At 42.1% G+C, this 57,216-nt stretch overlaps 1 protein-coding gene across 1 annotated transcript; it reads right to left on the bottom strand.

Moving 5' to 3' along the window:
- Positions 1-17,112: 17,112 nt before the first annotated feature.
- On the bottom strand, positions 17,113-55,034 carry Slamf1 (signaling lymphocytic activation molecule family member 1). The gene is made up of 7 exons (XM_005339361.4): positions 54,847-55,034; positions 46,484-46,822; positions 43,916-44,203; positions 33,208-33,306; positions 28,754-28,827; positions 20,470-20,550; positions 17,113-18,771 (listed from the first exon to the last, which is right to left on the bottom strand). Exons 1-7 carry the CDS (start codon positions 54,920-54,922, stop codon positions 18,721-18,723), a joined length of 1,008 nt encoding a protein of 335 aa, XP_005339418.2. The 5' UTR covers positions 54,923-55,034; the 3' UTR covers positions 17,113-18,720.
- Between the last annotated feature and the right edge of the window lie 2,182 nt (positions 55,035-57,216).

Raw genomic sequence — 57,216 nt, 5'->3', positions numbered from 1 at the left:
AAAGTGTGATAAGTGTTGCGCTTGGGAGAACTACAGGGAGCTGTGAGAGCAGGAACATCTAACTCAGGCTAGGGCGATTTGGAGAAGGCTTTCTGAAGGAGCTGACAACCAAAGTGAGACAGACTTGTGAATAAGATGGCATTATTAGACAAGAGAACGTAGAGGGAAGAGGAAGAATGTCTTGATACAGGATAGCAGTTTAATAAATGGTGTCAATTGATATTATATAATCATAGTTATGTAAATAAAATAGAATTATATATACATCATAACCTTAGTGTAGTATTATGTTCATATAATTGTTCTTTAGTATATCAAAGATGCACAATTTTATTAGTATATAATTAACTTATAAAATATATATTAGAATATTATCTAGTGCTATGTACAATTATTAATATGTAATTAACTTATGAAATATACATTAGAATATTATATAGTGATATGTAAAACAGCTGCATATAATTATGTTATATATATTATAATTATAAAATACTATGATTATGATCATACCTTCTTAGTGACATAACATAAGTATTTAATAAAGTTTAAACTTGAAATGGATTTTTAGACTATCTCATCTGTTTTGCAGATGGGAAAATTAAGGCTCCAAGGAAAGGAAGTAATTTTTCTCAAGGTCAATAAACTAATGCATTGGGATAAAAACCAGCAAATGTTATATGGTAAAGACTGAAATTCATGGGGAGGAGAGACAGAAGGTACAGAGAGACATGCTTCAGTGCATAGCAAAGTGGGGCTAGGGTGAGAGATTGTAAAGTGATAAAAATCTCCTTACAATATGTGACAATCACAGAACTTTGTGCACCCAACCCCATCCTATTAACATTCATAAAGCAGAAATTTGAAAAACAGGTAGAATTTGTCAAAATGGTCATGTTTATTTTATTCCCAAGTCACATGGCCACATATCTTTGTCTTGATAATGATGTAGGAGGATAATAAAATCCTTTAGATCCATGGGAAGAAGAAGAAAATATGGAAAAAAAGAAAAATCATACTTTTCTTGGTATGCAAAAAACCCTTGAAGGTTTAAGCTTCAGAGAGAAACGAACCCTTTGTAGATGAGCAGAGCCAAGTGTTCTCCCAAACTTGGGGCAAGATACCGGGCTGGTATCCAGACCAATAAGAGAGTCCATTGTTCTAAAAGACCTTGCAAGAGAAGAATAAATTAGATGAAGCTTAGATGACAGATGCTCTGGCGAGGCAGATTGGAATCTGAAAGGTTCCTCAATTTCCAACAATTCTTTGTCCCCAAATCCCTATCCCACTCCAGAATTTTGCTGAGAAAGTGGCACCAAGAAGGGATTGGGAAGCAGAGACAAACTGTATAGTAGCACATATTTCATAATAATTGGATTATAAGATTTTAGTTCAAATGTAAGTAAAAAAAAATAGTAAAACTGAAACCCAACTCCTTCCTGTTTCATATATCGGTACAAGATTTAAAAGTCAGTGAAGGAATTTAGGAAGGTAGGCCAACAGCAGATCTAACTCAATTTAACTCTGAGGGGAATATTAATGACCAGCTTCTCACTCGAACTGTCACACAGAGGACAGGACTTACATTACCAGGGAAATAAAGCAAAGCAAAGTAAACAAAACAAGACAAAAACATTCAATTTGAATATATACTATTTCTTTCATTCCCAATTATTGGAACATAACAAAACTTGTAAGAATGATGAAAAAGAAAGAAAATATGATTCATAACCAGGAGAAAACAATCCAACTCACCCCCACCTTTATTTTTAAATTTTGAGACAGGGTCTAGCTAAGTTGCTCAGTTTGACCTCAAACTTGCTACCCTCCTGCCTCAGTCTCCCAAGCATCTGGGGTTACAGGTGCATACTACCATGCCCAGCTATAAATTTATTTTTAGAAAATGCAAACTTATATATAGGAACAGAGAGCAAGTCAGCAGTTCCCTGGCGGGAGGGGGGACAGGGCAAGTGGCTGAGATCACAAAGGGCACAAGAAAACTTTTGACTGTGATGAATATGCTCATTATTTTTATTATGGTGATTGTTTTTTGATATATATAAATGCAAAAAAAAATACATATTTAAGGCAAAAGCTTTCTCCTATGCCTGTTCCCTTAGACAGAGAGCAAACTGTAGTACCTGAAACTCCATTTACACTATGTTGTTCACTTTTTCTTGTAAGCATGCAGATTTGACTGGATAACCCCAGATGTCATACTCCCAATATGAAGGTAAGATCTAAAATTATAAAAGAGAAAATATTTGCAAAGTATTCCTTAGATACAATACTCAAATCACAATTCATAAAAGAACAAATTGTAATTTTTTTTAAATTAAAAAATGGCAGTGCTGTGATTTGAACTAAAAAAAAATTATCTCAAAATATAATTTAGAAAGGAATTGGAGTTGTAGGTCGATTTCTGGGACTATGTTAAACACTTCCACATGAGAAACTGTTGGAGGAATTCGATTTGATTAGCCTGGAAAAGAGGAAACCTGGTGAGGGGGTGGGGATTAAGGCAGGGGGACCAGTGTGATTACCACGGTCAGGTTTTGGAAATGTGGGAATTTGGAGTCCAGGTGTCTCCATAAGGCAGAACAAGCATCATGGAAGTTGCATCAGGAAAGCAGGGTTCAGTTTCACATGACAGTTTCCACCCCCATAATCTCAGTCACCTCACAATGGACAGGAGAATTCAAGCCAAGACTGGATGGTCTCAGATATGGGTTTTCTGACCAGAATTCCTCATTCTGAGCTTGGATCCTGAATGCCCCAAAATAAAAGTTAGAAAATTCTGTTTCCTTATGAAATCATCCTAGGTACCCTATGGGTAGGGCCATGAGTTTAGAGGCTGTTTATCTGATAGATGGTGTTTTTCTAGCTGTCTCTAAAACACCATTAGCAGCAGCCTGTGGGTAATCTAACATGATAAATATCAGGGCGGGAGGGGGGAAATTCTGCAACAATTTTGATCTTCTCAGCATGCAAGCTGAACTGAAGGCACTAATTGCTTTTTATATCAACACGTGGAAATCTATTTTGGGGTCATAAAAATAACTTGCGTTTTTAACTGTTGATAAGAGCATGAAATGCCGGTTAAAGACTCACTAGCAATTCTCTCCAGTTACTTGGAGAAAACCGTGGAAAGCAAGCTCCCAGTATGTGCACACTTGAGCACATGCACACACGCACACAATCCCTAGTTGCTCAAAATCAATTTTTAGCACCTCATCTTCCACCATGCGACCAGTGCATTGGTTTCATTAAAGAGGTTCTTGGCATAAAAGTTAGCTAGTGAGATCAAAATAAACACACAGACTCAGTTACCTTTTTCTATGACCAGGTCCGAGACGGCTCTCCCTCTGGCTCACACCTCGAACTACCCGGTAAGGCAGCAGGGATGACTCAGGGCTGGCAGGAGAGAGAGAGAGGGAGCATGCCAGGGAGTGGCCTTTTATTGGGGAACAAGAAATTCAGGGGAGAATTCCATCCAGTGAAGGTTGAGGGAGGCAATACTCCAAGGTCAGGGTCAGTGATTGGCCTCAGGGTCAGTGTTCAGGCACACCCCCACACGGACAGGCTCTCACACTAGAAGAGGGTCGGGAAAGCTCCGACACAGTTTAGCCAGAGCGCCTCACACCTAAACCGGGACTCGCCCAATCACGTGTGAGAATGGCTCCCCACACTCATCCATTGAGAAAGTTTCAGATTTTTAAAAACACTCATTTTCTCCCTCCTATCTCCTCCCTCCTCCTCTTTTTGAGTTCTGTGTTTTGAAAAACATGTTTTGAAGAGAAGAAAGGAGAATTAATAAGATCAACATTAAAAGAACACATTCTTAAAAATTCCAGTGACCTAGTATTAGAGACAGATATAGGTGAAAAACTAGTGAAATTGTGTGACTATGTACAAGGAATAATTATTCTATTTACGTTACTATTTAAGCTCACAGACAAGACAAGAAGGAATAATATGAGAATTAAGCAGAATAAAGAAGAGGAAAGCAAAGGTACAGAACGGTGGCTCTGAGTGAAAAGTCAACCTCCCTTTGTCCTTTGTCCTTTCCCTCCATCCTGCATCACCAATTCCTGCCTTGTTGTTGGATAGCAACACAAATACACAGCTATGCTTTATAATCTAACTCACAGAATATTGTCTCCTGACCTTACGCCCTCCACTCTGCATTATCTCATCTTCTTTGCTCTCGTTAAAAAGAACCCTAGAACTGGAGATGTTGCTCGGTGGTACTGCACGTCCCTAGCATGTGTGAGGCTCTGGGTTCCATCCACAGCACTACCAAAAAAAGAAAAAAACAGACAAAATTGAAAAATGAATATATTATCAAGCCCTCACTTTATACTCTTACTCCAGTTCTTTCCAGGACAGCTCCTGAGTCCATGAAGACTCTTTTGAGTTCATCAGCCATGGCCGCATTGGAACTCCACTGGCCAAGTCTCTGTTCTCCTCTTTTTTAGAGTAAACACATAGTTTATTGTGCCTACCAGGAGATCTTTGAGGTTAAAAAGGGCATTAAACGAATGGAACGACTTAATATTTTAAAATATCAATCTGTTGTAAAAATTTGATTTTTAAATCATAATTATAAGCCGGTAAAATAGTTTTATTAAGACTTTTTAAGGGCTGGGGATGTGGCTCAAGTGGTATCGAGCTTGCCTAACATGCGTGAGACACTGGGTTCGATTCTCAGCACCACATAAAAATAAAATAAAGATATTGTGTCCACCTAAAACTAAAAAATAAATATTTTTTTTTTAAAAAAAGACTTTTTTACAAGATTTTTTTCTAAAAATAAACATCTTTTATTGAGGTAAAATAAAATTTTACCTATTACTCCTTAAGCATTATTTTAGGATATAAATATATTAGTATATTTAGATAATTGGCCAACTCAACATCTAAAATAGCAGAATAATCATTTCTGGTACACAGTCACAGAGTTTTTACCAGTTTTTAAGTTGTAGTTATCCCCAATACTAGGTCACTGGAATTTTTCTCTAAATCTCACGCAGGCGACGGAATTGGGGTCCCTCTTTGTGGAGTGGGCTGGCTGTGGAGCAAAAGCTAATAAAGAGAAAATGGCAAAAAACCCACAGTCCACGGGAAGTAGGTTTGAAAAGTGGGGGTGAGGCAGCTCTTCCATCTTAGCGATGGAGATCCCACACTGGAAAGAGAGAGCAATGGAGCCTACACTTGCTTTATTTATATGGGGGACCATCAAAGGTTTTCCATGGAATGTTCTTTGCCAAATAAGGTAGGAGTTGGGCCGAACAATTCCCAACCGGTTACACCCAACTCCGTAGCCACCTACGAGAGACTTGTGTCACTATCAGGGTGAAGACAAGACCTCATGCCTTGGGGGTGTGATACGCCCAGGAAAGCCGGGATAGTTCCCAGAACCTAAGTCCTCATGGCTCGGTACCAAGTAAAGACCCCTCAAGTAGCTCATGGGTGGCTTCCCACAGCTAAAGAAAAGATATTTTTTCTAAGCTTCATCTTATTATTTTAAGTTAATTCTTTGTAAATTGTCTGTAAGCTTCTTTGAATTTGCATTTTATGGTATTTAACATTGTTGATATCTTTAAATGACTCTCCTCTACAGACTTAATATTTTTAATTGCCATACTAATCTCTCAGTGCTGAGGTACCACTAAGCTCAGGGAAAATTCTGCTACATGGAAGATGCTCTGTGTCTTACTTCAGATTTCCCTGGAGGTGTTCTGTTAGAGCAAAATTCCATCAGCTGAGTGGATGGTGAACGACAAATACTTATCTCATGATTCCAGAGGCCAGGAAGTCCAAGGTCAAGTTCCTGGTAGATTCAGGGCCAGTCAGTGAGGACCAACTTCATGAGAGGTCTCTTCTCGCTGCATCTGTATATTGGGAAGAGAAAAGCCAGCTCTCCAAGATCTCTTTGGTAAGGGCACAAATCCCAACCATGAGGGCTCTTCCCTCAAGATTCAGCCATCTGCCTAAGGTCCTACCCCCTAATATGGTCATTTTGAGGATTAGGAATTCAACCTATGGAACTGGGGAGAGCACACCCTTCAGACCATGGCATTCTGAGTTCTAAATATTCCTATAAAACCATGTAAGCATTTTTAAAAATATGTAAATCTTTAGCCCCAATATTTCAGCTTTTATATATCCTTTCTAAATGTCTTTCTTATGTAAATATTTTCACGACATAACATTTCTCAAATGTCATGTCAAATTATCATTCTTTTGGTTATTTTTGTCAAACTTAAATGCCACAAAATTGCAAGTCTTCTTCATTTGTATTGAATTCTGGTATAGAACAAAAATATATTCAATGAAATATAAGAATTTGATTTGGGGGTTCTTTGCATAAGTCAAACTTTCGCAAAGCAGAGGCTTTTGCTTCAAGAGAAATGTTAGCAGTTTCAGGCAAGTTGATCAATGGTCCTGCTACAACAAATTTTTAAAAAGCCAGTTAAATTACAGCAGAATAATTTTAATTTTTTTAAAAAAATAAATGACAGTGGAATGTATTACAATTCTTATTACACATATACAACGCAATTTTTCATATTTCTGGTTGTATATAAAGTACGTTGACACCAATTTGTGACAATTATTTTTTAGAGCCATGAAAGAGCTGTGGAAACAAGGGGACAGGATGATCTGAAATTCCAGAGAGGCTGGGTATGGTGGTGCACTCATGCCTACAATCCCAACTAATTGGGAGGCTCAGGCGGAGGATCACAAGTTTGAGGCCAGCCTCAGTAACTTATTGAGACCCCATTAGTGGTAGAGTACCCCTTGGTTCAATTCCCAGTACTGAAAAAAAGTTTTTTTTTTTTTTTTTTTTCAGAGAAGCAGAACATTTTTGAGGTGAGCTGACAATCACCACTTTTTTCCCTTTGTTGAGGGGTGGGAAGGAGGAGGTTGGCTGATTCCAGACTCAAATTGAATATCAAGCTTTGTTCAGGCAGGGAAGGGAAGGATAAGAAAGATCTTTTTTTTTTTTTGACTGTGCAAGACTAGAGAGAACATCAAAAGCCTGAAGTGGTCTTGAACACAAACTGATTTTCTCCAAAGGATATTTGCTAGGGTCTAGGAGTGCATGTTTGACAAGGGCACCTTTAAAACTGGGGAAACTAAAGAAGCACAATCATTGTCCTGAATAACTCCGTATGTCCTACCTATTCTCTTTAAGTTGTTTTCTTTCCCTTCCCAGCTTCATCTTGTGCTAGGAGCGGAAACTGACCCCTTAGCCACCCAAGCCCTGCACCAGCAGGACTCAGAACCAGGCTTCTAACAAGCACATGCCTGCCTCTTGGTAGGACATCAATCTGGCCAAAATTGCTATGGGAACGTGTGTCCCTCGGATCCCTGTTTTGTTCTTCCTCTGTGTGATCCTAAAGCCATCATCAGTACAGGGAAGATGACTTTCTGGACTGAATCTTCTGGCATGGAAGGGCAGAAGTGAGATGGTCCTGGGTATTGTGAGCATACTGGGGGGGGGGGGCTTTCCCTGGGGCTTCTGCTTCACTGAGGAGGGACCAGGCTGTTCCTTGAATAAAGGAAAGAGCCGGCTTTTTCTAGATCCTTTGGGTTGGACCAGGATCTACTATTTCCCACTGGTCATGAACGGGGTATTTTTTCCAAGGAACTTTTTCATTATGAAAGATATAGATCAGTAATCATTTAGTTTGTTCTGGGAGACATCTTGGCTCCAACATTCTGGCTTTTATGGTGCACCTGGTCCGGTGGTTGTCCTGGTCCTTGCAGTAAGATTGTCGAAAAACATGGGTGGGAAGGAAGAAGGGGAAAATGGATGCCAAAGTTAAGTAATGACAGGCCTGTGATGGCCCCTAACTGTCTCCATACTAAAGATAAATTCCTTTCTTGCTTCATTATTATTTCTCTGGGTTAACTGGACTCTGAAGGCAGCAGGTGACCACACCTGATACCCTCAGAGTCAGGCTTCTGACCCAGGACTCTGGCTACGCAAGTCGGGCAAAGGAGCAAGACTGACATAAACCGTCAAAAGACAAAATTGTAACAGATTTAGTCTAAAGGCCTTAATCGGCTTTATCTATTATGCTAAATTCCAACAACACTTCACTTCATTCCACAAAATAGACTAAGTGTTCCAAAGAGCTGAGCAGAAGAGTTTACAGAGAAGGGGTGCAGAAATCAGGAACAACAACATCAAAGAGCAGATTGAGCTTTTGCTTTGATTTCAAAATTACTTTCCTTATAAGGCAGGGTCATGGAGACCACAGAAAGATAAATGTACAAGTAAATAAATATGCAGGCAATGAACTGAAAGGCACACATTAGATAAACACAAAATGTTCAACCTCTCTAGCAATTAGAGAAATGCAAATCAAAACTACTCTAAGATTTCATCTCACTCCAGTCAGAATGGCAATCATCAAGAAAACAAGCAACAGTAAGTGTTAGTGAGAATGTGGGTAAAAAGTCACACTAGCACATTGCTGGTGGGACTGCAAATTGGTGCAACCACTCTGGAAAGCAGTATGGAGATTCCTCAGAAAACTTGAAATGGAACCACCATTTGATCCAGTTATCCCACTCCTCTGTCTCTTCCCAAAGGACTTAAAATCAGCATACATCAGTGACACAGCCACATCAATGTTTATAGCAGCTCAATTCACAATAGCTAAACTATGGAACCAACCTAGATGCCCTTAAACAGATGAATGGATAAAGAAAATGTGATACACACACACACACACACACACACACACACACAATGGAATATTACTCAGCCTTAAAGAAGAATGAAATTATGTCATTTGCAGGTAAGTGGATGGAGTTAGAGAATATCATGCTAAGCAAAATAAGCCAATCAAAAGTTCGAGGCTAGCCTCAGCAATTTAGCAAGGTCTTAAGAAATTTAGTGAGCACCTGTCTCAAAATAAAAAAAAGAAAAAGAGCTGGGGGTATAGCTCAGTGGTAAAGCACCCCTGGCAATACCCAATTTTTTTTTTTTAATTGTCAGGTGGAAGAGGAATTAGATTATTTGGAAAGAGTAACTAGGGGGAAAGTAGACAGGTTTTAGGAAGAAGTGTTTAATGTATGAACAACTCTCCTGGAACAATGGAACATGGGGTATTTTTAAATTCAATTTTATTTATTTTTTTGCTGTGAGAGAGAGTTCAGGGGGGTGTGGAGGATGCTCGGCCAGGGGATTTGAAAAGGCGAAGTGGTTTTATTATCATGCAAAGGTGCAGGCTTCTCACTGCAAGATGGAAGCCAGTTGGTGGAAAGGCAAGGTGGTTGTAGAGAAAAAACTTTATTAGATGATCTAATTGATCAGAAAATGGCTATTGTCCTCAAGCCTTAGCTAACAATGGTAAGGAGGAGAGAGCTTATATAGAAAAGAAAATTTATATTTGGTCATAGACAGGTGGGTGCCAAAGCAATCCTTAATTCTGCAGGGGTTCATTTCTTTGGCCGATTGTCTGATGTTATCTGAAGGAGCCCAGATGTTCTGGGTTCTGTAAATCGAAAGAAAAATTACTACTTAGGAAGGGTATTTTTGTTCCTTTTTCCTGGAATATCTGACTCTAGCTGTTGATCTCTTCATCATTTTGGTGCTGGGACTTCTCTCTAGAATTTAGAATGCTGGGCCAAGAGGATGAAAACAAGAAGCTAATTTGCAAAGGACAAGTTAACCCATCAGGCAGCTTTGGGCAGTAAATGATGCCTCCTCTACTCCTTCAGAGTTTGGAATCAGTTTTGAGGTATTAGAAGGAAAAAGTTTAACTCTAGTTGGGCGTGGTGGCTCAGTGGCTGGGGAGGCTGAGGCAGGAGGATTGCAGCTTCAAAGCCAGCCTCAGAGACTCAGCAAGACCCTGTCTCCAAATAAAAAATAAAAAGGGTGGGGATGTGACGCAGTGGTTAAATGCCCCTGGGTTAAGTCCCCAGGACCAACAAAACAAAACCACCACCACCACAAAACCCCAAATCTGTTGGGCAAATGTGATTGAATATGTGCACCTTACACACTTGGACCTGCTCCTTGGTCTTCCCAAGCTCACAAAATGGTTCACACCCTCCTCCTCCTCCCCAAGGTGGAGTGAGAGGTGGGGTGGGGAGAGGACATACAGGCCACTTTCACACTAACAGGATGTCAACAGGAGTCACGGGTTAGAGTATGCAGAGCTCTAAAATTCCTCCTGTCTGTTTATGTGTTCGGGCTCTATCTCTTAAAATATAATCTCAGTTTTCGCTTACCACTGTTCTCCATCTCCCCTTTGTGGGCTGAGGGAGTGATGGGGATGGAACCCAGACTGAGCACTTTACCACTGATCTGCAACCCCAGCCCGCCCTTCCTTCCTCCCTCCCTCCCTCCCTCCTTCCCTCCCTCCCGGCTTTCTTTCTTTCTTTTAAAAAGATTTCTTTCTATTTTTTTTAAATTTTAAGACAGAGTCTTGCTAAATTACCGAATCTGGCCTTGAACTTGCGACCCTCTTGCCTCAGCTTCCTGAGTCACTGGGATTGCAGGCGTGCACCTCGGCACCCAGCTTGGAACCAATGTTTTTTAAATGTTTGAAGAATTTTAACATCGAGGAAGCATTCGATTCTATTTTATGCAGCTCCAAATCGAAACCAGCGCAGGTGAGAGGTTGTGATGTGTACATTTTGGGGTTTGTATCCACGGCTCCTGGCTCGTTCCTCCCGTTGCCTTGGTATTTCCTAAGGGACAAGAATAATGTGGGGGTGATTAAAGTCCTCAAATGCAAGCCCCAGAAAGCAATGACTCTTTCTCTCTCTCTGACCTTATCCTGCTCTTCTTTACCCTGCTCATTTTTCTTCCAAAGGCAGCCCAGAGAAACTGAAAATATTCTCTAATCTTCCTCTACCTTGAAGCTGTTGGCCATAAACTGTCTGACTCGTCTTGTCTGGTAGTGGGTCATAGGACTTCCATTTCAGAAGCGTCCTGCCCTATGCCAGGAGGAGGGGATACTGTACAGACGGACCAAGAAGAACCTGGACAGGTCCTGCTGGGATGCCCCACGCAGTCTACCAGGCGTAGATGCTACTCCTTGTGTCCAATCACATTTCAACATGGTTGTTCATGCTTCAGGTATGCACACTCAGTAAGGTCCCCATAAAAACCTCAAAGGTCAGGATTTGGAGAGCTTCCAGATAGCTGAACATGTGACAGTTCCTGGAGAGTAGTGCATGGAAGTTCCACACCCCCCCCCTCCATACCTCCACCTATGCATTGCTTCCTTTGTTTCCTTCACGATACCATTATTATTATTTTGCAGTACTGTGGATTGGATCCAGGGTATTCTACCATTGAGCTACCTTCCCAGTCTTTTTCCACCACATCATTCCCAGTTATTTTTATTTTTTAATTTTAAGATGGGATCTTGCTAAATCAACCAGGCTGGCCTTGAAATTACGTTCCTCCAGCCTCAGCCTCTTAAGTCGCAGGCTTATGCCGCCCTGACTGGTATAGGAAATTCTTTATAATAAACTGATAAATGAGTTTTCTTGGGTGAGCTGCTCAGGCAAATTAAGTGAACCCAAAAGAAGGGGTTGTGGGAATTATGGTTGATAACCAGCTGGTCATAAGCCCAGGTAAAACAACCCAAGGCTTTTGGTTGGCATCTACATGGAGCATGGGGACAGGGTGCTGATCCCTCAGTCTGTGGATCTCCAGGTAGACAGTGTAACAGCTGGATTGAATTCGAAATACCTAGCTGACCTGGCATGGTGTCATCCCCGATGCTCCGGAGGCTGAGGCAGTATTGCAAGTTCAAGGCCAGCCTCAGCAACTTAGTGAGGCCCTAAGTGATTTTGTGAGACCGGTCTCAAATTAAAAAAAGCTGGGGATATAGATCAGTGGAAGAGCACCCCTGGGTTCAATTCCTAGTACAAAAAAAATTGTGACAGTGGATCATAAATTGTTCAGGCTGGTCTCAAACTTGCAAATCCTCCCGCCTCAGCCTCCTGAGTCACTGGAATTAGAAGACTGTGCCACCAGGCTTGGCATCAAGTGACTGTCTTGTCCTCCTTGTAATCTCTTGTCTTCTGTGACACTAGGAGATCTTATTTGCATCCTTGGCAGAGTTTTGAATTCTTCTGCCTTTTAAATGTGGGTGTTACATTATCAATGGCTTTTTTCAATCCTTCCTAGTCTCAACTTCCAAGTATGGCTACCATAGGTAAGGATCATATCTTGGTTCTGTTATATTTATTTATTTTTTGTTCTGAAACACAATGTCTCATCTTTTGCGGCTTCATGGAAAATTTTGACTTCATTTCCATTGTCACTTCAAACTTTTTTACCTAAAATAAGCTTACCCACCTTATTTCCAAGGCTGAGTCGCACACACCTCCTACATGCTTACCGAAGACCCTTCACTTCCTCTATCATTAGGGTGATTACACATCCTAGCCATTGTTCCAGTGTAATTATTGTCATTTCTGTGTGTGTGGTACTGGGGATTGAACCCAGAGGTGCCTTACTGCTGAGCTATAGTTCCAGCCCCTTTTAAAAAATTTTGGGACAGGCTCTCACTAAGTTGCTGAGGCTGGCCTCAAACTTTCAATCCTCCCATTCAGCCTCCAGAGTTGCTGTGATTACAGGTGCCTGGAGCAGTGTAATTAATAATAGCATCTCCTTTTATTTTCCAATGAGTCCCAGGAGATCACATAGTGATAAACTTATAGTACAGTTGTGCGTTACATCAGGAAGTTTCAGTCAACAATGGACAACACACATGACTGTGGTCCTTTGGGATTCTAATGGAGCTGAAGAATCCTCATCACCTGTTGAGACTGTAGTAGTTCAGCACATTATTCACGTGTTTGTGGAGATGCTGCTACAAACTTGCCATGCCACCACTCACGTGAAAGTACAGCACATACAATTATGTGCTGTACATTATACTTGTATATGTGTGTGGTACCGAGATTGAATCCAGGGGTGATTTACCCCTAAGCTGCATCCTCACCCCTTTTTATTTTAATTTTGAGACAGGATCTGAATTACCCAGGCTGACTGTGATCCCTCTGCTTCAGCTTCCTGAGTAGGTGAGATCACAGGTTGTACCACCAGTGCCAAGCTTTAACTTTTTATTTATTTATGTATACATATATGTTTATCATCATTATTTTGATATTGGGGACGTAACTCAAGCCTGCTTTGTCACTGATCTACATCCTCAAGCCTTTTTATCTTTTTGTTTTGAGACAGGGTCTCACTGAGTTGCTGAGGCTAGCCTCTAACATGTGATCCAGCTGCCTCAGCCTCTTGAGTGGCTGGGCCTACAGACATGTACCAGGTTCAGCACATAATACTCAATGATGATAATGAACAACTATGTTGCTGGCCTGTGTATTTACTACACTATGCATTTTATTATTGTTTTAGAGTGTACACCTTCTGCTTATTGAAAAAAAAGTTGAGCATAAAGCAGTATGCACGTTACACCAGCCGCAGCCTCATGCATCTCATGTTTACTACAGCTCTTGTGCTTGATTTAGTCTGTTTTTTCTGTTTGTCATGAGCCTAGGAGGAATAACCTATATATGTTTTAATCATAGATATATGACATTTGCATATATTCATAACATATATCATATATATAGCCTCGACATGTAGTAAACTACACCATCTAGGTTTGCGCAAGTCCATTCTCTGATGATTGCACAATAATGAAATTGCTTAATTGCAATTAATTTCTTGGAAAGCGTCCTCACTCTTAAGTGACATATGGGTTTGTTTTAATTGTGTATGTTCTTAGCTCCCACTGGGTGTCAAACTCTGATGCTTAGTAGGAACTTAATTATTTTTGAAATATTGCAGTTGACTGTGGTAAAAAACCTGTCATCAATTCATGTTGGGCCACCTTATCTCTGAAGACAGGGGACCACTCTCTCTCCAGCCTGTGAGTGTCAGAACTATTGAGCATCTAGTCACAGTTTCAGCCAGTTGGATGCAAAGGAGGAGCTGGTGGGGACTCTGGGTAGGGCGGAGTGTATTGCCACACTACCCCCTTGTGGCTGTTGGGTGGAACTGGTCTTGGGCATTGAGATGACAGATTGATTTCATAGTAGGAGTATGTTTTTTTAAATTGGTGCATTGTAATTATGCACAATGGTATGATTCGTGATGCCACATTGATACCTGCACACAACATAATTTGATCAATCGCATTTCCCAGAAACTTCCTTCCTCCTCAGCCCTGATCCTTGATTCACTTTCTCTACTGATCTCCCTTCTACACTGTAATTATTATTATTTTCATTAATGCATTATAATTACCTATATATTCCCATACACACATGGGATTCATTGTGGTATATTCCTACATGGACATTGCATCATTTGGTAGATATCTTTCTCTAGTACTTCCTCATGCCCACCCCTCCTCCCTCCTTCTTGGTCCCCTTCCTCTACCTACTGGTCTCCCTTTTATTTTTGTGAGATCCCATTTTATTATTATTATTATTATTATTATTATTATTATTCCCCCATCTCTAGCTTCCACGTTTGAAAGAAAATGAGCCTTGCTTTTCCGAGTGCAGGTTATTTCACGTAGCATGTTGTTCTCCAGTTACGCGCATATTTTTAAAGAGCTGCCTGTGTAATTCTGGTATTTAGGTGACCTTGAAAAAATTGGCAGATTTAGGCCATGCTTAAGTGGCCAGGTGTTCACTTTCAAAGTATGATTGTTGACAGATCTACTTCCTGGTATATACAAGTGTACTCAGGCCACTCAGAGCGAACGAGGGGGACCAGCATATCTCTGTGTTAGTAGTTCTCAGAATGAAAAGATTTTGCCCACCAGGGGAACATTTGGACATGTCTGGAGACAATTATTTTTCAGTGCTGGGGATTGAACCCAGGGTGTCACACAATCTAGACAAGATTCCTACCCCCGAGCTACAATCTTAGCCCACGGAGGCAATTCTGATGGTCATGATCAAGGACAGGGAACGTATTACTGGCATCGAGTGGGTAGAGGTCAAGGATGAGGCTTAACATTCCGAAATCCACAGAGTAACCCTCATGACAAAATGTCAACTGTTGCTCTAATTGAGAAATCTGCTCTAGATTTCTACTCAAGGGGAATTTGAGGCAGTTCCAGAGAAAGGGGATTACTGTGGCAGGGACCAAAATTAATCACTCCTTGAACGCAGTTCTCTACTGTGTGGGAAGGGTGGTTCCTGAGCTCCGGTCAATGGCCCTCATTCCCGTTAGGAAAGGGAAGAGCTCACAGCTCCTTCAACTGAGGCAAAGATACCATCTTCAGGGTTTCATAACCAAAGCTGTGGAGACCTGGATTGTGCAGCCTGTCCAGCCATAGGTCCATCCTCCAGGAAACCCAAGACAAAAGTGAAAACTCCTTGGTCCATTTGCTGTATTTTATTCATTTCCAAAAAGCAGACACGTAAACATCAGGAGGAGAATAAACGCGTGGTGGTGGCTTCCCGGCCGGCACATGCAGGCATCCTGTAGTCATCACATCTTTGCTCTGTCACTCTGGAGGAAGCCTGGGGCTCCACCCAGTTGTGTTGCAGAACATCAGTCCCTTCAAACCGAGAGTCAGCCTGTTCCTCCTGACTTCTCCAGAATTCAGATCAGCTAGGTCAAAAGAAAACCACCTTGGAGGTGGAGCGCGGGGAAAGCTGACTTGGGAGTCTCTGCTTTGTTCTTTTAAGTCTGAGGAAAATGTTAGTTCCAGCTCACTCACAGTAGGTGTGGGGGAAGCCAGGGAGAGATTACTGCTTTTCCTCCCACAACCCAGGCCTGGCGCAGCAAGGCGTAAGAGATGGCCCCAAAGAGTCCCTCCAAGACAACCTCCCTCCTCCAGGAAGTCTGGAGCCTAAGGATTCAGAAAAGTGGGAAATTGCCTCTCCTCTCACTTTGTTTCTGCCCTCCCACCAAGTAGAAGTCAGTCCCAGGAGAAACCCAGTTGTTGGGAGCGGAGCTTCCAAGTTTTAGAAGTTTAGAGGTTTTTAGAGTTTGTTTTATTTTGGCTGTATCGGGTGCTGGTGAGCTATATTCCCAGCCCTTCTTTTAAAATTTCGATACAGGGTCCCAACCAAGTTGCTGAGGGTTTCACTAAAGTTTCGAGGCCCTTGCTAAATTGTTGCTGCTAGCCTCCAACTTGCAATCTTCCTGCCTCAGCCTCCTGAGTAGGTGGGGTTACAGGTGTGCACCACTGTGCTCGGCTGAGCCTAAAGTTAGGTAAGGATAATGCAGTGAATTTTTTTTTTTTTTTCCTGATCAGCATCTGATTGTTACTTCTTCTACTTGGGAATTCCCTAACTCCTAAAAGGCAGAGCTCATCAACCACTACAAAAGTGGAAGGTGCCAACTATCCAATTCTTGGCCTCCCCTGGAGACAGGAATCTGTGTAAGTCTAGGATTAGCCACTCTCAATTCTCAAACTTTGAATTAGAAGCTAGAAATAAAAAGATGAAGAAGGGACTATGGAGCATTCATTTTGGTGACCAGTAACAACAATATTGAGTTTCTAAGTCCTGAGAGTCCAATGTCTAGTGCTGGGGACTCAGGGCCATGAAACTGTGGTGCTCTGGATGGTCATCCCTGAACTAATTTGGTGTGGCTTGGTTTGGAACGGGGGATTGAACCCAGGGGTGCTTTACCACTGAACTACATCCCAGCCTTTTTCCTTTGAGGCAGGGTCTCTAGGTTGCTCAGGCTGGCTTTGAACTTGAGACTCTCCTGCCTTAGCCTCCTGAGTTGTTGGGATTACAGATGTGCATCACCACAGCTGACCGGGGCTTTATAATTTTGGCTATGGTCCTGACCCTTTTTCCTGCTCACTTTCAAAGCACAGTTTTGCAGAGTCTCCCAGCAGTTATTGGAACTAACTGATATCTTTTCAATAGGTTCCTTTTCTGCATAAAACAGACAAAGTCAGTTTGTGTTGATCACAACTAAGAAACTATCACAGAAGTTGGTACCAGGAAAGGGGCACCGGAACCTCAAATGTAAATTGGCTGAACAGAGAAGGTAAGAGACAAAGACTTCATAAAGAATTTTGCACTGGGGAGTTGGTGCTCCTTGTTAGACAATGAAACAATGATTGGTAATTCATTTATTTATTTCTTAAATTATTCACCAAGGTCATACAAGAACCCTTAAGAAAAAGAAGCCCTTATTTTGAAAGATGGCCTGTCTAAAAGGAGAGAACAGGAAGAAACCGGGAGTTTACTGAAAGAGGCTCTTTGCGTTTGCAGCCAGGAATCAAAGTGATTGATCATCCAGTTACTTGAAACTGTTGGGTCAAAATAATTTAATTCTCCACTTGAAGGTAAATTTAGCAAGAAAAGAGGTATTCAGGAAGTAGGAAGTGCCTTGTTGTAACTCTGACCTCCAATTTCATATGAGGCGTGGGATGTAAATGGGTTCAGAACCAGCAGAGAGTCTTAGCTGAGGCTCCCAACTTGTCACTCAAGGGAGTAAACAGAAACTAAGGAATCCATGAATTTAAAAATCATTTTAGACAATGGTGGTGGAATGTGATGGACATCCTTATCCAAAGTACATGTATGAAGACATGAGTTGGTGTGAACATACTTTATATACAGAGATATGAAAAATTGTGTTCCATATGTGTAATGAGAATTGTGATGCATTCTGCTGTCATGCATGTATTTAAAAAATAAAAGCAATTAAAAAAATCATTGTAGAGCCAGGTAGGATGGTGCATGCCTGTGATCCCAGCAGCTTGAGAGGCTGAGGCAAGAGGATTGCAAGGTTGAGGCTAGCCTCAGCAACTTGGTGAGGTCCTAAGCAATGTAGGAAGACCCTATCTCAAAATAAAACATAAATAAGGGGTGGGAATGTAGCTCAGTTAGCTCTGTTAAATTGCTCCTGGATTCCATCCCTAGTAGCAATAAACAAACAAAAAAATTATTTTAGGAAGTGAAAAATCTCCTTGGGACAAACAAGTTCCTCTGAGTATCTCAAGTTACTTTATATTAGAATCACTGAACACTCAACACTTAAAAACAACTACGACAACAACAACAACAACAACAACAACAACAGAATGTTGTTTGTGCAAAACTATACTTTTAAAAACCTTAGAAGGTTTCCACTCTACTGTTCAAAGCTCCAAGACCTTAAAGTCTTTCTTTCAGTTTATTGACTTTTTTTTTAAGCTCCTGGGTTTTGCATCTAAAATATCAAATCTCTTAGCTTCTTTTATAGAGCAGTCTTAGAGTGTTTTATGTATAAGAGAATTCACTCTTCAGAGAGAGAAACTGAGGTGCAGAGCCTTGATCCGGTTGGAAGGTGATCTGGATCCGTTCCCAGGACAAAGGACAAACAAGACTTTGGGGCTGTTGGTCGGCCAGCTGGGACAGGCACTAGATGTCCGGGCTTTCTGTTTTTGAATTTTAGTGTCCATCCCAGGGACGAGTGAGAAGTCTGGAAGTCTGGACTCACGTTCTCCACTAAAGCTGGAAAACTGTATCCAGTAGCTCTCAGTTCTGTGTCTGCGTTGGCTGCAGAGCAGGCTGAACACCTGGGAAGACCCACCTCCATCTCCGACTCACAGGCATGGGTGAAGAAACACCACCACACCGTGGATGCGAACATGGTACAGATGTGCACAGTGTCTCAGGGCCGGGGGCCAAGTTCAGTGTTTTTGTCTTTGGTACTCCTGTTTTCCTTCGGAAAGTCTCTTCCCTGGGTCTGTGGTGTCAGCTCTCTGGAAGGGTCACACTGGCATAGACTGTGATGGGATTTGGTTCCTGTGGGCAAAGCAGGAGGCTGTGAGTGGAGGGATGGGGTGATTGGAAACATCGCTTAGAACAAAGAAAAGGGAGGAGGAGTCACAGAGCACAGCAGTTTGCTCAGAGTCTACCACAGGGCATTGCTGAAGGCCGCACTTGGGTCCCCAAACCACTGCCCCACTTTCCAAGCATAAGCGTGTCATCAGAGAGCTTGGGGGACCTTTCCCCAGTCAACGGAGGACAGGCGCTCAGTGCCCTGCCTTTCCGTCTGCTCTCTTCTCTGCCTTTATTAGGAACACCATTTGTAGGCATGGGGCACAGTTTGGAGAGTTCTAGATTAGTGAGCTTTAAAAAGGGCTAGCAGTTGTGGCTCAGTGATAGAGCTCCTGCCTAGCATGTGTGAGGCACTGGGTTCAATTCTCAGCATAAATAAATAAATAAATAAACAAATATCCAGAAACAAATAAAAAATATAGTTTTTTTTAAAAGGCTAGCAAGACCTAAAGTGTGATAGGAGAAGTGGTATCAGCAAGAGAGAAGGGTGGAGGGGAGAAGAGGATTCTGGGCAAAGAACCCCCAAGAGGGTAAGGAGAGTCACAGAAAGAAAGAGAAAGGAAGGGGCAATGTAGGAGGTTTTGCTATAAAATATAACATACTTTATTTTTCATTAAAAAAAACTACGTTCTTTTTTTTCAAAGCCTTTTAAATCAAATTTATATTTTTACTTCCCTCTTGGATTTGACAGTGTACTGAGAATAGATCTTAAGAGGAATATCTATTTGGAACAGGGCACCTCTCTGGGCACGTTTGGGTGCATGTGCAGGAAGAGCTTTGAAGAAGAGAGAGAAATGTAGAAATATTTGTGTCTTTGTGCCTCTGTCATTCTGTCTCCCCTAATATTTCAGTCGAGCCCAACTGGAGCCAAGATTTCAGCTCTGAATTTCTTTCTGTTCATCTAGTGAAGGAGAGAATCCTGTCCGACGTTAAGCGCAATCCATGCCGACCTTGCAAGCGGGTGGAGCAGGTGGGTCTCGGGTTGGGGTTTATTAAAGCCTATGCAGAGCGTCAGCCCTAAATACTCTGATTAAATGTGGCAGACAGTGTCTAGGCATGAGCATTTCCACGAAGATAGTTTTTTTTAAATGAAATTTCATTCTTGATTAACGTGTGCCTATTCACGGGCTACCACATCAGAGTTCAACAGAAGGCAGGAGCAGTTTTACAAGGCTCCCCTGGTGATTCTGTTCTACAGGTGGAGTTGAGAACTGTTGGACCCAAAGTCCAACCCCTAAACTTAAGTACGCACAACAATCACCTAGAAGATATTTTTAAATGTGTGAGTCCCTGGGTCATCTCCATCGATGTTCTGATTTAACAGAGTTCTAGGTGGGAAGGCCCCAGGCATCTTTATTTTTAACAAGTGTGCTAGCTCTGATGGGGTCTTTACACGACTCTCAGAGAAACACTAGTGCAAGGAGTAAGTCACAGTTCATGTCACAAGGAGGAGCAAGGAGTTTCATGCAAGCCCTAGAACCGAGGTCACAGCTCTCCCTTGGCTGACTGCTTGCCATGGGCTACCTTCCAAGTTCAGGACTCACCCATCTGTTCCATTTCAACACCACAGAAAAACAAAACCCAAACCCGCTCCCCGCCCCTTCCCCTCTCTACCTATTCCCTCTCTGCAGCGGAAAGGCACCGAGAGATGCCTTCTCTTACCTGGACTGGCTCTGTGGCAGCCACATAAATGGTGGTGCAGGGGTCCTCGGCTGGCAGGGGGTCAGGTTTCTTCTGAAGAGTCTGCAGAAGAAGCCAAGAAAGAGGTTAGCTGGGTGCAGAGTCCGTTCCCATGCCACTCCCCCCACGGAGAAGCCCACATTCCAGTAGTTCAAGTTGAAAACTTAGAGTCACTTGGTCCAACCTCCTTTCTAGGTGGACATTCTCTCCCCAACTTCCCTGGAACCCAGTTCTCTAGGCTTTGCTTGAAGTCCCCAAGTGACATAATGGAGCTCACAACCTCCCAAGGTATCCTCATTCCCTTAGCACTACCCGTGGTCTTTTAAAGTCTCCCCCATAGTGAACTGAAATTGGCGTGGCTCTTATGGGGCAGCCAATGAGGATGAGTTCTCAATAGGGATTAGGCCATCACATGCAGAGTTTGTTCTACCCCACGCTGCTGTCCCCCCTATTCCTCAGCCTAACGTATGTCTTTTCATTTGCCTCACAACCACTTTCTATGCCAAATATTGACAAAGAAGCTAAAGTGCAAGGAGATCAAGTACTTTCCTAATAAATACATGCATGAAGTATCAAAACCAGGAGTCCTACCAAGGTCTTTTTTTTTTTTTTGGTACTAAGAATTGAATCCAGGGGTGCTGAGTTACACCCTCAGCCCATTTCATTTTTATTTTTATTTTGAAAAGGAGTCTCACTAAGTTGCTGAAGCTGGCCTCTAACTTGCAATCCCCCTGCCCCAGCTTCCCAAGTCGCTGAGATTAACAGGCCTGCACCACATTAGGCCTACCAAGGTCTTTAACTTAAAGAGCATTCTCTTTCTATCACTACTCTCCTTTGGTTTCCTCAATTTATAATGACCTATCCTTTACTTAAGTTCCTCAGGTATTCAAAAGTTTCATTCACACATTCCGGCAACTGAATGCTATATTTAAGATACTGATATATTTGTATGTCATTTCCCCAAACAGATCGTAAGTTCCTTGAGAAGTAGCCTATGTTTATTTGCATTCTCCACAAAACAGTGCTGGGAACATCACACACACACACACACACACACACACACACACACACACACACACCCCAAAACAACAACAACGACAACAAACTAATAACAAAAACTTCAGTTGGCCTTTGTTGGTATTGATTTTTTTTTTTCCAGTAGTCAAGATTGAACCCAGGGGTACTTTGCCACAGAGCTACATCCCCACCCGTTTTGGTTTTTATATTGAGACAGGTCTTGCTAAGTTCCTGAGACTGGCCTCAAACTTGCAAGCCTCTTCCTTCAGCCTCCCCAGTTGCTAGGATTATAGGCATGCACCACTATACTGCACTGATATTATGTTGAATGAATTAAAATCCGTAATACCTGAGTGGAATGAAATTGGCCAAATTATGTTATGGGCCTATGCAAATAGGTGACAATGAATCCCACTACCGTGTACGGCTGTAATGTAGCAACAGATAAATCAATCAATAAAAGAAATCCACAATGCCAGGACAAGTCAGTGTAGGGATAAATTGAGATCCTACCCCTGTGAGATGGGAATGGCATAACTTTTGGTAGGGAAGTCATTACTCAGCTCATTTTGGGGACCCTGGTGATGGTCCACTGCTGCTCCAACTTTCTTTGAATATAGAGCAAGACTTGAAGCCATAGCATGTGTTGAATGGGAGAGAACTTGGAATCTTGCCATCTAAGGGGAGAGTAAAGAAATTGGAACAAACTGGAAGAGTAAAGAAACTGGAGGAAAGAAGATTCAAGTGGGACATGATCTTTCCTACACATATTTGATGGATCACCATGTGGAGGAATTAGGTTTGTCAGTAGAGTTCCTCGGGTTTGGAGGAAATATTTTGGTCCAGTATAAAGAATATTTTCTAAAAGTAAAAGATGCTCAGATGTGGGATGGTGAGCCTTGGAAGGCAGTGCATTCCTTATTGCTGCAAGTGTTTGGGCAGGGGCTAGATCAGGGCTTCCCACTCTTGCTCTGTGCCTATGAATTACCTTGGGATCTTGTTAGAAGGTTGGTTCTATTTCAGAGGATCTGGCTTAGGGGCCTGAGACTCTGCGTTTCTGGTAAGTTTCCAGGTGACTCTGACTCTGCTTATTCAGACTCTCTTTAATTTCAATGGAGCTGGCTAACACTTTGGAAGTAATGTTTGTGGAATATGATTCAAGCAGAAAGTAGATGGTCATATAGATGGCTCTCAAGTTTCTATATAATTCTTAGTACATTTAAGAGCAAATTTGCATTGAAGGAAGAATTTCTGGAAGCTTTGAGATGAATGAAGAGAAAATAAAAACAATTTATTTAGTGACTTTTATCCATAAAAGTAATCCCTGCCTGTCTTCCTGTCTGTGAGTTTAGTAATAATTAACAGCAGAAAGGAGGAGGTAAATAACTTATGTGTTTAACATTTAATTAGGAAGTTTTAGAAAGAAGGAAGATGTATTTGAAAAATCACCCACAGCCCTATTGGAACTATTGTTAGATTTCCCTTTGGTAATTTTATCTAGGCACAGGAAGTTATTTTAAATATACTAGAACATTTTTTTAACTCAATGTCTTACGTTAGGGTTACTGATTTGCACATCTCCGGGGGGCATCAAATCAAGCAACCTCAGGAGCATTATTTCCACATATTCTTAGGTGTCCCCTGGAATTAATTACTTAAGACAGTTGCCCTGATAAGTCCTAGGAGAGTTCCCAGCAGATAGTAAACTCTGACTAAATAATTTTCCATGCAATTGTATTTTTGTAAGGATATTGCAAAGCAATTACAAATAAGAACAGAAATAAATGTTAATGTTGAGTAATTGTCTATGTTATATCCTTTATAATGGCAAAATAAACATTGAAAATATAAACACAGGAAACATAAGGATGTGGGTAATTCTAAGTACATATTAACATACAAAACAACAATGATTATATCTCAAAAATTATGTTTTGTATGTTTAAAAATATGAAATTAAAATAATATAAAGGGAATAAATATTAAACTTCAGTAATAATAGGGATGCATTTGTAATTTCTAATGTAGCCACTAAAATAACAGAAAAAAATATTATTTAATTGCTAATGTAATAGAGGAGAGAATGGAATAATAAGAGAATAACTTTTAAAGTCCTCCACCAAAGAAATGTCAGGCTCAGACATTTCACCAGTAAATCCGACTAAATACTTAAGGAGAAAAAGAAGATTAGTCCTACCCAAACATTTCCAGAGAATCACTAAAATGAAAAATACCCTGTAGTGAGTTGAATTGTGACCCTGAAAAGATATGTTCAAGGCTGGGAATGTAGCTCAGGGATGGAGAGCTTGCCTAGCCTGTGTGAGGCACTGAATTCAATCCTTAGCACCACATAAAAATAAACAAATATAATAAAGCCATTCTGTCCATCTACAATTACAAAAAAAAAAAAAATGAAAGAAAAAAGTCATGTTCACCCAGAGTCTTGGAATGTGACTCTGTTTGGAATAGAAGTCCTAGCAAATGTAATTAAGGTAAGAACTTCAAAAGGAGGTCACACTGGATTGGAATGTGCCCTAAATCTACTGATGTGTGTCTTTTGAAGGTGGTAAAGGCACAGACAGGGAAGAGTCATGTGAAGAAGCGGGTAGAAATTGTAGCAATGAAGCCCCAACCCAACAGACTCCACACACTGCCTGGGGCTGCCAGATGCCAACAGAGGTAAAGAGGTTTCTCCCAGAGAGCATTCAGCGCACGTTTGGTTCAGCCAGTTTGTCCTCTTGATTTTAGACTTCTGGCTTGCAGAGCTGTTGGGGAATATTCTGTTGTCTTAAGCCATCAGGTTTGTGGTGATTTGTATGGCACCCCCAGGAAACTAACACACACCCCAACTCATTTTGTGTGGTTAGCACTATCTTGATACCAGACACTTCATAAATACATTCCAAGAAAGGAGACTTACAGGCCCATTTCACTCAGAAACGTAAGCAGGAAAAAAAAAAAAAAGTTAACAGAGTACTAACCTATAATATCCAGCAATATTTTAAAAGAACCAGACTCAATTGCTTCTATTCCAGGAAATCAAAGTGGGTTTGACTTTTGCAGATTAGTACGCTGTCACATCAGACAAGTGAAAATCAACAGCAATAACCGTAAGATTATCTCAACAGACACAGAGAGTGTTGGTAAAATTCAACATCAATTCGTGGTCAAGTGTCTTAGTGAAACAAGTTTAGAATAGTCCTTTTTTGTTTGTTTGTTATTGTATTTTGTTTTTCAGTGCTGGGCTGAGCCCAGGGCCTCCTACTTGCTAGGCAGATGCTCTGTATCACTGGACCTTTACCCCCAGCTCACACTCTTCTATTTTTTAAAAAATTTATTATTTTTTTTTATGTGGTGCTGAGGATTGAACCCAGTGCCTGACACATGCAAGGCAGACAATCTACCACTGAGCTACAGCCCCAGCCCCAGCCCCTCACACTCTTCCTAATGTGGTCAAAGGACCACTACCGAAAACCTCAGCAGAAATCATAATTGAGAGATATTGAAAGTTTTTTTTTCCCCCGGTACCAGGGGTTGAACTTAACCACTAAGCCGCATCCCCAGCCTTTTTTATTTTTTTGTTTTGAGACAGGGTCTTGCTAAATTGCTTAGGGACTAAGCTAAGTTACTGAGGTTGGCTTTGAACTTGCAATCCTCCTGCCTCAGCCTCCCAAGCCACTAGGATTATAGGTGTGCACCACTGCACCCAACACAACTTTCTTTTTGAATTTGGAACCACACAAGGATGTCACTCTTACCATTTCCATTCACCACCGTGTGGCACATCTCAGCAAGTAAAATAAGGCAAGAGAAAGGAAGAGAAGTTCTCTGATTTGTAAATGAACAACTCAGACTAATTTTACAGATGATGCAGTATTTTACAGAGAAAACTGAAACATCTGTAGACAAATTTCTAGAACTTACAAATGGGTTTAGCAATGTGAGATATAAGGTAAATGTAAAAAGAACGATTGTATTTTCATATGTCGATAATAAATTACTAGAAACTAAGCCTTTTAAAAAAGAGAGCATTGTTGAAAATATCCCAAAATATCAAATTCCAAGTAATAAATTATTAAGGACGTAAAGTTCCCTTACTCAGGAAACTATAAAACATCATTTAGGGAAATTAAAGAAAGGAAGGAACTGTCAATTTTTGTGAATTAAAAGACTCATTACAATAAAGATGTAGTTCATCCTCAAGTGGGTCTATGCAATTCTTTTTTAAAAATATTTATTTTTTAGTTGTAGTTGGGCACAATATCTTTATTTTATTTATTTATTTTTGTGTGGTGCTGAGGATCGAACCCAGGGCCTCACCTGTGCTAGGTGAGCGCTCCACTGCTGAGCCACAAACCCCCTCCCCGCCATGCAATTCTAATTAAAATTCTAGTAAGGTCTGGAGAGGGTGAGTTTAACAACTGCTTTTGAAATAAATATAATAATGGTCAAGAAAAAGAACAAGTGGGAAGATTCTTTTGACCAGATGTCAAAATTTATAATACATCTAAAATGAAGATGGTAGAGCACTGGTAGAAGTATATACAAATACATCAATAGGATGGGATATGGCACTTTAAAATAGAATTACACATAGCTGGACGCGACAGCTCATGTCTCTAATCCCAGCGGGAGGCTGAGGCAGGAGGATTGAGAGTTCAAAGCCAGCCTCAGCAAAAGCAAGGCACTAAGCATCTCAGTGAGACCCTGTCTCTAAATAAAATACAAAATAGGGCTGGAGATGTGGCTCAGTGGTCAAATGCCCCTGAGTTGAATCCTCAGTACCAAAAATAAAGTAGAATCACCCTGAGTTATGATAAAGATGACCCAGCAGAGGGGCAAGGACAATCTTTTCAGTAAACATTTAGTAGGATATTCACATGGAAAAAGAATAAAACCTGACCCCTTTTATACCAAACTACAAAAGTCATTTTCAGGTTTATAAAAAATATAAATGTGAAAGAGAAACCATACAGATTTTGGAAGATGATAGAAGAATCTTTTCATTACCTGGGAATCAAGAGAGATTTCTCTGGACACAGAAAGTGTTAACTCTTAAGGAAGAGATTACTAAATTGTTCTATGCTGAAATTAAGAACTTCTCTTTATCAATAGATAGCTCTGAGGAATTTTTAAAAGCAAGTCACAGATGCTACTAGTATAGCTGCCAAAGAGCTCATATCCAAAATATTAAAATCAAGCTATATTAATTCATTTAAAAAGCCTAAAATAAACAAAGGTAAATGATCAAGAGATTTAATAGCCACTTTAAGAAAAAAGGTTTTCATAAAAAGTTGTTTAACTTCTTTACTAATCAAAGAAATGCAAAATGAGACCAAAGAAGACACATCCAACAGTATGTCTAAAATTTGAAATTGATTCTAATTTTTCTTAGCATGTGCAGCAACTGAAATCCATTTATAGATAAGTAAATTGATATGCTTACTTTGAAGATTAATTGGGTCTTTCCAGTCATTTTGAGGAATGCATAGCCCATCATTCAGAAATTCTGATTTTAGGTGTATGCTTGACAAAAATATGAGCACGTATCCACCAGAACACAAGTGTATGAATGTCCATAGTTGCAATTTTCATAATGATCTCCAACTCTAGATAAGCCAAATACTGTTCATCAATATCAACTGGATAAAAAACTTTACTACATTTAGACATTGAGAGTCTATACAGCAAAGAAAATGAGTGCATTATATCTCAGTTTAAAGGGAATATCCAGCAAACAAACAAACAAACAAAAAGAACAAATGAAAGAAAGAAAAAAGCATCAAGGATTATTTGTAAAAGTTAAAAAAAAAAAAAGAACCATATCTCTAGAAGTCAGGATGGTGGTTATCTTGGGGCAAGAGAGAGGGAGGTACTGGCAATGTTCTTTCTATTTCTTGTTTTGGGTATGTAGGTTGTGGTTTTATGATAGACCAATGCAGAAAAATGCCATTTCTGGTCAAATAGGTGGGTGGATTCGATGCAATCCTAGTAGGATTTTTTTTTTTTTTGTAGTACTTAAGAAACTGTCTCTGATTCTAAAATACACATAAAAGTATAAAAGGAAAAGAATAGCCAAAACCTCATGAAGAAAACCAAGATGGGGGTGACCTATTTTCCCAGCTGTCAAGAGGACATTTAAGAGCACTCCACTAAGCTGACATTTACGTGTTGTACCCTTTTTTTGGTATGCATGGCAGGCTGCAGTCAAAAAGGATGCTAGCTAGCGCACAGGAGGTAGTAGCTAGGAAAACACTACAGTGAGGATGGACCTGGTGACCCACACGTGCAAATGCAAGAGATAAGGCGGTTACTCTTGGGTCTTGCTTATGTTTAAAGGGAGATTTGTTTTCAGCAAGTGTAATAAAGCCTCCAGATCACTAGGACAAAGCAGAAATAAGAGCCCTGTCCAAGAAATCTGTCTCCTGGTCCTCAGAAAGGAATTTATTGTCATCGGATGCAATTTTCCAAAGTACTAATCAAAGTTGTCTTTATCTTCACATATTTTACTCCAGAATTTGCTTCCCCCCACCACACTCCCAAAAGTCCTGCTTTTGGCTTATAAATCACCTAGAGTTGATTTCATGTCTGAAAAAGGACAATGGCTCCACATTGGACCACAGTCCTTGCAGCCTCCCTCCCTCTTATATCCAGTGGTATCTGCTCCCCCAATTCCATCGTGTCTCAATTTCCCCATCATTTTCTTCTTAGTCCTGTGATCACAATGCCAGTTTTGCTTTCTTCCATCTCCAATATTCCACTTCAACCACCCTCTTAGCCAGAATCCTTGAGATCCCCCCTTCCCTATCCCTTTTGCTGTCTTCCTAAGCTTGAGTCAGTTCAACAGGTCACGCTATAGCCTTTCCAAACCATCCCCTCTCCTCCTCTCAAACCTGCACCCTTTTCCCCAGAGAAGGAGAGTTTGGTAACAGAGAACTCTGCACTCCTAGAAGGCCCGAGTTGGAAGGAGTCATATGTCATACGTTCACAGCTTGCTCATTTTTTTCTTAGGAAGAAGTAGATGACCAGAAGATCACCCAGTGTTTCCCACTATTTCAAATAATAAACAGCCCCATGTGACACTGGTTTAGTGACCTCCAGGAGAGCTCTGGTTCTTGAACTATCATTCCCTAGTCTCCTCTGCTGTATAACCCACGCAGAGCCATGAATGTCAGACACGAAAGGTGGACTGGCCAGGAATCCTGTGGGAAATATGGCAGGTCCCTCCCAAGGAAAGTAGAGAACTTACACCTGCTTTCTGGACTTGGGCGTAGATAGTAAGGCTTTTTTCTTCCGTGGCTGGTTGGTATTGGTTTTTGTTACCTGGGGGAAAAGAAACCAGAGTGGTTATTTCCCCAGTCCCCAGCCCTGCTCAGAACTGTCTGGTCTTTACTTCCCAATGAAACTCATCTTTCCCCAGGCTACCATAAGAACAAGGTACCGCATCCCAAGCCCCTGAACATGTGTCATAGGATGCTGGGTTCGTTTCTTGATCTCTCTAGGCCTCTTTCCCTACCTGAAAAATGAAATTTGAAATACCTGCCTCATGGGGCCTATTGTGGTCATTACGAAATATTCTTGTAAAGTTCTTAGAACAGGGCCCAGCACACAGTAAATGCCCAGTAAGTGTTCAGTAGAGTTCTCATTGGTGTGCCATTCAGTTATTATAATGTCCATCATTTATGGGCCTATCTGCTCTTCTAGTAGGATTCCAAGTTCTTTGAAGTCAGGGCAGGTTTATTTATACCTCTTTTGCTTCCTCCAGCTGGTAGATGCTGCTTCACTCACAGCTTGCTGACATATTTCTGGAGGATGTGTGTATGTGGAGGGTGTATGCGTGGATGTGAAGGGTGATACTATAGAAGGATGGTCTACCTGGGACTGTTTGGAAAATATAATTGTACAGTCATTCTACTCCTCTATCTGGAAAGTTTGCTCAGGACCTAGATTCTCTGTAAATTAATCACTTTTAAATGTTACTTTTTAACCAATTTAGGAAGTTTTCTTTTAAAATTATGAGTAATCCACTCTCATTACAAAACATTAAATTACAAAGAAATTGTATAATGTAAAAAGTAAAGTCCCTCTCCCTAATCAACCCAGTTTCATTCCCAGAAGTGACCACTTTTAAAAGTTTGATGTCTGCCCTTCTAGACTAGCTCTGTGAAATATAGTACTTTCTGTGATGATGGAAATGTTCCAGAATTGCACAGTCTAATACAGGCAATAGCCCTAAGTGGCAACTGAGCACTTGAAATGTGGCTAATGCAACTGGAAAACTCTATTTTATATCTTATTTAAGTCAAATTAAATTAACTCGTGAGGTGGCAGGCTGATTGTTGGAGCCTGAGTTTGGTCCAGACCAGTCTGGGCAACATAGGGAGCCCCTGTCTCCAAAAGAAATAATAAATAAATATTACTAGCTACATGTGACTATTGAACAGTGTAGTTCTGGACATTCGCTATATTTATATAGGTTTTAGTTTGTTCGTTTTACACAAATGGTGTCATACATGTTTTCTCTATAACTTAACCTCTTTACTTAAAAGTGTTTTCAGTATCCTGGTGTGTTGTGCTACTGAACTACATCTCAGACCTTTTAATTATTTTCTTTTGAGACTGAGTCTTGCTAAGTTTCCCAGGCTGGCTTTGAATCTGTGATCCTCCAGCTTCAGCCCCCTGAGTTACTGGGGTCATAGGCGTGTGCCACTGTGCCTGTCCTTATTCATTTGAATGTTGCTTATCGTTTGCATATATCAAGCAGAACTGAGAATGGTGGGAAACTCACAGACTGAAGCACAGAGGACTTTTAGGGTAGTATTATAAAATCCAGGCAGAGGTAATAAAGGGGCTTGGCCCAGAGGAAATCATACTCTTTCGGGTAAACATTTTTAACACTGATGAATTTATCCTCTTAAGTGTGTTTCTGAGAGATTGGCTCAGAGGAGAAGTCCACTTTTATCTGAGAGGGGAAGTCCCAGTGTGTATGTTGTGAATGTGGTGGAATGTGCTGCATGATGGTGTGAATTTGGGGAAAGAAATGGTGGGCAGCCCCAGAGAAATTTCAAGGAATTCAAAAGAAGTCAGTGCATGATTTTCCTGTGTGTGTATGGGAATGGCATGGCTCCAACTTCACTGTTGTCAGAGAACAAGAGAGTGAAATAGAGGGTGATGCTGAGGGGTGACCAGAAGCAGTTGGAGGTGGTGGAGGGATGGATGCAAGGCAGATCTGTGAAATATATCCTTTTGATTCAAATACATGTGTGTTTGCAAAGTTAGGTAAGGCTGCCTAGCACTGTCCTGAGCGCTGTATCCTAGGGGATATGAGTAGAGAAGGTTCCAGTCCTCACAGACTTCCAAACTTTTAGGTCAGCTCAGGATGAAATTTTGAATTGGAGAATTCAGTCCTAAATGGTCAAACAAGTGGAAAAAGAGCAGCTGACTCAAAAAAACAAAAACAAAAACCAAAAAACCCACCACGGGCTCAATATAATTTAGTCTCTGATTCTCGTCCCCCCCCCCCCCCCCATCCCAGTGCCAGAGCAGGTTTTCAGGAGCCAGTTCAACTTGGGCTCAAAGCCAGCAAGGTCTTAGGATCTAATGAAAGAGGTCTTGATCTTAGAATTGGGGCATCTTATTCTAGCCACTAGCTATGTGACACGTTGCACAAAATGTCCTTTTCAGCTCTACCTGAAGCAGAAAAGTATCCTATGTTACCATGATTTCAAGTATTTTAAACTTGCTATAAGTACTATTTGTGTGTGTGTGTGTGTGTGTGTGTGTGTGTGTGTGTGTGTGTGTGTGTTGCTGGGGATAGAACCCAGGGCCTCATACATTGCTAGGCAAGTGCTCTACCACTGAGCTACATCCCCAGCCCTCTAAGTACTACTTTTAGATTCTTCTGATGCAGCCCTCAGATGGCAATGGAATTTAAACACTGATGTTTTAACTCGTGTACATCAAGAGATTTATTTGTGTGTGTGTGTGTGTGTGTGTGTGTGTGTGTGTGTGTGTGTGTATGTATCACTCTTGGAAGCCACTGTGTTTGGTATTTCCTGCATATTGACTTAACAATCAACACCACAATACCATGAAGTACATAACATCAACCCCATTTTGCAGATAAGCAATGAGTCATTTGCTTGGTTTACACGGCTCATCAGTAGCAAAGTCCACATTTGAATGTAAGTTTGTCTAAAGCCGAAGCCTATGTTGGTAGCCAGTGTATTTTCCTGGAGCTGAAATTACCAGAGAGTCCATTAGGACTCTTCAAAATTAGGCTGCATTCTGGAGACGATACCATTAGAAGGTGCCATTAGATGATACTATTAGAAGCTGCAGTTTTGTGGAGGGTCAACTAAATGTAGGTTTGGACACCAGTTTGAAGCTGACTTTGTGTTTACAAGGAATAAATAGTGACTGGAGATGGGGATGGGTGTGTTGGTTGGCAGAGATGTGGTGGGCTGGGAAGCACTGTTTTCTTCGGAGCTCAAGCAGGTGATGAGTAGAATGTGTTTGAGGAAAGCAGGGGTCTGAATCCCAGCGCCTTTGCTAACTAGGTTAATGGGTGAGTCCATCTGGGTTTTCTCATCCCTAGTATCTCATTGTTTCCTTATAATAGAAGCCACGTGTGGTTGCCCCACCCCCATACCTTAGGTTCTCAACAGAATTTCTCTCTGAATCACCCACTCCTCCTCCCCCATTGCCTCCCCAGCCAAGTCTTAGATGGAGGAAATGAGAAAAAGTAGGCAGATGTGCTGCGATCTAGATTTTTTTTTTTTATATATATAAGCAAAACCAACATCAGATTGCTGAGGTAAGGGCTTTTCTAAGAAGATTGTTATGTGGATAACATTGATCTGCTTGAGAAGGGGATCCATCACTGGCTGCATTGCTGATATGAGCACGGGAGGGCCAGGCAGGACATTTGTCCTGGTCTCAGGGCAGGATATTCTGGTTCCAGTGTGGGTCGGTGACAGTGTGGCCTAGGGAAGCACACTGCTCTGAGATATTGAGTCATAAGATAATTTGCAGGAGTGGCCAGGAGAGAATACCTGTTAACACTTAAGTACAGAAAAATAATTGAGCCTTATTGGTTTCAGTCTCCTGGGAATTATTATTTTTTTTTTTTTTGATACTAGGGATTGAACTCAAAGACACTCTACCACTGAGCTACATCTCCAGTCTTTTATAGTTTTTTTTTTAAAAAATTTAATAATTTAATTATTTTATTTTATTTTATTTTTTGGGTAATTTCCCCAGACTGGCAATCTTCCTGCTTCAGCCTCCCAAGTCACTGGGATTACAGGGGTGAGCCACTGCACCTGGTTTATCCTGGGAAAAACTTTGTAGGAGATCCAAGAATTCTCTGAATTCTCCTCTCTAATGAATACTGTCAAGCCTCTCTTCTGGACCCCTTCAGCATTGCTGGGCATATCTCCACTGAGTCGAAACTGCATAATGTTTCCCACATTACACACCTCTGGCTCTTTTCTCTATTATTCCCAGAGGTTGGTATGGAGGATCAAGACACGTTGAATTCCATGGAATTGAGCAAGGTCCCAGGAGATGTTTATTTAGTGTTTTTCAAAAGTGGCTCCACATAGAACGCTGCAGTGGTGAGAGCAAGTCTAGGCTTGTGGGGAGAGGTCCTCTGCTTACCTAAGAGTCTAGTAAGAATCTCTCTACTGTCCAGACACCTACCTCTTCTTCTCCACAGGAGGATTACCACTTCAATAGTCATGATGACGCCCACCATGCCTCCTAGCAACAGTCCAGCAAACAGTCCCCATTGTCTTGATTCTGAAAAAAATTCAAAAGGGCAATCTCAAAAGCATTGCAAGTTTACAAACATCCCACGACCAAGCGGGAAGACTGGGCTTTCTGTTCTGTTCCAAGAGGAGTTATTCATTTACGGGTTTTTGTTGTTGTTGTTGTTGGGAGTTTGTTTTTCCTGATATTGAACTCATGGGCATTTTGTCACTGAACTACTATTTATTATTTTGAGACAGAGTCTCACTAAGTTGCTCTTTTGGGCCTTGCTAGGTTGCTGAGATGGGCCTCAAACTTGTGATCCTGCTGCCTCGCTGGGATTACAGGGGTTGCTGCATACCCTGCTTTGTTTACTAGATTTTAAAGGTCAGCTTTAGACCACTGAAGATTTCCTTGTTTTCTTACCCTCATTTCATTCACTATACTTGACTTTCCATATTCCTAATCTCCATAGATTATTTTTCTATTAAAATGCTTCATTTCCTCTTCAATCTACCATGTCTAAAATGAAACGTACCTTTATCTCTGCCCCATTTCTATTTTTAAATTTCTAATGAGTCCCATATCCATTTTGGGTCAAAAAGAACTTTTGCTCGTTCTGCATGCTATCCCCATGCCCTCACACCATTCTCATGAGACACTGGGAAAAGGAAAAAAAAAAATCTGCTCTTTATTTTAAAAAATAAACACAACAGTACTATTATTGTCCTTTAATGCAAATAACTATGTTGAACTCATCAGACCTGAACTAGAAGAAAAGCATGTCGTTTTTCCTCTCACTTACTGTCATGTTTAAAATTAGCCAGGCTCAGCCAGGCCCCAAATCAGAGAGTCAGCTTTATAACTTTCTCTCCATTAGCCACTTTACCAAATCCTTTTGAAACCAGGAGCAACACTTTGGAAACTAGTGGATGAGACCTCCTGCCCCGGTAGATAGGACGTACAGTTCAGTAATATCAGGCAATTATTAAGTGCATACAGTTGGTCAGATGTTTGTGCTGGTGTGCATTTGTGTACTGATGTATTTGATTGTCACAATAATATTACAGGGTAGATACTCTCATTCTTCCCATTTTATGGATAGGGAAGCAGGCATGGAGAACCTCAAGAACTAGAACTTGGTCTAGGAGTAGAAGTACAGCTGCCTGCTAAAGACAGAGAGTTACACCAGGGTGATGAACAGTGGGGGTCGACCTAAAGCAATATGCGTCCATGTAATAGCGCTGAATTTCTCCAGCACAAACACGAGGTGTTAATGTGAATGGATAAGGGTGACTTTTAAGGATGATTGTGGAACAAGCCTGCTTTTTGTCGAACCGGTGAGGGATTTGTTGGGAAGACACAGAAAGGAAGGAAGAGGTAGGTTACAAAGGAACTGAGTCATTACAGAACAAGTCAGGTGTTTACAGAACTGGCCAAAATATAGACTGAGATCTCATTGAATTGATAAACGGCATCGCACCAAGATCCAATAGGGCCTCCAGCCAATAGCTACCCAGAACTTTCCTTCTGGGTTTGAAAAGATTCTTTTCTTCCTGGGCTTTTCATACATCAAGTCATCTCAGGGTATCTGATTGAACTGACTGGTGAAAAACTCGGTTACAGATTCTCTTCCCCAAATTAAACATATGTGAACCCTGCCAAATACCAACTTCAACAGTCATATGATTTGATCAAAAAAGTTTAGGGGTAAACAGAAAGTTCTAAGAAGACTTCTGATTTTTGTCTAAAGCATGAGATTTGGAATCACTGCGGAGGCCGTAGGTATCCTGTGAGCTGTTCCACTCTGAAAAGTCACTCTGACTGGTTTATGGTGACTGAGAACCCTAGTGCTGGGAGGTGTGGATGTGTCAGAGAGAGGGTATCCTTGGTTCAGGGCTTACGCTCTCCACACCAGGGACCCACGGAGAAACCTCCCCAGCACTAAGATAAGAAGCAGAGCCAGCGGCCCAAGCTTCTTTCATCAGCCCAGAGAACTGACCTAGCAAAATTGTTATAGTAGCACTTACTATTCTGAGACTATTTCCTCTTTCTTTTTCTATTGTATGTATTTTGGGAACTTCCAAAACAGCAGTTAGTTTGAAAACCAACCCCTGAACCACTTACAGTGTTTTAAAAGTTAATATTTCTCCTGAATTTCACTTGAGATCAAAACCCAATAGCAACCTACAAGGGGATGCTTCTAAGGATTGCCTGCCAGCTCAGCCTTTCTACTCCCCCCTGGGGTCTCCTGCTCTCAGTTCTGTCCCTCACCCTCCTCCACACATAGACGGACAGTAATAGACACATCGCCAGGCTCTGAAGACATGAAAATACCAGCCCTCCAGCCCTCTCTGTCTTTTCCAGGATCTCATTGATCCAAAATCAATCGGCTACTTTTGTCCTATGACCAAAAAAAAAAAAAGAATGATCAGCCTCTGGCAGCAAAGCCATGTCTGAAAGATGATCTGACCATGATCCTGAAAGATAGTTCATCAGCTAGTTTTTCCTCCAGTCTTTGGATATAAATATGAATATATTTGGGGGTTTAAGTGACAGAACCATAGGTTTTTAAAAACAAAACTGAAAGAAGTACATACTGTGTTCGTTTCGCCAATTTTATGTCGGGGAAACAGACTCAGACTCGTGTACCTAGAGCCCCAGAAAAAGTTGTTGGCCAAACGGGGTGAGATGAGAGCTGCAGATTTTGTAGATTTTGAGTTAGCCTCTGGGGATGGGATCCCCACTAGAAAAGCGGTGGTAGACTCTGATGCTTGGGGAGACCTCTTAAGCCTAAAGTCAATCCATCCCTTCACCATCCTCCATCTAACAGGCACCCACTCCTGATCCCATACTGCACTCCATATCCTCCTTCCTGGAGCACCTTGGCTGTCCACCATGCCCGCCCAGCCTCAAAGCTCAGATCACGCTTATGTCCTCTGTATCTCCTTCCCTGGCCACCCTGTCCTCTTCATTCTTCCCTCTTCACTGGGCTCCTTCAGCATCTGTGTTTTGGCAACATTATCTTTGCCATGGAGACCCCTTTCCGTGATGGCATTTGGAGCCGGACAGATGGACTCAAATTCTTTCACTTGCTAGCTCTGTGCCTCACGTAAGCCGTTCTAGCCTCTGGGGTCTTAGTTTTCTCATCAGTAAAATGATAATAATGATATTCAGCTTGCAGAGTTGTTCTGATGAATCAGGACAGTGATGCGTGGAATATGCTGAGTGATACCTGGAATCCATCACCTGGTTAATTAAATATCAACTACTTCTGTAATCATCAATTCCCTAACTAGGTGTTCGGTTCTTAGAGGCCAGAGACCAACTCTTAAACAGTACGTCTTTTGCAATTTTCTCAGTACTGGTACAAAATAAGTCCTCAAAACCAGGCACAGTGGTATGTATGTACCTGTAATCAAGAGACTCAGGTAAAGTGCAGTGGCTCACACCTGTAATCCCAGCAGCTCAAGAGGCTGAGGTAGGAGGATCCCAAGTTCAAAGCTAGTCTCAGCAATTTAGTGTGATTGTCTCAAAATAAAATACAAAAAGGGCTGGGGTTGCGGCCCAGTGGCTAAGTGCCCCTGGGTTCAATCCCTAGTACCAAAGAGAGAAAGAGAGGGTGGGGGAGGGAGAGATGGATAGAGATACTTGGGAGTATGAGACAGGCCCTGGGCAATTTGTGAGACCCTGTCTCAAAACAAACAATTAAAAGGGCTGGGAGATGTATCTCCGTGGTACAGTACCCCTGGGTTCTGCCAACAAAACCAATCTACACATACACAAACAAAACCAAACCATAACAAGTCCTCAGTAAATTCCTGTTGGTTGATTGGAAGGGTGGAGAGATAGGTTTGATCTCAAGTCCAAAGGAGTCTCTTCACTGATGTACAAATACCTCAGTTCCATCTCATCCATTGCTTATGACTTAGTTTTCCTACCTGAATAACAGGCCAAAGTGTTTCTGCACTTGGTGCCCATCTACTTGGTGCTATTCTCTAATTATGATATTGATATGGAAGCTAAATGTCAGGGACTCTATGCTCCTAGCAAAAGCCACAAGTGTGGCAAAGTGCTGCTTTTCTAGCTTGTTGAGATCAGCTGCCCATAGTTTCGGAGAGCCATTTCTTCATGATCCTCTAAGTCTTTGCTTCTGTAGCTCCACTTGTTCTGCTCTATGCAGGCTTGGGTGCAATGTTCAGTCCCTACATCAGTTTCCACACCAAACAAAAGCAAAACCAAAAAACCCAACCTCAGAAATTTTGTGGGTTTAAATTCTCTACTGAAGATTTGAAGTATCACGGGGAGCTGATTCTAATGTGAACCAGAATGCTTTTACCATCTGATGGACTCAGAGCTTTGCTTTCTGTTCCTATTTCTGAATGAGCAATATCCTCCCCTTTTTTTCCTACAGAGCCTCCAACATTCACCTGGATTTCTTGGTGTTCTCTTATTCTGCTTCCTAGTATTTATTAGAGTACTATCCGAAACGAATAATGTTACCTTCCAAAGAGCAACTCTAGTAATGGTTTCTTTAATAGGATAAGATTTTTCAGTCTGGGCCTGAACAGTGGTACGAGCCTGTAATCCCAGCAATTCAGGAGGCTAAGGCAGGAGGATCAAAAGTTCGAGGTCTGCCTCAGTAACTTAATGAGGCCCTAAGAAATTTAATGAGACCCTGTCTTAAAAATAAAAACATAAATAGGGCTGGGGATGTAGCTCAGTGTGTGTGGGGGACAACACCCTGGGTCCAATCCCAAGTACCCACCCCCCAAAAAAAATCAATCAGATGAAGTATAGAAATCCCACTGAGATTGAAATTTCATAAAAGTGGACTCAGTACTTTGTTCTTTATTTGCATTTCTAATTCCATCTGATACAGTATAGGACAGGGACCATTCTATGTGCACTAGATGGACTTAATTTATACTAAAGGTCATATGAATGAATCTGGAAAAAGACTAATGTAACCTTTTGTTAAGAATTATCAGAGTGCTAAATATAAGAAGGTTGTCAGGTACAGCGGTACACACCTGCAATTCCAGTGACAAGGATGGCTGACGCAGATTCCAAGTTCAAGGTCAACGTTAGCAATTTAGGGCAAACTTGTCTCAAAGTTAAAAAGGGAGTGGGGCTAGGGATGTCGCTCAGTGGTAAAGTGCCCCTGGGTTCAATCCCCAGTTCCAATTAATGAGTAAGTAAGAAGGTATTAGAAGGAATGCAGAGTCACCTTCTAAATTTCCCAAGGCTAGAGTTGAAGGGAAGGAGCTAGGGCCTACTGTGGCATATGCTTTATAATTTAAAAATAATGGAGCCAGGAGGAAAGCATATGTCTGTGTTCTCAATATGCCACTCATGGTCCCCATGGTCTCTCTTTGTGTTCAGTAATATAATAAGGACACTCAGAATGGTGACTCTCAGAAATCAGATAAAAGTTGTCTTTGGGTCCACAATCCTACCATCTTTCAGAAGGAAATACTACATGACATTCTTTTTTTTTTATTTTTATTTTGGTAATGGGGGTTGAACCCCAGCATGCTCTACCACTGAGCTACACTTTTTTTGTTTTGAGACAGTGTCTTGCTAAGTTGTGTAGGGGCTTGCTGAGTTGCCCAGACTGACCTTGGAACTTGCAATCCTCTTGCTTCAACCTCCAAGTAGCTGGGATCCCAGGTGTGCACCACCTCATCTGAGTACATGAACATTCTTGAACCAGAGGTTTGGGGCTTTTCCTTTGGAACCTTTTAGAAGCAGCTGAGCAGGCTGGCTGAGAACTCTTGTGCTATTTATGAGGGATACTTTGCATGGGTCTCCACCCTGTGATCCTTTCTCCCTGGGCTGTGGTTTCCATGAGATGAGCTAGCTGGTCGACAGCCACACCTCCAAGGAGAAGGCCAGAGGCCTCCCTTTTTTTTAAAAAAAAATCTCTCAAAGTCTGTTGCCACAGAAACACAAAAGCTTTTCTTTCTTCTCAAGTCCCCAAACCGTATTTTTAAAGGAAGATAAGAAAACAAAACAAAAAAAAAAGAATCTGAGAAACAAATCTAGTTCACCTCAGAGATGCCGAGATGCTCACGTAACGGTCTGAGAGTACCGGATCTCTTTCCTGCCTTTCATGTGGTTCTGTCAACAGGGCTGCCAACATGGAACCCATCTCCTTGAAGAAGTCAACTATCTTCAAGAGGTGCCTTCTTGTTGGCGTCTGTTTCCACTTAGAATCGGGGGTGGAGAAAGGGTCCTCAGGAACTATAAGCAAATTTAAGGTCCAGGACCATCCAACTAAACATTTTTGCAGAATCCACGCCTTCTGGAAAAATCCTTCACACCTGCCTATCCTACCCAGATTGTGTACAGGGTAGTGGTGCCCACAGGGACATTTCTCCCAAAGTCAGTCTCAGCAATTTAGGGAGAAGGCACTTGGCAACTCAGCCAGACACTCTCTCTAATAAAATATTTTAAAAAGGGCTGGGGGTGTGACTCAGTGGTTAAGCACCCCTGGGTTCAATCCTCAGTATATCTATATATAAGAGCTCCATACTTGAAGAAATGGGTTAAAGCTCACTGGCAAGTGTCTCTCTTTTCTTCCACTGAGTTAATCAGATTTGCTAAGCCAGCAATTTTGCTAATCTCCTAAAAAAGTTCTAAAACCCTTTCAAGATGAACATCTGGGGACATTCCCTTTTAGTTGATTTGTTTAGGGTTTTATATCAACCATCCTAGCACAGATAGAACTATTTCAAAACACGGCAATGAAGGGCAGCAGCAAGTCACACACTGTCTACTGTTGAACCACCTCAATGTGCCTCACGTGACCTTGACAAAGGATCTTGTAGCACCCAAGGATTTGGATTTTTGCAATAAAGATGCCTCATTATAATAGACATTAAAGTGTTCCTCACTGAAGCAGTGAATTGGAACAGGGTGGTTGGATGTATAACTAAGATCATGGATAAATGTCACTTTAATATTTTTTCAAGATGCAAACATGTTTTTGCATGGTTTACTTTAACTGAGTCCTGTCAAAAGACAGTGCTGACGTCAAGTCCCATTTGGTCTCATGGCACCATGAACAACTTTTGAGTTTTTCATTAATGAAAGTAGAAAATGTCTTATAGAGTCAGGATCTTAATTATTAGATGGCAACCTCTAATAAACCCACAAACCCCACCACCATTTAATCCCAAAGCTAGATTTTCCCGTTGAACACACTATGAAAAAAGTCTTTGTTAAACCGACAGTCACTGTTTTGGCCGGGGCCTGATTCTCTAGTGACGGATGACTGCGATAATGTCTCCCTCCCCCACCCATAACTAGTTCCTCTTTCTTCTGCCTCTTTTTTTTACCCCAGTCTATTCCACTGAATTTTATCCTTGAAATTCAAAACTGAATGGCTACTCCTCCATCTAAAACGCTATTAGAACCTATCACCTACAGGGGCATATACAGCAAGTCCCTCATGTATCTGCTTTTCCCCTGCCTGGAGTCTCTTTGGACAGCTTGGTTAATTTTTTTATTCTTCAATACCCATTTTTGTCTCTTTTGTGTTCTCTGATCCCTTGAGATGGTGTTTTCCCTTCCCTCTTCTTTGCCTTGTACATGTTTCTGTTTTGCAATTATCATACAATATAACCTCAGATAATTATTTGTTTAGAGAACTACCTCCTTCCTTAAAGATAAGGATCGTGTCTTTTAATCTTTGTGTGCTCAGCACCTTGCCCAATGTTGGGACATAGTTAAAACCTCAAGAAAAGTTTTGTTAAACTAAGCACAGTGTTTTAAAAATTAGTACTATTCCTTTGCAGACACAATTTAGTGTACCAATAAAACCGATTTCAGTGATGTAGGCAACCTGGTGTGATGGGAAGAGCATATGGCAAACCAGCTGCGTGACCTGGTTTGGATGTGGTGTGCTGTGATGCCCTGGCTCTGGGGGATGGGGGGTGGGGAGGATCACTACTCGTTTTATGGGTTGAATTGCGTTACCCTCGCATTCATATGTTGTAGTCCTTAGAATGTGACTTTCTTTGGAGACAGGGTCTTTACAGAGATAATCAAGTTAAAAAGATAAGTCCATTAGGGTGATGTTGTGGGTTCGATTGTGCTTCTCACCCCACCCATCTCATATGTGGAAGCAGTAATTCTGAACAGTAATTCAGAATGTGACTGTATTGGGGGATAAGGTTTTTACAGAGGTGATTAAGTTTCAGTGAGGTCCTTAGTGTGGGCTCTGGTCTAATTTGACTAGAGTCCTTTGGAGAGGACATCTGCATACGCAGAGACACCAGGATGCACAGGCACAAAGGAAAGACCATGTGTGAACAGGGTGAGAAGGTGACCTTCTGCAAGCCGAGCCCAGAGGCCTCAGAAGAATCACACCTGCCTACACCATCATCTTGAACTTCTAGCCTCCAGAACCATGAGACAATAAATTTCAATATTTTCAACCATCCAATTTGTGGCCCTTTGCTCTGGCAGCCCCAGCAAACCAAGACACTTTGGCAACCCTTTATTAATAGTTCTGTGGACACACTGAATCATAGACTATCACCTCTGGATGAAACCTCACCAGTTCACCATTTTGTTTGTTTGTTTTTTCAATATTAGGGATTGAACCCAGGGGCTCTCTACCATTGAGCTACATCCTCAGCCTTTTCTTTCTTTCTTTTTTTTTTTTTTTTTATTCTGAGACAGGGTCTTGCAAAGTTGTCCAGGCTAGACTTTAACTTGAGACCCCCAGTAGCTGGGCTTACAGGTGGCACTACCATGTCTGGCCAACTTGGTTAAATCATTGTTAAACCACAGTGAGAAGCATGAAAAGAGTTCTCCCCCATTTGGGGGAGGGGTGGGGTGTTTTGTCTTTCATTAGACTGTTATAACCAGAGAGGCCTATGCTGGGGAAATGGCTACTTCTCCCTCACAACCAAAAATACCTTTTAATTATGGCATATATGGCATTTTAAGTGCATCTTCTCTTCCACTAATAACTGTGAGGACTCCAGGATCAGACCACCTGGGTCCTTCACTTTTGTGTGTGATCTCATTTAACCTTTTTAGTTTTGGTCTGTGAAGTGAACATGGTTATACTACCTATATTATCTGATTGTTGTAAAATAGGAAGCAGTTAAGACCTGTTAGTAGTTATTATTTACAGATGAAGAAGTCTAAGGGAGGTTGAATGCTTTACCCTTGTAAGCAGGAAGGACAGCATCAGATGGGGGCCCTCTGGAAACATGCCCTACAAAGTTCCCACTATGCAACTCTGTGCTTAGTCCTGCAAGTGTGTTCTGAATGATCATAATAAGGGAAAGAGATCTGGGCTGGGAGAATAGCCTCTGAATATGATTTGTATGCAAGCAGGTGGACAGATGATTGACACCTGTCATGAAATGGCTGGGAGAGGCAACGTTCACTGTACTGGGTCCATCAAAGAACTCTCAGTTGCATACCAGACAGCAGCAATTCTTTCCAGTAATAATTAATTAGTAATAATTACAGCAGTAATTCATCTGAAAATGCTCGAGAGGAGTCTCTGTTGTAGAAAATGCTATGTTGAGGGCATAAGTAACTAGATTTCCCTTTTCCCCATCACTGGTCATCTGGGAAAGACCTCTGCATAGACAGCAAGTCTATTGTGGGCAGGTGTCTCCTTAGAATGACTTGTTTCCCCCCAGTGAATGCAGAGGACAGAATGTCAGGGGATTAGCAGTGCCTCACAGAGCAGTACTTTGTTCCTTCTGTCCCTGAACCTGCCTGAGGCAGGGATGCAGGATCTTTGGTGGAAAGTGACAGAGTTCTATCCTGCTCCTACGGGGTTAGGTGCACTTAATCAGCTCTTTCTTCCAACAGTACGATGGTAATTTTTTTTTTCTACAAAAAGATCCATCAAAAGATCTAGGTTTAGGTGCTAACTCCACTATCTACAGGTTGAAGAAACTTGAGGTGGGTACTTAAATGCTAAGATCTTCAAGCACCCATCTGTCCAGGTTATTGTAAGGGCCTAAAGAGATTAAGCAGATGAAAGTGTTTTGCCAATAATATAATGCTATGCAATTTATTGATAGTCCCCAAATTTCACAGTCCAGACCTTAGTGAGTCCCACTTTTTTTCTGATTCCCATGGCCTTTTAACCTGCTGTGAGAGTCTTTATTCTTTCCATAAAATGAGGCCTTCTATTGTATACTGTGTTTCATTATTTGAGCAAATGTTTCATATCTGATTTTGAGTAGAGATCATGTATCTATTCCCACTTTTCTATAGCATAGGTGATCAATAAACACTTATTGATGGTGTAAAACTGTTCCACCATTAGTAGGACGTGGGCTTGGGATGTGGATCTGCCCCTTTACACTCCCTAAACCATCCTTGTAGGTTGAACCCGGGACAGGAGGCAGAGAGAAAGGATCTCACATGGGAGACCGAGGTTCTGTGTCTGGCTCCATCTTTTCTCATTGGTTTCCTCAACTGTGGTAATAATGTCACCCTGGTTAACATGGCAGCATGTTCACTGAATGCACAGGGGAGAATTTGCAAGCTATAAAGAAAATATAAAGCCCTCTTGCCAAGGGGAAGAACTTGGCTGTGGAGGCAGAGCAACTGGCCCAGTTAGGGACTGAGCCCACACTCATTAATGTGGCACCCTGGCTGCCACCAGCATACTCACCTGAGGACTTGAAACCGCACCTGCGCCCTGGACTGAAGGTCTGGGAGCTGTTGCTGACGGGGTTGCTTGCAGTGCAGACGTAGACATTGTCAGCATGCTGCGGACCAAGGGTAAGGTACAGGAGGTGGGAGCTGTTGGCTGAGCTCAGCAGGTGGGTGCCCCCCTCACTCCAGGTGTAAGTCACGTGGTCCCCCTTCTCTGCTGTGCAGGACAGTATCAAGCTGCAGGTCCCATTGTCTTTCTCTTGAGTTGTGTTTAACACTTGAATTTCTGGAGTGGAGACCTGCTCTGTCAGGTGGAGGAGGAAGAAGGGAGCCATCACTGAAATGAAATCCTTGGAATTCTCTCTTGACATTTTTGTTAAAACAAAGTATAGCCAAATGACACGTTTCTCACCCTCTCTGATGGGACTGCAGTATGATTTATCTCTCGTGGCAATGATTATTTTGTATTATCTCTCCTGAGATAGAGTGGAGAAGAATGTATGTGGGCAATACTGTTAGGACTACACTTGCCCTTCCTGGTGTTCTCTCTCTCTCTCTCTCTCTCTCTCTCTCTCTCTCTCTCTCTCTCTCTCTCTCTCTCTCTTCTTGTGGATTGAACCCAGAGATTTACCACTGAGCTACATGCCCAGTCCTTTTTATTTATTTATTTTTTTTGAGACAGAGTTTTGCTTAGTTGCTGATGCTGGCCTCGAAATTGCAATCCTCCTGCCTCAGCCTCCTGAGTCACCATGCCCAGCTCTTCCTGATGTTCTTGGTCTAGAATGTTCTCCTGTATCAGGGAGTTTGCCATCAACTAATCACTCATGGGTTTTAATTTAAGTATGACCTCCTAGACATAAAAGCACTAGTTTTTAGTGGTAGGATTTCATCTTCTGAGGTGGCCAGAGGTGGGAGGACAAGTGTTTCTGTGTGACTTCAGGTAGGGATAGGTTCTCAATCACAGCTGTAGGCTCCATCAATCTATCCCACACGATAGCCATGAAGAAATAGGCAAGGCCAAAGGGAAAGTCTTATTGATTTATAACTACTCTAAGACAAGAATAGTTCTGTGGTATCACATCCATCATCCTCTTTAATCTTCTCAACAATTCTAACTCAAGGGCCAGGCATGGTGGCACATACCCTCAATTCCAGTAACTTGGGAGGCTGAGGCAGGTGGATTGAAAGTTTGAGGCCAGCCTTAGCAACTTAACAAAACCTTGTCTCAAAATAAAAAAAATAAAAAATAAAAAAGACTAAAGATGTAGCTCAGTGGAACAACCCCAAGGTTTAATCTCCAGGATGGTGAAAGAAAAAAAAATATAAATATGTATGTGAGCATATATACACATATATAACCTGAGTTACAATCATTTCAATTTTATAGATGAGAAGACTGAGTCCCAGAGAAATGAGATGTCTTACATAATATTGCACAGCTTCCGGGGGGCCAAGCTAAGCTAAGATTGGAACCTGGTCTTGTCCCCAAAGTCCAGCCTCTTTCTTGGACTTGAGAAGAAGACCAGGGTGCAGAGACCACATTTTCCTACGTAAGAATTTGATCACAAAATGGGCCAAAGGCAGTAAACACAGAGGAACAAAAGGACAGTATACGTGACATGTAGGTTGTTTTGACGCATTATGCGTGGCCTCCATGCTCACAGGTACCTTGCTCCAGAGTCACTCTTAGAGTGGCCAGGACTCCTGGGTACCTGGTCCAGGGCTCTGGGAATTCTGCATGCCCTGTTTTCAGAAAAGGGAAGGAGGAGGTCTGGGTTTGGTTGGGGTCAGTGGTGGAGAGGGTACTGCTGCCTCTCCTCTAGATACCCAGCATTGAATGCTCCCTGTTCCATCTTCAGAGATAAGGAAGTTACTTCATAGAAGCAGGAAAGCCCCAGATGGCTGTTGGGACTTTTGGGAATTCAGGTGAGCCTCTGGTTCTAAGCAGTACAAACTTTGGGTGCATTCAAGAGGGTTGGTAGTTAAAGAGGCTAAAATAATCCCCGACCTTGGCTTTAGGTGAACCTAAGTTCTAGTTTAAATTCTGCAACTAAGTGACATTAGAACCAGAGCTTTCGTTTTAAAAGCGAGAAAAAAAAAAAAAGTGCTTCTTCCATTATGTAGGTGTGATCCAGGGCACAGGGCTGAGAGAGCAGAATGTGGGCGGAATTTCAGCTCTATCAAGAACCCACGCTGCAATGAGCCACCTACACAGACGTGTGTATGCATGTGCAAATGACTTCTCTGGATTTCAGTGTCCCCATTAATGAATGAGAGGTCAGGTTGGACCAGTGGCATTCAAACTTTTGAAAAATCAGGAAAGATTCTTTCTTTCAATAAAATCTTATTTGCAAACCCAGAGCCTTGGGGGTGCAACCCCTCCAGTCCACAGGCAGTGGGGCCCCTTTCCATTGGAAATGGGTCAAAGTGGCTAAGGCCAACCAGCAACCACCAACATACAATTTGTGCACTTCCACGAAGCACAGTTTAAATACCCCTCGGACTGGATGATCTTTCCAGTTGCTCCCAATTCTGAATACCCTTCCCCAGATTCTTGGGCCGGGGACCATCTTCCCATCATTACCATAAAGCTCCAGCTGCACACAAAATTGCCGGACCGAGATGTTTTCCTCCAGGCTCATAAAGTACCATCCCTCGCTGTCATTCTTGCTGCCCAAGATCACCAGGCTCAGGTTTTCCAGGTGGAACTGATAGCCATCCTCCAGGTAACTCGGAGAGCCCTTTTCAGATGGATCGAGAGATACTATTTTCTTCTTGATGCTGCTTTCTGGTGACTCGGCCATGGTGACCAGAATATGAATGCTTTTGTTCATGCTTTTGTTTATCCGTTCACTGGTCAGGGGCAGCACCACGTCACTTCCCAACCGCCAGAGAATCTTTGGGCAGTTCATCACGCCCCCACCTGTGGAAGGGAGAAGAGAGCCCCTTAAGATGAGGGCCTTTGAGAATTGCATCATGTTGTGGATCAGGAACGACAGGCTGAGGTTCTCCCCACTCCTCTCAAGCTCTCCCTGGGGTTGCAAAGTCTTTAGTGGTCTACAAGGACTGCCATGAGGAACCTCACTATACTATTCATATTTCAAAAATCTCAGTGGAAATTTTTTTTTTGTAATGAGAATTGAACCCTGGGGCACTCCACCACTGACCTACATCCTCATCCCTTTTATTTTTTTAAAAAAATTTTTATTTTGAGAGAGGGTCTCACTAAGTTGCTGAGAATGGCCTCAGTTGGGTGATCCTCCTGCCTCAGCCTCCCCAGTTCTTGGGATTACAGGTGTGCACCACTGTCCCTGGCTCAGTGGAAATCTTAAAACGACTTACAATAGAATGGTATTAACTAACAGTATCAATTTGGATTTTACAGTTAAGGTACTTAAACCAGAAATAAGACTTCCCTGAAGTCACATTAGTAAGAAACTAGAATCCAGGTCTGCTCGTTTCTCTACCAGAATTCTCAATGCCATTGGGTAGGTAGGATGAAAAGTGGCAGCGTTGAAAGAGGTTCTGAGCTCATGAGCCCAAGAAACTAGAGTACAGAGGCATCAGGGCAAGTGACAAGGAAGACGGAAAAATCGGAGAGACTCAGAATTAGGGAGACGACGGTGAGTCCAGAGTACAAACTGAAATCCTAGCTCTCCAAAAATCCCTGAGATAATTAATAAAGCTGAGGAGGGAGATATTATTTTATTCTCCTTTTCAAAAAAGCTGAGCCAACAACAAAAGAAAACACACACACACACACACACACACACACAAAACCAAAAACCTTTCAAACCACGGTAAGGGATCCTACTGCTGATTATTTAACACCTCCTCTCTGCTCAAACCCACAAACTGTCTTTCTCCCTCCTCTTTCACCTGATGACCTTGTTTTCTACTTTACTGGGCAAAAAGATCACCAAAAAAAAAAGAAGAAGAACTTCCATTTATTAGCATCCCAAGTCAACCTTCCCACCTGGATGGATGATCTGCGTCCTGATGAGAACTTACCCCCAGAGCTCTCACTTATGTGAAGGCTTTCTCTCCTGGAAGTGCTGCACTGACTGCATTATCATTTGTCTCCTGTGTTATTTCCTCCCGTGGACAGCAGGCAAACATGTAATTTCCCTCATCTTAAAACTTCCTTCTCTAATCCTAGGTCCAGACCCAACTATTTCCTCATTTCTCTCTTTTCCTTTATAGAAGGTCCTTCTCTTCCCATTTCCCTGACCCACTGGAACCTACTACTCACTAGAACCACTTTTGTCAAGGTCACTGTCAACGGCAGGAAGCCAAGTCAATTCTCCTTTATCTTCCCTGGGTTCTCAGGAGCACTTGAAAGAGTTCATGGCTCCTTCCTTGAAAACACTCTCTTCGTTTGGTCCCTGAACCACCACTTTCTATGACTTCTCTTGTATTTCATGGGTTTACCATTCTCAATTTCCTTGGTGGGAATCTCCTGCTCATCCAACTTCTAAGTATTGCAGTGTCCCAGGGCTCAGACCTCAGACTTCTCTACCTACACTCACCCAGTTTCTCATTCAGCTGCTGAGTGGCATATTTCTGCAAGGCTTGCAGAGTCGCCCTTTCCAGCCCGGACCCTCTCTGTGCTCTTCACACCTACACAGATCAGCACGTGGAGTCGGAGGGCAACTAAAACACAGCACAACATCCTCCTGATCCCATAGTTTCTTCTGCAAACACTGTTATTCAACCAATTTCTCAGACAAAACAGTGGAACGATCCTTGATTCCTTTTTTTCTCTCCCACTCCACATTCAGTTGAATAGAAAACCCTATTGGCTGTAACTTCAGAAGAAGTCTGACATCTGAGGACTTCATACCTTCTCCATCCCTACCGCCATCATCACAGACTCTAGGTACTGCTATGATCTTCCAACTCCTCTCCATAATGGGCAACAGGTCCATTTCATCTCTTTCTCCTTCTTCCAAACTTCCAGAGCTTTCTAGCACTCATAGAATGAAGGTCACAGTCCTTGATTGATGCAGCTTCAAAGATTCTGCATACCTGGTCCCCTGGTACTGCTCTATTTCCATTTCCTGCCCCCTGTCTCATTCTCACAACACTATGGCTCATATGTTCCTTAAACTTGCCAAGAGTATGTCTTTTGTTGTTTCTCTCTAAAAATCTCTTCCCTACGCGCCTGGATAGTTCATTCCTTCACTTTATTTTAGAATGTTTATCGGTTTCGGTACTCAGGGTCATTTTACCACTGAGCTATATCCCCAGCCCAATTTATTTTATTTTTTTTGAGATAGGGTCACTAAGTTTCTCATGTTAACCTCAAGCTTGGAATCTTCCTGTCTCAGCCTCCTGAATTAATGGGATGATAGGAATACACCACCACACCTGGCTCTCTTAAGTCCTTACTGAAAAAAATGATCTCCTGTGACCATGTATCAAAAACAGCCCTCTCATTGCTCTTCTCACTACTTGATGTTACATATGTTTATTTTCTCTCCCCCACTTCAATGCAGTTCCCTCCAGAGGAAGAAGTTAGGGCCACTATTTTGGCCCTATGATCCACAACAGTGCCAGGCACACAGTGGGCTTTTAATAAATATCTGTTCGATTTATGAATGTTTAAAACCACACTGCCTGACTAATCTCTTAATTAACTTCACCCGACATGTATGTAATTGAGTTTAACTATGGGCTAGTGTTCATAAAAGAAGCCCCATGACTCAGAGAGAGCATAGATTGTTGTCGTTGATAAAATTAAACTGTCTGCTTCAGTAATGTGTCTACCTAGAAGAGACCCCTCCACAATCGGCTGTGGTTAAGATGAGCTGTTGGAAAATTGGGCAAACTGATCAAAATATTCTTGGTACCAAAATGCTCTGAAATTGCCACACTGTCTAACAAAAGGCCAACCTAATATCACTAGAGATCAGTGATTGTGGAAAAAAAGAAATGGCGGGCCACCTGAGCTAAAACCAGAGTTAGCTTGTTTTAGATCCATATTTGTTAATGAGAGGCAATTAGACATTCGTTCTTTTACATATTGCTAATATATTCATCCTTGAAACAGTGCTCACCCCTTTGCTGGATTAGATGAAGAAGGCTATTGTTAGGTTCTTGTTTTTATGGATACATTGGGAAGCATGCGGCTACACTTAGGAATGCCTGACTGTCCAGAAAAATGTGTCCTCTCTGGTGGTCACACACCTCACTTGTAGAATAGTACCAGAGAGAGAGTCCTCTCCTGAGTTCTGATACTTGAGAGTAATCCATGCAAGTACAGACCCCCTGAATTTGTGTACAAAAAGTTGCATAGGTAAATATATGTACATTTTTCCAAGAGTACTTCTATATATATGCTGTGTCTCAAAGGTACCTGAGATTTTAAAAAATTAAAATCCCTGTTGATTTTTAATAACTTTTGCGAGTGCCTTAGAAGTACACCTAGTAGAATAATGTATGAGTCTAGTGTGTAAAAGAATAATGTATAGTATATAGTGGAATTTATTGTCACGTATTTGTCCATACATAATATGTTTTGGTCGATTTCATACTGTTTATCTCTTTAGATCAATTTCCATATGGGGCAAAAAGGAATAAGAGTTATTGTTAGTCTAAAACCATCACCCTTCATCCCCCCAAATGTCTCCAATGCACCCCCTTCCTCCCATCTAACCCTGTGGACTCTGGACTAGGGAAGGGAGAAAGAAAAGGGCAGGTGCAGATGACAACAGGGCAGGCTGGGTGGCTCACGTACATGGGAATGGAATCAGAACGTGGCCAGGAAGAGACCTCAACACCTCACCACCCACGTAAAGAGCGATGACATAACTCCTGCACCTGTGAGTGGCCAGGTCCCGAGGGGGCGCTTGAGATCATCCCCACCCAAGCACAAGTGGAAAAATGACTGGAGCTTTAAAGTGGTTCCTAAAGCCCTTCAAGTGGCGTCCCTGCTCCTGGAACATCCTCTTGCCTGATGAGCGAGTGTTTTCCAGTGGGTCTGTGATTCAGTCAGCCCCTGTTTACTACCAGGGTCGGGAGGAAACATTTACAGTTGTTTACACCAACTCACTTTCCTTCATGGGTGATTCACATGGACCCGTGAAGACTGGCCTGAATGGAATCTGTAGGATTCAGCAACCCTTTCACAAGATGGGATTCTACCTGATGATAACTCTGGGGGGGGGGTGGGTGGGGGAGGGCTGGCCCTGATACCTCCCATGTTCTTTTAACACCTTTCTATAGCATTTGGTGGTAGTGGGGGTTGGGTAGAGAAGAGACAGGACTCACTGGCCTCCCAGTTCTTATGTTACGTTTAGGCCTAGAAAGAAAAGATAAATTATCTAAGTTTGCTCTTTAAACAAGTATTATTCCTAATCCCTGATGAAAGAGGTTTTTTTGTTTGTTTGTTTGTTTGTTTGTTTGTACAGGGCATTGATCACAGGGATACTTTACTACTGGGCTATATTCCCCAGACCTTTTTATTTTTTTATTTTGAGACAGGCTCTCACTAAACTGTCCAGGCAGAGTTTGAATTTAGAATCCTCCTGCCTGAGGCTTCTGAGCTGGGATGTCATTCTTACTCAATTATAAGCTTCTAAGAGTAGGGGCTGTGTCTGTGTAACTCCCACCTGGGACACATCAGAAGCTCAGGGAGTCCTTACTGCCCAGGTAAATCAATAAAATGGAATAGAATGAATGAATGAACAAATGGGAAGACAGACTCCAAGTTCTCCTCTCTTCACAATCAGAGTGCTTTATCTCTGTAACACCCTTAACAGGTATTGTATAGGGGAAATGATGGAGACCCTTGTCCCCACTTGCCAGGTGAAGAGGTGGTACGTGTCTTCGCTGTGAATCCTAGGTTTCAGGTAGAGCAGGTGACTTGCCATTTCCCCAAGCAACCAAACCCTTTAATTTCACATTTGCACCTCCATCTAGAATTATCTTTTCCAAGTTCCATAAAAATCCAACCTACCAGACCCAGGTATTTGAAAAACAACAACAACAACAACAACAACAACAAAACCACACACAAGAAACTGGTAACAGTGGTTATCCCCAGCAAGGGGAATGGAAGAGAGGTTAGTCCACTCTTTGCCCTTTTGTATTGTTGAAATTTTATAGATGCATATGCAACACCCTTCCAAAAAATTAGGCACAAAAAAGTTTAATGAAAATTTGCACAATAAAAAAATTTCTATCCACTGTCCAAATTTCAGATCCAATACTTTCTCCATGCTGCCTAATTTTTTTTAAAGAGAGAGTGAGAGAGGAGAGAGAGAGAGAGAATTTTTAATATTTATTTTCTAGTTCTTGGCGGACACAATATCTTTGTTGGTATGTGGTGCTGAGGATCGAACCCGGGCCGCACGCATGCCAGGCAAACTCGCTACCACTTGAGCCACATCCCCAGTCCATGCTGCCTAATTTTATCATGGGACCTGGATACAAATTTTAGCTTTCTTCCCACTCCCCAAACATAGGCTTATGACCCAATTTCACTCATTGAGACCTTGAGTTAGGCTATATTAACACAGAGAAATTGTTCAACTACCCTGTGACTCTCTTTCCTCATTTATGAAGTTGTAACGATGACAATAGTAATAGAAATCTCATAGGTTGATGTAAGAATTAAATAAATGACGGATACATAAAGCACTTAGAATGTGCCCAGTATTTAGCAAATATACAATAAAACTGTGATTCATTCAACACACGTCTATGGACAGGCTCTGACATACCAGACACTGTGTCAGGGGCTAAGAAGAGGCTGTGGCTGTTCCTTTTGCTTCCCTACAATCTATTAATTCTTAATAGATTGTTGCTGAATGGAATCATCCAAAATCAATCTACAGATAAAATCAAATAGCCCCAAAGTTCTGATTTCTAGTCCAAGAGACAGCGAAGGGGGGAGGAAATCATGCAGTATTGAAGTTTTTGAGAACTAGAAGTGCCTCTATCAACATCCTGAGATAGATTGGGCCAATGAACAATCAAGGGGGAATAAATTCTAGACAGGCTCTTGTCCCTCACCTCTCACCTCATGTATGTGAAGAGAGTGGGGAGGCCCTGCAAGGAGAAATAAAAAAATCTCATTGGGGTAGGTTCCTCAATCATAACGAATGTACCACCCTAGTGAGGGATGTTGGCTATGCATACACGGGGGCAGGGGGACATGAGAACTCTATAACTTCCACTCAATTTTGCTAAAACTTCTCTAAAAAACAAATCAACCATTTCACCAGAACTTCAACCTTTTTTTTTTTAATTTTTAAAAGAATCTTATGGGGGAAATGGAAAATTCATTTTGTTGAGGGAAGGGAACATGTGGACGTTTTCAGTTTTTATGATTCGGACTGGGAATTGGAAATGGAGGTGAATAGAAGTGGGGAGGGGAGTGGGTACTGATTTTAGAAGAATCAAGCTTCTTGGTTGAGTAAATCTGTTCATGACTGACCTGTCCCATTTGCACACCATTTCCTTCTGGGTTTTATTGGGGTTTCACAAAAGGGTGTGAATTTAAAAATAAAAACACCCCAAAATTTTTTGAACAGATTTCTGAAAATGGAATGCAAGGACGGAACAGCCACCACCCCGCCAGCCCCGTGACCTCCAGAGCCTTAAGGGGAGCAGGTGACCTGAGCAAGACTGATCAGGAATCAAGCAGAACAAAGATGTCAAAATCCATCCCACAATTTAGCCCCATCACTCCCTACAGCCACCAAAAAGCATGCCCCAAACTGGTGGGGTTCCAAATGGAGTGCAAGCATAAAGGCTTTTCTCTCTTGCGGACCCCTTTCCTCCCCTCGTCATCAGGAAAGAAGAGCCAAGAGCCTGCTGATTCTCAGGGATGGTGGGAAAACAGCTGAGCAAGGGTTTCTTCATCTGAGAGCCTGACAAGTGATAGATCCCATGCATGGCACCCCCACATCCCTGGCATATCTTGGGGCTTTTCCTGGAAAAGTCCATAATGGATTTGCGGTCTTGAAAACCCCAAGCTGAAACACCCTCGGCCTCAGGATTTCCCCCCTTCCCGAATGCCAACTCCACTCCAGGCTGCCTCCCACAGTCTAACCAAAGTCCCAAGGCGCGCAGGCAGAGGGAGCCTCTCACCCCACTCACACACATCGACATCCACTCCTGGCCTTACTCTTTCTCAAATATCTTTTCGCATAGCCCTGGTTCTGCTAAACAGAAAACAATAGCTTGCCTTGGCAGTAAGAGAACCAGAAAGGCTGGAGAAGAGCCCAGCTTCAAAAATTCTGCTGCAGAGACTCCTTTGACGTTAATCCTGGGGTTCCTGGTTAGTATTTCCCACATTCCGTAACCAGCTTTGAGCTCTAGACATCCTGACTTCTCCCCCTCTTGCCACCTTGGAGCCTTCTCTTCCAAGAAATAGCCACCAGTATGACCACACTGTGGTCACTATCTGTTCCCAGCCAAAGGCTCGGGATTTTCACTTCTACTCTCTTTTCCCGCTATACACCTGATTTTTCATTGGACCCTATTTTGATTTGTCTGCTCATTGCCTGTGAGGGTCCCCTCCCAGGATGGGGATGTAGGACAGATCTTCTCCCAGAACTTCGTCTGTCTAACTCAGTCCTGCTAGCCTGGGTTGTTTCCAGAAAGACACACAGACAGAATCAACCATCCCACCAGAACTTCGACCTGAGCCTCCTACCCCCAGAGGGCGATTAGGAATCCAACAGGTGCCTTTGACGTAGAGCTTCGGAGGAAACGAGGATTGGTGGCCACTGAGCCTTGGAACCCAAGAGCCAAGGAACTCATAATGTTCCTTCCTCTTAAAAAAGAGGCAGTTGAAACCCAGAGCCAATCCCTAAGGAAAAGGCAGCTAAACCACAGTCCTCACTCAGCCCCTGTGCCTCCTCTCCATCCATAAGGTCATGCTAGCCCCCGGCAGATAATCACAGGACCCAAACCCCCCAACAGACCAGCACTCACCTGTTGCGTAGCTCAGCTCAAAAGCCAGGGTCAGAATTAGCAGGAGGCTCAAGGACAGGAGCCCCTTGGTATCCATCAGCTAGGGGGGACAGAGGAAGGGGGCCTGGCCGGGAACCCGGCAGTTGCTCAAGATGCCAGGGCAGAAACAGGCTCCGCGTCCGACAGGGCTGCTCTGCTCTCTAGTTTACGCATCAGGAACCAGGCAACTTCCTGTCTCACTGGGACTTTTTTCTGCCTGTTTCTCGAGGATTGCTCATGTCTCTGCAGGCTTTATATCACTGTGCTGTTCTTGAGAAGCACGTACAAGTCAGGCACTTTGATTACTGGAGCCGGGAAAGAGATTGTGAAGTCACTTTGGCCAAACCCTGGTTTGGGGTTGAAATGTGCTCCCCTCTCTCTTTTTTTTTTTCCCTTCGCTGTTTCCAGGAAATGAGTGTCACAGCCTCTCTGAGCAGCTCTCTCTGGTAAACTCTTAGAGTACCCTAGCCCTGAGTAATTTTGCCAGAATACCCCACAGATCTGATAGTTCAAACCTGAACTTACGTGACTGAACTTTGACGAGGTGATGTTTTCCTCCATGATCTGGGGGAATACCTATACCTGCAGTGGGGTCCTGGGACCTCAGTCACAGAGAGCCAGGGTGGATCACTGGGCACAGCGTGGTGGAACTGAGCAAGCCTCATGCTGGTGGGCTTTGAGGAGGTTTTTCCCTTTTGGGGAGAAAGGGATGGAATCGGCAGAAGAGAGACCAGCCATCAGAATGGAACACTGAAAAGTACTATTGTGGGTGTTCACAAAGAGACTCTGAAATCAGGGTCCATATTGACAGGCCACAGGCATACTTCTATTGGCCTGCCCAGGGTGGCAGGGTAGTCAGAGCTGTGGAAGGAGGTGAATTGGCTCTTTTTCTTTCATTTCTGCCACTCCTCCTTCCCCAGTACCCAACTGTAATGTGTTGGACCTGGTACAAACCAACTCATGAGAGACAGTTGTTAAATATTCAAGAATCTTGTGAGCTGGTTGACAAACATGGCCATTATGAAATTATATACATTTATGAAAACAAACTTCAGGCCAGGGATGTGATTCAGTGGTAAGAGGGCTTGTCTAGCATGTACAGGTTTTGATACCCAGTATCTTACACACACACACACACACACACACACACACACACACGAATCTCATAAATGTACAATTAAATTATATTCATTTAAATATACTTAAAACAGAGAATCAAACGTCAAAAATTCATTACTTCCTAATTATTACACTACGTCATTGTTCTCTACGCTCTTGATGTCATCGATGCCCCTTGAAATCTGTATGATGGAAATAATGCACTAGATCATGGTCGCTATTGCACCTCTCTTACCAACTCTGCATTAAATGACATCATCATCAGCCATGAAGGAAATTAATATCATGGAAATTGACAAGCACTGTAAATCAGGGCTTTAATTTAGTGTTTTGTTGGTTGTCTCGAGATACGGAAGCAAAGGGGAAAACATAATTGATGACAATTAACCTTATAAGTGTGGCCCATTACATTGTGAAGTGAACGGCATTTTAAAAATGAAGGAAATATTTTTCCAGTGTTCAAAAACTTCCATCTGATGCAGCAAAAAGTCACTAGCATCACTGATGAGGAAGTGGTGCCCCCACCTATGTCTTTGTTGCTTCACATTTCTTTAAATTATAGGACATTGGCCAACATTCACGTTGAAACTGCATTCATCAGTTGTAACCACAGGTTGGTCATGGATACTAGTGAAGCCCACAGAAATACAGGAACTCTGTGAGGATCAGTTGGCTATATGGAATTTACAATAGAGGATGTTGTACATTTTAATAAAATATAACAAATTGTATTTTGTAAATTGTGGGTTATGTATCCTTCATGTACGTAAATGTGTGTGTATATATGTGCAGATATAATTTTAAGAGAGCTGGTTATTAACTCTTTACCAGCACACTACTATCACAACTGAGAATACAAGTGATGGAGTGAGTGGCATACTCTCGGTATATTTATAAAATATCAGCTGGAATACAACTAAATAATATGGTATCTCATTCTCCTACATATTATCTCAAAAAACATACAACCACTCAATTGAGACAGAGTGACCCCCCTATGATGTTAATACACATATATTTTGGCTTTTTAAAAGACATATATATATGGGCTGGGGATGTGGCCCAAGCAGTAGTGGGCTCGCCTGGCATGTGCAGCGTGCTGGGTTCTATCCTCAGCACCACATACAAATCACAAAAATAAAGATGTTGTATCCACTGAAAACTAAAAAATAAATATTAAAAAATTCTCTCTCTCTCCCCTCTCTCTCTCTCTCTCTCTCTCTCTCTCTCTCT

The sequence above is a fragment of the Ictidomys tridecemlineatus genome, chromosome 11 (assembly GCF_052094955.1).
Source record: "Ictidomys tridecemlineatus isolate mIctTri1 chromosome 11, mIctTri1.hap1, whole genome shotgun sequence".
In the NCBI taxonomy this organism is placed as follows: domain Eukaryota; kingdom Metazoa; phylum Chordata; class Mammalia; order Rodentia; family Sciuridae; genus Ictidomys; species Ictidomys tridecemlineatus.
Note: the sequence above shows the minus strand (reverse complement) of the source record. Positions and strands in the feature narration are given on the sequence as shown.

Bases quoted from the DNA above. Each gene is read 5' to 3' on its own strand.
- Slamf1 (XM_005339361.4), bottom strand. From the start codon at position 54,922: ATGGATACCAAGGGGCTCCTGTCCTTGAGCCTCCTGCTAATTCTGACC. The intron at 46,823-54,846 runs GTGAGTGCTGGT...TCCCTTCCACAG, and splicing joins TGAGCTGAGCTACGCAACAG to GTGGGGGCGTGATGAACTGC. The intron at 20,551-28,753 runs GTAAGTTCTCTA...CTTCTTCTGCAG, and splicing joins CCCAAGTCCAGAAAGCAGGT to ACTCTTCAGAAGAAACCTGA.